Consider the following 72,089-nt stretch of genomic DNA (forward strand, 5'->3'; position numbering starts at 1 on the left):
TATATGTGTATGTGTATATGTATATGTGTATGTGTATATGTATATGTGTATGTGTATATGTATATGTATATGTGTATATGTATATGTGTATATATGTATATATATTAAGCAGCATTAGCCTTCTTGTCCATCTCCCCACTTAAAAAACAACAACAACAAAGAACAGAAAAGGTACTGCTCGCTATCATTTGAATGGATCACTCACCTAGTGTCTGTTGTTAACAATTAATAGGTAATTGAATTTTACTATTTGTACTTGTGTTTAGCTTTGTTCATAAAATTGTACCTAAGAGCTAATGGCGCAGGTGATTGAATTGTTGAGTGATCCCTGGAAACCACCTGTCTCCTGCCTTCAGCCCTCTACCCTGGTCCGGTGTGCTTCTAGAACGAGTGGCTGAGAGACATTTTCCCTGGACAGTAGCTCTGCTCCTTACTTGTCTAGAGTCTTCCTGAAAGTGTTGCCATGGTGTGTGACTTGATAACTGACAGCATTTTCTCACTTAGAACTTCCAGTCAGTGCTGTAGACAAGACCATCCATCCTTTGGCTGCTAACATCCTGGTAAGTGAGATTTTCCTTTGCTTTGCACAGAGCACAATGTTAGTGAGCCAAAGGGAACTGGTCTATGCATACTCACCCTTAATGAAAAGTGAGGACAGGAGTCCCATTTAAAAATGGGAGAGGAGAGAGTCAAAGATCTGAAGGGTGCTGATTTAATATCAGTTTTTGCAAAGACTTGTTTTTTTCCTTTATTATAAAATCCAACTTCCTAATCACTGCTGGTAGCAAATACATACAAGCAACAAAGCACCTAAGTGAGAAGGAGATGTGAAGGACAGAGCCGGGCATTCCTTACAGGATGATACATGGTGTGACATTTAGATTTTGTTTTTAAGTAGATTTACAACGCTCCAAGTAATCTTTTTCCCTTCTCACTTCTACTTTTTTGTTTTTGTTTTTCAAATATCCTTACACATTCTCCTCCAGGCTTGATGTCCCAGGCGTTGAGGTGAGTGCACGAAGACCAGAGATTGGTTGTCAAGTTCCGTGATGGATGAAGTTTAGGAGCAGATGCCAGAGGAGTGACCAGATAATCAGCTTTCAATCCTCTCACCCACCTCCTCTTTCACAGCTCAGTGTCTACAAGGCCCCAAACATTTCTCAAGCCAGGCCTTCCCTCTTATAGGAAGACCTATAGAGGAATACTGGAGTCCAGGCTGCAACCAAGAGTAACTACAAGAGCTTTCTATAAAATGTTACTGGGAAAATGATGAAGCCAGATCATAGGACAGCTTTCAAAACAATAAATGACTTAATAGGTGAATGAGATACCATTTGCAGACAGAAATTTTGAGGAAATAATTCTGCATGAGAAATCACCCAGTGCAGGGGTAGAAGCATGGAAGACAGAAGGCGGTAACAGAAAACAAATGGATATCAATGCTTCTTCCTTGCATGTGATTTCATACCAGAACAAAAGATTTTTTTCCTACGATCTACCAATGTACTTGAACATGGTACACATATCCTGCTCCCTTCTGCCAGTGTACTGGTGAATAAATTCATCGTAACTGACTGTAGGAGCCAGACATCACTGCTGGGATAAGATACTACTAAAAGAAAGGTTAGGAACAACTTGAAGACTAGCTCCCTATTAAAATATTCATATTGTGTCACGGTTATTAGAAACCAATCTCTAAAATGAGTTTTGACGGTGATAAAGAGAGAAGAATTTATTTCTGAGCAAGAATAAATCATTTCCTTTAAATCGCAGCTGCTTCACTTCCTGTCAGCACCCGTAACATGGACGTGACTCAGGCAATTGATCCACAGTCTCAGTTCAGTCAGTGTTTCATTCCCGAATTCATTCTTTCAGATGTCGTATAGATGACTTAGGAAAGCATTCCTGGGCATTTTGGTACCCAGGAAGGAAGATACAACTCCTGTCACTGAGGCAATCTTTGGTTTCCAACAGTGGCCTCCTCTAAAGTTAAAAGAGATGCTCCATTTTTCTGTTCAGACCGCATGCTTCTCTGAACTGTCAGGAGGGCTAATAGAGTAGCAACAATGTTCCCTAGGAAACATAAATAAAGACAAGAAACTGGTATCCAGAATCAATAAAACTTTTTAAAATTTAGGCTTAATATTTTAGAGTATATGAATACTGTATTTACATCATTCCCACCCTCCCTCTCCCTGCTCCAATTCCTATGTATTCCCCTACCCTCTTTCAAATTCGTAACATTAAAAATGATTATGATTATTAGTCTCTCTCTCTCTCTCTCTCTCTCTCTCTCTCTATCTCTATCTCTCTCTTTTTCCCTCTGTGTGTGTGTGTGTGTGTGTAGAGACCGCTGAGTCCATTTAGTGTTGGTTTTAGGCTCGTTGTCCTTTAATCATGGCTAGAAACCGATTATGAGTGAGTACATCCCATGTTCATCTTTTTGGGTCAGGGTTACCTCACTCAGAATAGTGTTTTCTATTTCCATCCATTTGCATGCAAAATTCAAGATGTCGTTGTTTTTTACCGCTGAGTAGTATTCTAACATGTATATATTCCACAGTTTCTTCATCCATTCTTCCACTGAAGGGCATCTAGGTTGTTTCCAGGATCTGGCTATTACAAATCATAATGAGGATATCTACTGCCAACCTGCCTCTTTTCTTAGCTTGTCAATAGCAAGGAGTGATTTTGAGGGCGGGTCCAGAAGAGATACTATTTTTGGTCTTTTGCTAGTAGAGTCTCATTGAGTACTAACTTTAATTATTCAGTTATTCAATTCTATGACCCCATAGAAAAAGGGAATAAGAATGAGCTATGGGTGACCGGAGAATCCCTGGGTAAAGATAGGACTGGCTGGTTAGATGAACACTGGCAGTGACTCAAACCGCTGCAGAAACCAAGCAGTTGTCTATGACGAACAACAGAGGCCAAGAACTAGAGGCCATAGACCATTACCAGAATCTCGGCCCAACATGGAGAAAACATTCTACTGTTTACAAGGGTGTAAAAGCTGTCCTTTGCTTTTATATGTCTTTTCTCCAGTTGTAAATATTGAGGATTTTTATGTGCTGCCAATGGGACACATTTTTGAGGGGGTAGCTCTTTTCTAAAGATTTATTTGTTTTATTTTATGTGCATGGAAATTTTGCACAAGTATTATGTATGTCACATGCATGCCTGTTGCCTGTGAAAATCAGAAGAGTCTATCAGACCTCCTGGCACAGAGTTAACAGAATTACAGGTGATTGTGAGCAGCCATAGGGATCCTAGGAATCGAACTCTCATCCTCTGCAGGAGCAACAAATGCTCATAACCACTGAACCATCTCTCCAGGCCCAGATAGATCTTTTCTGAATAGCATAACTTAAGGTCGTTTTTGCAGAGATGTTAAGATCAGAATGGTATATTTATATGTCATCTCCTTAGGAACAGCATTGAGCTAACAATTGTGCCATGTGCTTAAAATTCTACAAGGACAGAACCCATGTTCTCTATGCTTGTGATGATTTTAAAAAATGAGTATAGGGTGAGAGAGGACTCAGACAGAGACCCAGGATGATGTGCTGCAAGCATTTGTTCACTGAGAAAACAGAAGATCAGGGAAGGAAATCCTGGGAACCAGGGGGTTCTACAGAAGGGACACCATGCACAGAGTGTTAGTTCAATGTTTCACAAGGATTAGATTCGAGTTTAAACACAGAGACAATGAGAAGACTATTTGGCTATGTTAAAGGGCTTTTATTTCCTCTACTTTTATAAAATGCATCAAGTCATTTTATGGCATCAATAGCTCTTGTTTATGTATTTCTGAACAGTGACCTCCTGGGAAAGATAGCATTCATCTGGGTTCAGTAATAAAATACACAATTTGTATCTGAAAACCAAAACTTGATGGCAAGTGGCTTGTATCTTTTTTTTAATCAAACAATTCTGAGGGGAAAAAAGGCATTTTTCATTTTTATAGCTAGGAACAGGGTATCACATAATGAGGATATAGCTTTTCAGTTGTGAAAAATGATGCCAGGAATGACTGGAAGCTATAAATCCCCCCCCACTCACTCACAAAATGTTACAGCTTTTATGTCACGTATATCTATTCTAAAACAGCCTCAAGCTTTAGATGGAAATAAATGTTTGCCTGAGGAGGAAAGGGTTCAGACTGCTCGAGTTAAATGCCAGGTTTTCCTCTCTGCAAGGCCCCATCGTTGGACGTTGTCACGGTAGCACCGTGAAATCGCATTATCAATCCCGCTAAACACTTCCTTTCGCATTCATTATTTGGGCACAGCAGACCCTGAGTGAGATGCAGCATTGACATCATCTGTCAGGATGAAATGGCTTCTAATACTATTGCTTTCTTAAACAAATCCAAATTGGCATGTTGTTCAATAATAAGAATGTATTAACCCAATTATAACAGCAATCATTTGAAACTGTTTCTCGTGTGATAAAATCATTTTAATGGGTAGTTGCATCTATAAATTTACGTGATATAATTGTTATGATTTTTGATGATAAAATAAAATTTGGCTGCATTTGCTTCATTAATCATAAGTGAATGTTTGAGATACTACGGAGAAATGTAATTAAAAGTGCAGAAGGCAATTACTATTTTCAGACTGGCTTCCCAGTAACTCTGACTTGTGCCAAGTTCCCATCAATCACCCACATTCCCATAATGCTCCTCTCTGTGTGACTGAGGTCAGGTCTGACACACCTCTCTCTATTCTCAGGCTCCTTCAGGAGAGAGCTCGCATCAACAGCACTTGCTCATTCACCTCTTCAGCTTGCATTCCCAGCCAGCTTCAGTGAGAGTTGGTGATGCCTCACCTGAAGCAATTATTATTATTATTATTATTATTATTATCATTATTATTATTATTATTACAAATTTTCACCTCCTCCCCTCCTCCCATTTCCCTCCCCCTCCCCCTCCCCCCATTCCCCCTCTCTCTCCCTCTCCAGTCCAGAGAGCAGTCAGGGTTCCCTGCCCTGTGGGAAGTCCAAGATCCTCCCAACTCCATCCAGGTCTAGGAAGGAACTGGAAACAACCTAGATGCCCCTCAATGGAAGAATGGATAAAGAAAGTATGGAATATATATGCATTAGAGTACTACTCAGCAGTAAAAAACAATGACATCTTGAATTTTGCATGCAAATGGATGGAAATAGAGAACACTATCCTGAGTGAGGCAACCCAGACCCAAAAAGATGAATATGGTATGTACTCACTCATTAGTGGACTCTAGCCATAAATAAAGGAAATTGAGCCTATAATTTATGATCCTAGAGAAGCTAAATAGGAAGTTGAACCCAAAGAAAAACATGTAGTTATCCTCCTGGATATTGGAAGTAGACAAGATAGTCAGGCAAAAATTGAGAGCTTGGGGGTGGGGGTGGGGAGGGGGTAAGGGGAGATGGGGAGAGAGAAGTGAGAAGGGGAGGATGGGGAGAGCATGGGGGAATGAGACAGTTGGGATGGAGGAAGAGTGGATATGGGAGCAGGGAAGTTTATATCTTAATTAAGGGAGCCATTTTAGGGTTGGCAAGATACTGAACTCTAGAGGAGTTCCCAGGTGTCCAAGGAGATGTCCCCAGCTTGTTCCTTGAGCAGCTGAGGAGAGGGCGCCTGAACTGACCCTATCCTATAGCCACACTGATGAATATCTTGCATATCACCATAGAACCTTCATATGGCCATGGATGGAAATAGAGACAGAGACCCACATTGGAGCACTGGACTGAGCTCCCAAGGTCCAAATGAGGAGCAGAAGGCGGGAGAACATGAGCAAGGAAGTCAGGACAGCGAGGGGTGCGCCTACCCACTGTGATGGTGGGGCTGATCTAATGGGAACTCACCAAGGCCAGCTGGACTGGGACTGATGGAGCATGTGATCAAACTGTACTCTCTGAGCGTGGCTGACAACAAAACATTTTTTTTAACCATAGAAGCTTTGGTAGATGAATGGATTTCAGATATCTGAAGGTAAATACGTTTAAGGTTAATAAACGTGTGATAGTTTTAAGGTTCCCTAAAGCAACTCAAACAGCCAGCTGCTACCCGTTGTTTCCCCGATCCTCACTTGTTTCAAAGAACACTTAATTTAGAGACATGATCGCTGCTTGTCAAGTAAAATGAATGCGTGGAGATAGAACAAAGTGTTGGCTAGAGTGTGTTGTAGGTGGAAACATAGTCTACCACAGGGGTTCTTACTCCAGCGGGACAGGCATCAGGAAGAGACAGGAAGGGACCCTGGGCGCTGGATTGGCTTTCGACTCCCTTTACTGCCATTTTCCCATCTCCTTGATATGTCAAGTCCTTTATGCTTTCTTACCTTTCCTTGAAATACGATCTAAAATTGCATATCTTCCATTGATTTTAATTCTTATCTTTGAATTTATAAGGTGTTAGAATTATTCTTAAAAAGTCAATCTTCTTTGCAATTAAGTCCTTTTAATTCACTAGTAAATCTTGGTGTAATTCATAAAATATGTAGATGCGAGACAGGCTGGATAGGTGCATCATACTCAACCCAGTTTAGTGTGAAATGTATCCTTACATCCTCTTTGCCGTCGTTTTGGTAGAAGACTGAAAAATCTAATTTCCCCAATTGAGATCTTCCCCACTGTGTCATGCACCAAGAACTCTCTTAAGGTGGCCTCGGGGTCTCTCTTAGGAATACTTTCATGAGGGAAAAAAGAGGCTTACTATAACATTTTCACAGTGTGGGGCTGGGTCTCTAACTTTTAGCTACACCAGTTATTCTCTGTTTCTCTTGGTTGCAGAAACTCACATTTCTTATATTAATAAGCAAAATAAACTATGAATATCCTTGAAATTTCTAAATTATGACAATTAAAACAGCCAGGTTTAAATATAAGTATTGATATATGATAGAAAATATGTTTATCAAAATTTTGATTCATGAAAGTTGGATCAAGAGAAATTAATTATAACGAAAATGACATATACAAAGCACAAGATTTTTAAAATTAAATCAGAAGGGTTTTGTTTGTTTATTTTTTGTTTTGTTTTTCTAGACATGGTTTCTCTGTAGCTTTGGAGCCTGTCTTAGAACTAACTCTTGTAGACCAGGCTGGTCTCGAACTCACAGAGATCTGCCTGCCTCTGCCTCCCAAGTGATGGGATTAAAAGCGTGCACCACAACTAACTGGCTAAATCAGAGTTTTATTGTAGAATTTAACTGTTAGTAATTGAAGTTGACATAGTTTTCAAGAAAAAATTTTGAAGAAAATTGAATTTTCTTAAAATCAAAAGTTGATTGAAAAGTTTGCTCTTTTAAATAAAATAAAAATAAGAAGAATTGAGTTGAATCCATAGAGTCCAATCTGGAAAATGTTCTAGAGCATTTCACCATTATCAGCAAAATTAAAATGAAAATATCCTTATGACATCAGAGTCACAAGTGGACATCAATAGAGTGGGTCACAGCATGCCCTCAATGCCAATGGCCGTGTCAGAGGAACAGCAAGTGGCACTTGGGCTTCAGGAGTTCGGCCCACCAGAATGCAAGGTACTGATGGGTCTCAGGTGGGCAAAGCCCCAAGGGCTTCACCTCCAGAATGTCTCTTGCTACTGCTATGCCTTTACATGTTTGCCAATACCATTCATCCCTGGTATCTGGCATGGTGTGAATGATTGGGGGGAACCCCACTGACTTTAATTCAGTCTTATGGTCTCTTGGAAATACACACTTCTACTGGACATTTTTTCTTGTGGATTATTATTAAGTCAATATCCTCTTAAACTGTACTGCTTAATTGAATTAATGGTTTTATATAATAATAGTGTTAATTTAAATAACAATGGTTTTTAACAATATGGTAAGGGATTATGATACAGGCTAGTTTTGTGAGAAAATTAATGTAAGTAAAGGTAGGATATACTGTTGCCTCCACCTCTGATAAAGCAGGGAATGAAGAGGATGGAAATAGGAACAAGTAAGTGTCACAAAGCCAGGACATTAGTTTCTCTTGAGGAGCCATATAGACTGTGGTTTATTGGTATAGGAAGGAGGTCCTTCTGTATTTGTGTGGCTATTATTGGTTAATAAAGAAAGTGCTTTGGGCCCGGTGATGGGGCAGAACTTAGGTAGGTGGGGAGACAGAACTGAATTCTGGAAGGAAGAAAGCAGAATGAGAGAACCACCATGGAGCTGCCTGGTCAGACATGCTGAATCTTTCCCTGTAAGCCACAACCTCGTGGTGATATACAGATTATTAGAAAATGGGTTAAATCAAGATGTAAGAGTTAACCAATAAGAGGCTAGAGCTAATGGGCCAAGCAGTAATTTAATTTATACAGTTTCTGTGTGATTATTTCGGGGGTTGAGCTAGCCTGGTGGCTGGGACGAAAAGCAGGCCCTCTCTCCTTGTAACAGTTTATAATAATGATTAAGGAAAACAACTGTGTCCCAGGAGTTAGTTCAAGGTTTTTTGTTTCTTTTTTTTTTCATTGGGAAAGGTGTTCACAAGTTTTGGTGTACATCATAGCTAAAACAAAACTTTAAGTAATGACTTCATGTAACTGAAAAACAAAGAATTGGGTGGTTAGTTAGGATAATTGGACAGGACTCTAAAATATGAAAAGTGAAACTAGTAACCTGTTTTTTCTGGCAGTTATAAAAACTACTGCCTATGGATACAGTTATGGCTGAAAGGTTCCTGATCTATGAGACGTCTACAGGGTAAGTGTTTAACTGCATGTGGGTTCTGAACATATTTTTTTTGCCTGTAATAGATAAAATGTTTAACCATGTAATGGAAATGGAAAACATGTTGCTTTTTACTTGTATTCATTACAGTGATTCACTTAAAAAAATAGAATGTAATCATATTGCAATTTTAACATTGCTTGAAAGAATCTCTATAAGCTGTAAGGAAACAAAATAAAGAACTTAGAAGGAAGACATCAGGAAGTAGTGAAGAAGGAAGTCAGGACACAGAAGGGAAACATCTTGGTAGAAAAATAGAACAGAAAAAGGATAGAGTAGAACAAGCGACAGAAAGAATATAAATGAAGAACTAAGCTTTGGCCCTCAGCAACGTCTTCATGTGTTTGTTTGTCTGTCCAGCAGTTCACCTGCTCTGCATCTCCCCCTCAGTTTCTCTGACCTGCTGAAGGCTTGCCGTTCATCAGCACCCTAGGTGAGATCCTGGCATTTTGGAGGTGTGTGTGTATGTCTGTCTGTGTCTGTGTTTCTTGTATTTCTCTTTTTCATCAGCTCCAGAGAATTCAGTTTTACTTTCTCAGACAGAAAAGTCAACTGAATGGATAGTCCACCACTCCATGACTCCCCTTCAGTTCCTGAGCAGTTCCTTATGGCAACAGCACCTCAAACTGTGAAAAGGACCACAGAATCCCACAGGAAATGTTGAAACAGTAAACCAAGTAGAAGAAAGTGTAGGGAAACACCATTATCACCTTGTAAGGAAGATTTCTCAGGACATAATGAAATAATTGTTATAGAGAATAAAAATCTCTTCTTTATTGAAAAAGGTTATTAATAAAAATCCAGCCTCAGATGGAGAGAAAACAATGCTAAAGTATGCTCAGCAAAGATCTATATCCAGGATAAATAAACTTACACCTGAAATTGAAAAGTCTTCCCCAGCAAAAGAAAACAGACAAAATCCTGGAACAGACACTATAAAAATGATAACCATGCAGTCAAAATCAGTACAAACAATCCAAATAAATTTTAAATTAGAAGAGTTAAAATCTAGTATGTTAGCAAAGCACACACCTTTTCCCAGAACTTGGGAGGCAGAAGCAGGCAGATCCCTTGGTGTTCTGTTGCTACATAGTGAGATTTTGTCTGAAAATGATTAAAAATAATAAAATACAGAACATTAAAACCTAACAGCCTGACAAAAAGTAAAAAGTGTGTGTGTGTATGTATGTGTGTGTGTGTGTGAGTGAGAGAGAAAGAGAGAGAGAGAGAGAGAGAGAGAGAGAGGAAACAGAATGATTGGATCTCATGTATTACCATCAGATATGCTTTCACAGCTGCTTTGAAACACATTTTGTTATATCTACAAGAACTACACATGTATACGTATGTTTCAGTAAATATCCTTAAGAAATACAACCAAAACGGGAATGCTTGTGTAACCAAAGATGCATAATACAACTATTCCCAATAGCGTTATTAGCAACTGCCCCCAAAAGATTATAAAAAATAAATGAATACTTAAATTCACACAGTAGAATATTACATAAAAATACAGTAAATAACCTCCAGGTGTATTTAGCAGTGTAGATGAGTTCACAGCTACATCACTGAATAAACAAATCTACAAATGGTTATCCAGTTTGGTTCCATACTTATACATTACAGGAAGTCATAGGTATCCACAAAAGTAGAAATCATCACATTTCCTTAGCTAGGGTGAGGAATGACTCATGACTTTATGGTGCACAAAGAGGAGGATGCTCTAAACTTGAAAGTTGATTACATAAGTGCTTTTCCTTTTCTGAAACTAAATGGAATTCACATGCTTCTCCTGAAAATTGATGTATTTTTCTTTCATGCATTGGTATATTGTAGCAAAAATAACTTACATGCTGCAATTAAGTAAATTTACTGAGATTAATGTGCACTTAATTTCTTTCTGTCAATGCCTATTATAGGGAAAAGTAAGAAGAAAAGTTTCTTACTGCAAAGATGCATTCTATAAGATTTCCTCTTTCCTTCAGAGTTCCTCTTTCCTTCTTGATTGTGTAAGTGCCTGGCATTTACTGTGGGAAATGCACCTTCTCTTTCTGATGTGGGGAAAGCGAACGAGAATCCTCAGTGAATAAAATCTTATGACATCTCAGGAAGTGCTCTAGCACCCTCAGCCCTGGAGAAAGAGTGGCCTGTGATAGGGCCTCTTAATTTTTCTGTCATTGTCATGGAGCGGTTGAGTGCCCAACTCCAGGTATATTGCTCTACTTACTCCAGCTGAAACACGTTGCTTGATTCTATGGCTAGGAACAGTGTAGCAGAAACAAAGATGGACAGCTAGTCTATAGGACACCACTAGGCCATGAGTCTACAATGAAGGAAAACCTAACATCCTTGGCTAGAGGCTTGCTGCACACCAAATGGGGAAAATGTTCTGTACCAATCCATCCCTTGCCACTCTGAGGTGTGTGAAGCAGATGTCCAACATCTGAAAAACAAAGTGTGACCAGTCACTGACAATTAGGGAGCCTATATGGGTCTGACATAAGTCCTCTCCATATATGTTAGGGTTGTGTAGCTTGATCTTCTTTTGGGACTTCTATCAGTGGGACCAGGGGCTGTCTGGGACTTTTTTGATTATTTTTGAGACCCTTTTCCTCCCAGTGGATTGCTTCACCCAGCTTTAAATGAGGGGAGGTGCCTAGTATTACCGCAAGTTGATATGCCGTGTTTGGTTGATTTCTCTGTGAGTCCTGCCCTTTTCTGAAGAGAAACAGAGGAAAAGAATGGGAGAGGGAGGAGGTAGGAGAAACTGCAGTCAAAATGCAATATATGAGAAGAATAAATTGAAAAATTAAAGAAAAAAATCATCTGCCAGCTGAATTAAACACAAGAATGACTGAATCCATGAGTTGCAGTTACCAGTTCATCTCTGATATGCCTTAGGAAATAAAATCCTTTGATTTGCCCAGTGAGGATATAACTGCAGTCCCAAGAATCCCTGGCTACAGTTGCGTGGGAATATCACTCAAAGAAAGAAAGTGAGTCTTTTATAGGGAGTTTTCGTAGGATTCTAATTAGAATCTTAATCATTGGGATACAAATATAGCATTGCTTATCTTTTAATATTATTCATATTTTTCCTAGTAGTATCTATCATCCTGTACCCTGCTTTGTTGTCTTCCTAGTTTACTTGCTAATATCTACTAGGAAGAGAATGGAATCAACTATCCAGATAATGGATACTTGACATTGTTGGCTGAGCTTAATCATTTCGCACAGTATTGATTTTATTGGACCTAATAGCCATATTATCCACTTCAAAATACACAAGCAATTACTGAACAAGGAGGAAATTTAGAACCCCTTCATACTTTCAATTTCTCCTCTTCACCTTCCTCCCCCTCCTCCTCAGCCTCTTCCTCCTCCTCTCTTCCCTTCCTCCTCCTACCAGTATTAGGGATTGAACCCAGGGATATATACATATACTAGGCAAGTGACCTACTGCAGAACTATATCCTAGTACACCTTCGGTATCCTTTTCTTCAATAGCAAATTAAAACAGGCTTGATTTTCATGACTACATTAACTATTCTTTCCAACAACGTGGTTTGGAAAATGAAGAGCCAGTATCAATTATTCTGATGCTCTTCTTGCTCCTGAAATATAGAAATGTTCCTCCTGGGAGCCTCATCAGCATTAGCTCAAAAGCAGCATTTATAAAAGTCTATGATAACATCAGGTATCATTCCATGTTTATGTTTTCTATTAAATTGAAAATTAAATAATGCCTCCATTTTCTCCAGAAAAGAGTGGATATATGCATATCTAGATGATTTTTATGAGGAAATCAATCAGGATCTTGTGAAAGTCAGCATCTTCCAGGTTACAGCTTACACACTTAATTAAAACTCCATTAACTTCACTTCTTAAGCAAAATGATGATCTTGGGATTGGAGGCTTGAGGGCCTTTTTCTAGAGAATTGCAATGTGCTGCTTTCATAGGCTTCCTTCACAGAGTATGTGAATTCTACATATGGGCACAGTGGTGATGCATGTCACCAAGATTGAGAAAGCTAAAGATGTGCCCATGGTTTAGGGACAGGAACCTTTGCTTTGTTTCCTTTTACTTCATTTTTTGCCACTTGCCCATATGTATACATCATTCATATTAGCCCATATGAAAAATAATGAAACCTCCTCAAAATGTGATCCTCTGCTTTTGCTCGCGAGATGATTATTCTCCAGCACTTATGATAAACCACCCTCAAGGGAGGTGAGGCTGTCCAGTGATCGTGCATGAGAACTCCTTTGAACAAAGGCTCCCTCATGACCTGGAATACGCTGTGCAATGTGAGGCTCTGTGCTTTTCCAAGGCTTCAGAATAGTTTCTACTAACACAGTTATTGGCACTGTTGAATGACTGAAACTATTTTTTGCACATTGGAACACACATATTTTACATTCCCTGTTAGATAACAGCAGAGTTACCACCCGATTTTTCAGTGTAAATATTGAAACCCAAGAGTGTGAAGGTTCAAAGTAACACAGACAGGCTAGGTCTTATCTTGAGACTGTGGGTCTGATGTCTGACTCCTTAGCCATGATGTCTCCCAAGAACTACATATGACTTGTAAACAGGGGTAAGCACAACCAATCAAATAATGTGTTTGAGAACTGAAGCTCAAGGTTCTCTCAAAGTCAAGAGGGGAAGTAGAGGCAGAAAGTAGAGCTCGATTGGTTGAGTGCCTTGTATGAATGAATCCTGGGTTTGATCCTCAGCACTAAAGAAAGGGGTATGTGGGTATGTGTGCATGTGTATGTGTATGAATGTTAAAACATTGTTTTCCTCATGAGCTATAGTTGTAGGTGTTAAATGTTTTAATTGTTCAGCATTTTGAGAATTCATGTTCTTTGAAGCCTATTATACTGAAAGACCAGGATAAATCCAGACCCATCCAGCTGAAAGAGAAGAGCCAAAAATCTAGGGTTAGCCAGTTCAGTGACTCTATTTCAGGAACTAGCTGAAGATAAAGTTAGATTGTAATCTTGAGAATAATCTTGAGAAACAAGGAGTTACCTCCTTGTGATTATCACTGGTATGTTTGGAATTTTCCAATGATGCCCTTCCTACCCCCTTTGGATTACTGGGTTGTGGTTTCTTCCTTTAAATACCCCTTCTCCCAGCTACTCGAGGTCAAACTCCCCTGCATGGGTTATGAGTCTCGGCCCCAGTGCACTGGCTCCTGTCCTGTCAATAAACCTCATGTGATTGCAGCAAAGATGGTCTCTTGTGGGTTACTGGGGGAATAGTGTTATCCCAAGACTTGAGTGAGAGTCTCCCTACACTGGGGATCTTTCAACATATGTAAAAACATGTATTTTAGGTGGATAGAGTTTATAGTATATTGTTCATGCTTTGCTGTTCTTTAATTCCTTTTATTGGTTGTCTAAATGAATTACAAGTCAGTAAATCAAGTTAAGAGAAATTAGACAGAATATTTTCATTTAGTAATTATTTTGTATGTGTTCTATATGCTTACAGCAAATTAGGAAACATTGTCTCACTTATGGCTTTGGCATTTTTTGGAGGTGAGATATCTATCCTACTTGAAACCAAAACCATTCAATCACTGATATTGGGGAAGAAATAGACCTGGGTGTGGCAGTGAGCCCTGCAATGAGACTCTTGAGAGTCCCAGGTTCCACTGCTCATCCACCCTGTGGCCTCACTTCCAATCTTCCCTTACCTCAATTTCTACTTCTCTCGTGTGATATAATAATGTCCACAATGAGAGTGACTATCAAAAGATGATATTCTGCACACATTATTTCCCTTGTCATTATATGCCATTGATATGGGCTAGAAGAGTCCTGAGCTATTGTACAAGTGAGGGGCTTAGAGTTTATTTTACACATTAAAGTAGCATGAATAGAGGAGGGATAGACTTGGATGAGGTTCACTGGTCCAATAATAGCTGCAATGAGAATGGAAGCAGCTAGCTCTTGAATTTTTGGAGAAACCAGGTCACCTGGAGCAGAACAGGCAGGGAGACGAGAAAGAGTGCTGAGCAGATCAGAAGCATGGAAAAACGGCCTGCAGGATGATTTTGTGATGAGCTAGCCTGGCCTGGAAGGTGGATACTCACTAAGTGGAAAAAAAGCGAGAGCAGCAAACTGGCTGTAGCTGCAGCATTTGAGCTCTCCTGGAACGCAAGATCTAGTCACAAAGCAAGAGTGGACACCTGGCTGCTGATCATGAACACATCAGCAGTTACTTCAAATAAATGACCTGTTTTAAAATATTAGGTTATCATATTTTTGCTAGAAATTTGTTCAAGACCAGCTTCGACAAAGATACCAGTTACCAGGATAGGGACATGGGGATTATATAACTTAGTAAAGAGAATGAAGGCATGAGTGAAAATAATAAACAGAAAATCCAGGAGAGTACCAGGAGGGAGTTCCAGTAAATACTGAAATCACCTGCTTTTAATTTTCTATACACTTTTAAACCCCAAAACAACAGGGGGAAGAAGACAAAAGACTGCTTTAACATGATACAAAGGAAAACTAGAACAGTTAATTGCTTCAATAGTTTGAGAAATCAAGTCATTAGCATTCTGTTGTTTAGGCAGGGAACCCACCCTAGACCAAGTATCCTGAAGGCAGCCACTCCCTAGGTCAGACCTCCTAACTCAAAAGAAGGAGTAGAAGTATGCTAGAATTCTCTGAACTTTGGTCAGGGTGGAGTGGATTTACCTGTGTGGGCCTTCTTAATGTCAAAACCACCAAGTAACCACACCCTAAGTCAGGGTGTGTAGCCACACTTGTTGTCAATAACAAACTAAAACTCTCTGACCTTCAGAGAGGGTGGAAATAGGCTCACATGTTTGTACCTCCATAGAACTTTTCTTAGACAATCATATGAATGAGCAAAAAAAAAATTAATTCCAAGGGTGCCATCTGGATGCTGTGTGCTTTGTTTGCTTGGTTCATACTATAATGGAAAAATTAAAAATGCTGCAGGATTCCTGGTAGCAGTAGGCAGCAGAAATGCTGTAGGTCCCCAAGCGGTGAGAGCGGGCCATGTGGCAGCAGGCAGCAGGCCCTGAGAGCAGCCAGTCCCAGGCAGACATGGCTGCCGAGCGGTGGCTGGTTCCAGGCAGGGAGACACATGGCGGCTGGCAAGAGACAGAGACATGGAGAGGCACACCATGCAGAGAGGTTGGATATTTATTTAGTGGGTTATGGAAGGGATGGGGAGAAGGGAGAAGATAAAAGAGGGGAGAGAGGGGGAGGGGAGAAGTAGGGAGAGACAGAAGCTGCCTCTTTTAAGATGGAGTAGGAAAAGAGGAGGGACTCAGGTTGGAAGCTGAAGATCAGTTTGCCTCTGCTAATGGGGGAGGGAGTAGGTGTGGCTTGTCTCTTAAAGGGACAGAGCAGACCATTACAGTTACTGCTTAGGTTTAATTCATATGAGGGCATGTATGAAGCTATGTGAAATCTGAGTGTGTATGTGGAAGAACAGAGAGGCATTCTGGTTTTCATTTAGGTCTGGGAATTATTTGGCATCAGTGTATAGAGGGAACATTTATTTCTAACCACGTCTTAGAAGTAGATATTTGAAATTGCTGAAATAGTAGTACCATTTCCTCCACTAGTTAATTCTGAAAAAACACTACAAAGAGGGACTCTGTATTTATTTTATTTTATTTTATTATTTTACTTTGTTTATTTTAAACTTTTTTGAAACAAAGTCTTCTGTACATTCCAGGCGGGCACAAATATGCTATAATGTGTAGGATGACTTTAGCTACAATCTTCATGTCTTTACTTCTAAAATCCTGGGACTACAGGCAGGCTATAATTCCTAGTTTACAGAGTGCTGAGGATGGATCCCAGGGTGCTATGCATGCTAAGTGAGCATTCCACCAATTGATCTGCATCCCCAGGCCAGACACTGCATTTTAATTCCTTCTTTGTCTCTCAGGACAAATTGCTCCTTTTAAAGTCATTAACTCAAAATGGTAATATTTCTCTAAGTTTTGGATTAAAATAGGAAATCATGCTTTGATATAATTTGGGAAAAAGTTGCTAGATTCTGATATTGTGAATATAGTTACATTCTGAGATATAGGCTATATAAAATGATAATGTAATATATACAGAGATTTGAAGAGAAGAGAATACTAAAGCATAAGAAGGGAATAAATAGAAGCCCCATCCATATGATTGCTGCAAATGAAAGAACCTGAATATGAATCAATGATAAGATAATATCGGGGGATGATCAAGGTAATGAGAAGAGCTGCTCAGAAACAGGTTTGCATCACACCGGAGAAGTTTAAGTCTGATGCCCTGGTCCTGCATTTCTTATCAGGCATTTATACTTTGTATTTTCAACCACAGGGACATATTGGAGGTCTTCACATCCAATATTGTAATATTAATATTCAGTTACTGAAATATCAAGTTAGAAATACTATCCCGGCCCCTGGCCTGGGAGGTGCCTTGGTCCGGACTCCACCTCCGGGAAAGCCTGCCAAACGCTGACCCCTTCCCAGGGAGAATCAGGACCACTCATACAGGCTATTTAGGTTCCTTCAGGAAAAAAAGAACACATGGTCTTCGAGTTTTGTGTGTGTTCTCCCTCTCTGTCCCCCCTCCCATGATCCCAGCCACCCAAGAACACTGCATTCATTAAATGTGGGCATCTTTGATTTGGTATAATTTGGTCTAATTGGAGTTATTTTGCATCGGCGGAGAGGCTCTTTTTAAGAGTTTTCCTAACAATTGTATTTTTATATACTACTTTTCTGATTCTTTTTATTTTAGCCAAAAGAAAGGAACAAGTTTATTGATATATGGCCCCATTAAATACAAATCTCACAGCACAATGCTACATGTTCTATTAGCATTCCGGTTGGTTCCTGAAACCAATCCATTCATAGACTTTCATTCCCACCATTCCACATGTGGCATAAAAGCCGTGATTTTCATTTTAAATGAGACAAGGAACTAGAAAAATGACAGCATTTAAAAACAAGGAGTTGGTGACCATTAATTTCTGTTTCAAATTCACTAGGCAAAATTTCATTATCTGCTTCTGTGTTTTAGGACCAATTCAAGGTGAGTCATTAAGTTTGGGGAACTGCACTAATATTTTAAAATAGAGCTAACTTGTTTAACTGTCAGGGTAGGGTCCTGTAGTTAGACAATCCTCACTCTGACTCCAAAAGCAGAAACTAGGATGCCCTTGTCAACAAGTCTTAACTTCTGGAGGAAGGTAGGCACTTGGATGAGCAAGGATTCTGAATGCCTCATTTCTCAATTGAGCAACTCCAGCTTTCCTGGGGACTTCACCTTGAGCTTGGTATGCACTAGTGCCATTCTGGACAGCACTTGTGTTCTGATTCTGACAAATCCCTCCCCACAGGTGGGTGAAATAACTTAATTATCTAATCACATTCTGAGTAGACAAGTGCATCTGATCTCACCTGGGGAAAGGAAAGTGACACTGATAAAGGCCCCTTTGTCCCTCCTTTTTCTAAATAATTTCCTCATGTGCAGAGAGCTCAACCAAGGCAGAGTAGCCTTTTACATCAGCTTTCATCCAGGATAAAAGCTCACACCGCCTCTATGGTCAAATTTGTCCCCAAGTTGAAGGAAATGAAGTATATAGGTTCAGGAATAGCAAATTTTGGATATATGTATATTGTATATGTATAGTGTATGTGTATATTTTGGACATATGTATGTATGTATATATAGTATATGTGTGGATATATGTATAGTGACTTTATATGACACATTTTAAGAGAATAATTTAGAAAGAGAATATTTTTTGCTGATGTTTATAACCCTAATCAGGAGCATCCAAAACTGCTGATAAGGACTTTGCCTTTTGTGACTTAGAGGTGTCAGTTGCTAATTGGATTAGCTAGCCAGCCTTATCAGTTTACTATTCAGAAATATCTTGTGATGACACAGTGCCATATAATGAAGTGTGAATGTAGAACCAACTGAGGTCAGTTAGAAACACATCCGGAGAGACTGAATAATGCCAATAATCACATTTTTAAAAGAAAATATAAGGAATTAAGCTGGACATGCTGATTTTTATTTTTAAACTTACATATAAACAAATACATAAGTAATACAATGTATTTAGTGAGTTGTTCTCATTAAAAATAGTATTAATGAAACAAAAACACTGACAAAAGTTCATACATATTATTTTGCAATGACTCAGTGAACAACAATAATATTAATCCATAATACTGATATTGTCATAGATTTGAAACAGGTAAAGAGTATCTCAAGGCAGGGCAGTGGTGGTTCACGCCTTTAGTCCCACCACTAGAGAGGCAGGCAGATCTCTGTGAGTTCAACTAGCCTGGTCTATAGAATGAGTTCCAGGACAGCCAGGGCTATCTCTCCCCATCTTACCCTTCATCTACTCCTCAGAGGAGGGAAGGTCTCTCTTGGGGAGTAAACAAAGTCTGATATACTAAGTTGAGACAAGTCAAGCTCCTTCCCCCTGTATCAAGTCTGAGCAAGGTATCCCACCATAGGGAATGGGCTGTAGCACAGACACTGAGAACAATTAATGAATTGAACCTCATGAAACTGAGAAGCAGTAAGGCTTCTGTAAGGCAAAGAACACTGTCAATAAGACAAAGCAGCAGCCTGAAGAATGGGAAAAGATCTTCACCAACCCCACATCTGTCAGAGAGGACTGATCACCAAAAATATATAAAGAACACAAGAAACTAAGCATCAGAATGCCAAACAATTCAATTAAAAAATAGGATACAGATCTAAACAGAGAATTCTCAACAGATGAATCTCAAATGGCCAAAAGACATGTAAGAAATTGCTCAGCATCCTTAATCATCAGAAAAATGCAAATAAAAATGACTCTGAGAAACCATCTTATACCTGTCAGGATGACTAAGATCAAAAACACAGATGAGAGCTTATACTGGAGAGGATACAGAGTAAGTGGAACACTTCTCCACTGCTGGTGGGAATGTAAACTTCTACAGCCACTTTGGAAATCAGAATAGTAGTTTCTCAGAAAACTGGGAATCAATATACCTCAAGACCCAGCAATACTACTGCTGGGTATATACCCAAAGGATGCACAATCATATCCCCCAAAAACATTTGTTCAACTATGTTCATAGCAGCGTTATTTGTAATAGAACCTAGAAACAACCTAGAAACCCCTCAACCAAAGAATGGATAAGAAAAATGTGGTACCCTTACACAATGGAGTATTTTTCAGCAGTAAAAAACCATGACATCTTGAAATTTGCATGCAAATGAATGGAACTAGAAAAAACAATCCTGAGTGAGGTAACCCAGACTCCAAAAGACAAACTCCAAAAGTACTCACTCATAAAGTAGATACTAGAAGTAAAGCATAGGATAAACAGGTTATAATCCACAGCCCCAGAGAAGCTTAGTAAAAAGGAGGATCCTAAGAGAGACACACATGGAGGGCCCCAGGAAAGGGAAATAGTTAAGATCTCCTGGGCACTTAGGTGTTTTTTTTTTTTTTTTTGTTTTTTTTTTTTGTTTGTTTGTTTTGTTTTTTTTTTTTGTTTTTGCATGAGCACATCAATCCTTAGAGGGTAATCTATCAAGATGAACAGTGTCGATTTTTCTGCTGTCTCTGAGCTTGTGAAAGTTTTTTTCTGCTACATCTTTGTAATTTCTCACCAGTCTCAGCACTAAGAACTCATTTGAACAAGACATTTATGCAAAACAATCATGCCAATAACTGGAAGAATTTAAAAGTTCTTAACTGTAACTGCTTGCCAACTTATCAAGAACAGAGTAAAACACCTCTACACATGAAGAGAAACACCTTGTTATATCACGTCCTTGACTGATGGACAAACTCCCAAATTTTAGCCAATCATTCCTCCATAAAAATCTGTACAAGCTGTGATCACCCTGGACACCTCTGGCCAGCACATGTTCCCTTCAGCTCTAACTGGTGCCTTGATTTGAGATCTCAATATAAGAGCTTTGCATGCCTTATTCATAAGTGGCTTGGTCTCATTTCTTTTTTTTTTCAGATCATAGTCATTTATTATCAGATTCATGTGTTTTTTTTCCCATCCCAATTCCTTTAATTAAAAAAAAAAAACCCTGCATTATTCAATCAGCTCTTTTCTCAATTCTACTGTTCCTGTGACACAAGATCCCATTTTTGTGGCAATTTGCCATCCATGTCTTGAGACATGTTCTCTTTTCATATTTACTCAGAACTTGGCCTTATTAACATATTTGACCAGTAGGCTGGAAGAGGCATAAGACAGATCTGCCAAGTCTTTTTCAATAGGTTTACCACTTTCTATTCTTGGACCTCTGGTGACCAACTGAATGAAGATGGTCTGTTGGGGTTGAAACACTGCACACGTGCAAGCTAACATGTCTGAGTCATAGTAATATGACCCTAATCTGGTGGGTTAGCCTGCACAGTGCTAACAAATGATGTTTGCATAAAATCTGGTATGCCCAGTCTATAGCAAAACTACCCAAATCTTACATCATCTATGAAAATGTGAGAAAAACAGCTGAATTACATTTTGAATTGCTTTATTATTTGTAAAAGAAAAAAAGGAAACTCACTGATAAATCTTGATATAGTAGTGATTCCAAAATATTTTTAACTTATAGATGGTATTGAAATGTTTAAGTACTAGAGTAAACATGAGGGTACTTAGAAACACTCTACTGTTCACTTCCTACATTGAGAAGAGGGGTATCCAGTGACTTAAAAATGACTTGTTTGAAGCTAATTAATATCAGGCTTGCTAGAGCCTGCATTTCCCTGGCTTGTTCCAGGTCATTTTGCTTCTATACTGCTAGTAGTATTGTGTTTCCAGTTGTTTATGAAAAATGTCTTCAGCCCTATTGTCTACAGGTGAAGAATTTGTTTTTAATGTCAAAAATGTCTGTGTTACATACATTGACCTATGTCTATGTCTTCTTGACATGAGTTCCTATTTCAGATTGTCAAGAGTGCTTTGCGCATTCCTGTGCCATATTCAGGAATGCATCCCTAGTTCTGAGCTTATTAGATTTCTAATCCTTAACTAAACAGCCACCGACAGCATGCTCGCTTCTTCATTTCTTCAATCATCAAACATTTAATGTTTACTTACTATAATGTAGCCTATTAGAATTCTTGGCCAATGAGGCAAAATAGTCACAGTTTTCATAGTCCCTTTGTTTTAAAACCAAGCCAGTCCTGGAATAACCATTTCCACAAGAAGTCACTTAATTATAATTGAGAACAGTATGAATTAAGAAAAGCATTTCATAAGACTGTAGAAACTGTCAGGGAGCTAGCTCCTCACAAATGTTTCTCTTTCCTGAATCCCAATCTGGTAGAAACAAACTTCTAAGAAAAAAGGGAAGAAAAAGAAGAAATGTAATGGAAATCTCCCTTTATAATATACCCACTCTTCTAAAATACTTAACATGCCCCTCAGAAAGGGCCACCTTTGATCTTATCTCTGTGTGTTTCATACCACACCCCACTTCTAGAACTCTGGAAGTGATACATTTTAGCTATATGGTTACCTTTCCTCTGTCATGATACATTTCAGAGTCACCCAAAAGTAACTTAATTGCAAAAACTGAAGGTGATATATTTATTATAGTGACATACTATTTTTGAGTTAACTAAATTAAAAGGAAAATTATTTTTATCAGACAGAAAGGAGTTCCATGTCTTATATTTATAATATAATTGACAAATAAAAATAAAGTCTATAGCCCGTTCTAAATGCATACAAGCAATATACAGAGAGATGTGATGAAACAGGAATCACTCCACAGCTGATTAGCATCCTCACTTCACACAGCATTCTGCATGACGAGAACAGGGAAGATGGACTCTTAGCATATTTTAAGTATGGAGCACATCACTAACTGCAGTCATCAGGCTGCACAGAGGCTGCAGAACTTGCTCTTCCTTGCAGAACTTCACCTTTGTCCTCTCTGTTAGCACTGCTCCATTCTGTTAATGCTGATACAAACAACTATCCTACTCTCTGTTTCTACAAATCTATTTTACTCCCCATGTAAGTAAGGCCATGTGGCTTAGTTTGTTTAACACCATGATACCAGGTTCACATATGAATAGAATTCCATTGCAATCTATGGTATACACACACACACACACACACACACACAAACACAAACACACATATATGTATATATATATATAGTATATTAAAATTTTATGTATCAGTCATTAACAGCTTCACTAGCAATACAACTATTTCTTTGAAATATCAAATTCATTTTCTTCCAAATGCACCAAGACTGCCATAGTTGTTCCTATGGTGGCTTCATCTTTCATTCTTTGAGGATCCAACATTCTCTTTTGTTGGGATGGCTAAACTGATACATATGCCAGACAACACTGCACAAGGGTTTTCTTTTCTCTCCATTCTTGACAGCATTTCCTATGGCCTGTCATTTTGATGGTAGCCATTCTGACAGTAGTATGTAGGCAGAGTGGAGTGATTTGTGTTTTTTCTGGTAATTAGAGACTTCAAATACCTTTAAATTAATCTCTTAATCTTCTTTTGAGAAATATCCTCAGGTCTTCTATTTTTAAATTTGTCACTTTTTGTTATTATTAAGCTATTATGAGTTTCTTATATATTTTAATATTAATTCCTTATCAGCTGTGTGGTTAGCATTTTTGTTGTGGTACAAAATATCACATCTAGAGACTTACACATGTTAGGCAAATATTTCACTATTGAACTATATCTTACCTAGATTTTGTGGGTGGGGTATAGAGTCTTGCTAAGAAGCCATGGGTGCCTCTAAGCTTGTCATCTTCATGCTGCAAGCTGTAAAGTACTGGAAAAACAAGTGTGTGTCAGCTGTAAATATTTTCTCCTATTACATGGGTTTTTTCAGTATTTTAAATATTTCTTCTGCAGTGTTTGTTTAAAGCAATCCTGTTCATCTGGAGACCTATATTTGCTTTTGTGGTTGGTGTCCCAGGGTTTGCATCAAACAAAACAAAACTAAAAGCAAAGAAAACTTGTAAGAAACAAAGTCAAGAGGTGTTTCCCTCTGTTCTAAGAAAGATCATTCCCAAATGAAGTTTCTTTTTTTTTTTCTCATGGTTTATTTTTTTTATATTTAAAAATTTCCATCTCCTTCCCTCCTCCTCCTCCCCCCCTCCTCCCCCTTCCCTCCCCTCCTTCTCCCCCTTCCCTCCCCTCCCCTCCACCCATACCTCCCCTCCCTACCTCTCAAGGCCAAGGAGCCATCAGGGTTCCCCACTCTATGCTAAGACCCAGGTCCTCCCAACTCCCCCCAGGTCCAGGAAGGTGATCCATCAAGCTGAGAAGGCTCCCACAGAGCCCGTCCATGCAGAAGAATCAGAGTCCAGAGCCATTGTCCTTTGCTTCTCAGTCAGCCCCCGCTGTTGGCCACACTCAGAGAGATGGGTTTGGTCGCATGATCCATCAGTCCCATTCCAACTGGAGTTGGTGATCTCCCATTAGTTCTGTCCCACCGTCTCCATGAGTGAACGCACCCCTCTCGTTCCTGACTTTCTCCCTCATGTTCTCGCTCCTTCTGCTCCTCATCAGGACCTTGGGAGCTCAGTCCAGTGCTCCAATGTGGGGCTCAGTCACCTTCCCCATCTGTCGCCAGATTGAGGTTCCCTCACGGTCCTGACTTTCTTTCTCATGTTCTCTCTCCTTCTGCTCCTCATCAGGACCTTGGGAGCTCAGTCCGGTGCTCCAATGTGGGGCTCTGTCATTTTCTTCATCTATCGTCAGGTGGAGGTTCTATGGTGATATGCAAGAAATTCATCAGTATGGCTATAGGAACTGGCCTTTTCAGGCTCCCTCTCCTCAGCTGCCCAAGGAACTAACTGGGGGCGTCTCCCTGGAAACCTGGGAACCCCTCTAGGGTCAAGTCTCTTGACAACCCTCAGGTAGCTCCTTAAATTAAGATATATGCTTCCCTGCTCCCATATCCACCCTTCCTATATCCCAAGCACCCCATTCCTCCGAGCTCCCCCGTTCTCCCCTTCACACTTTTCTCTCCCCATCGTCCCTTGGCCCAGTCTTGCCCAACCCTCAAGTTCCCAATTTTGCCTGGCGATCGTGTCTACTTCCAATATCCAGGAGGATTACTATATCTTTTTTTTTGGGAGTTCACCTTCTTATTATCTTCTCAAGGATCCCAAATTTATAGGCTCGATGTTCTTTAATTATGGCTAGAAACCGATTATGAGTGAGTACATCCCATGTTCATCTTTTTGGGTCTGGGTTACCTCACTCAGAATAGTGTTTTCTATTTCCATCCATTTGCCTGCAAAATTCAAGATGTCTTTGTTTTTTACCGCTGAGTAGTATTCTAGCATGTATATATTCCACAGTTTCTTCATCCATTCTTCCACTGAAGGGCATCTAGGTTGTTTCCAGGATCTGGCTATTACAAATAATGCTGCTATGAACATAGATGAGCATATGCTTTTGTTGTATGATTGGGCATCTCTTGGGTAGATTCCCTTAAAATGCTTTGAAGGGAAGAAGCCATTATAAGGTTTGGGTTTGCAAAGGATGGTCTCCAGTGCCTTCTTCAGAGGTTAACCATAACTGTTGGACATTCAGATTCTGCCCCATAAAAGGTACAAATACACCTGGACAGTACATGACAGGAGAAGAGGGGTAAACACCTCCTACAAGGTTAACTTCTATAGATGAAATCTTTGCAACATAGTTACTTAAACAAGACCTGCACAATGATAACACCAGTTGATAACAACATGGATGGAAGGAATATCACAAAATTTTTTCCTGAATGAAGATCTACAGGAAATTAGTGGCTACTGAGAGAGGGAGAATCAGTCTTCTCCAATGATGAGACCCCTAATAGTTTATCCAATCCCAAGGGGTTCATCCTGATTATAAATACATATAAACAACACTAAATGGGCTCTGCAGTTGTATATATGTAACACATAACAAGGAAGAATAAGTCATTAACTGGAAAAGTAGTGGGGAAGGTCTCACATAAACAGTTTTGTAAAAGCAGATTTCCTATCATTTTCTTTGAATGGAATGGTGTTTCTTGGTGAAAGCAATTTTAATTAAATAGCACATCTTTGTCCATAGATAAGAAATAATGTAATTTGACCCTAGCCTCTGACTAGAATACAGTTTAAAGTAAAAATAAAACTGAAGATACAACCAATGTGATGGCTCAGCAGGTAAAGCTGCTACCACTAAACCAGTAGACCTGAGGTTGATTTCTGAAATCCACTTGGTAGAAGGAGGAAAGAGACTATTACAAATTGTCCACTTAATCCACATGTGTGCTGTGGCATGTACACACACACACACACACACACACACACACATATACATATATATATATATATATATATATATATATATATATATATATATATATAGCTGCTGTATAGAATTTACTTAAACCTGTTTATCTCTCTCCTGCAAAAACTGTCTCCTTGTTTCCCTAAGATACCTGTTGCTCTCATGAAATCCATTAGTCTTCCTAAAACAGAAAAGTTAATGTTATTATCTAGTTATCTATAAGTTGTAGTGCTTCATATTTTATTCTTCCTCACATTTGCATTTTAACTCAATCCAGATGCAGACATGGGGAAGATCATTTCAGTGCAGATAGTTTTCTTCTCTGTACCTTGCTGTGTAAACAGGAGGCTGACTTAGTGATGCTCATGAGGATCCTGAACTTTGTATAGAACATAAGTACCTTTACCAACTCAGATCATCTTAAGGGAAATTCCAATCCCATCATATACGTGGGAAAGACACCAAATTACCACAATTTAGAGATGAAATAAGGCAAGTGGTCTATCTTTCTTAAGAGCTAAGATCTTAAACAGTGTTAGAATGAAATATTCTGTGAACCAAATAAGGTAGAGGTAGAAGAGTCATGTGTTATTGAAAATAAGCCCATAGTGAATATTTTAGTATGAAGGAAGCTTTATGTTAAAATAAAAGCTCCCTTCTACCTCCACTCTTTAAATACCATTAAAAGACTTTGCCCAATTTAAGCATTAATACATTATAGTATCATTTTTTTGATAAAAGGGCTGAGAAAGAAATCAGAGAAACATCACCTTTTATAATAGCCACAAATAACATAAAATATCCGGGGTAATGCTAGCCAAAGAAGTGAAAGACCTGTCTGACAAGAACTTTAAGTCTTTAAATAAAGAAACTGAAGAAGATATCAGAAAATGGAAAGAGCTCCCATGTTCTTGGATAGGTAGAATCAACATAATAAAAATGGCAATCCTACCAAAAGTAATCTATAGATTCAATGCAATTCTTACCAAAATCTCAAAATAATTCTTTACAGACCCCATAAAAACAATACCCAACTTCATATGAAAAACAAAAGGCCCAGGAGAGCCAAAATAATTTTGTATAGCACAGGAACTTATGGAGTCATAACCATCTATCCTTGACTTCAAGTTCTACTATAGAGCTATAGTAATGAAAACAGCTTCATACTGGCATAAAAATAGACAGGTGGACAAATAAAATCAATTGAAAAACCCTGATATTAATTCACACATCTATGAACACCTGAGTTTCAACAAAGAAGCTAAAATTATACAATGGAAAAAATGAAACCATCTTCAACAAATAGTGCTGGCATAACTGGATGTCAACATGTAAAAGAATGAAAATAGATCCATGTCTATCCCCATGCACAAAACTCAAATCCAAATGGATTAAAGACCTCAATATAAATCAGACCACACTAAACCTGAAGGAAGAGAATATGGAAAGTAGCCTTCAATGCATGGGCACAAAAGACCACTTCCTAAATATAACCCCAGTAGCACAGACACTGAGCAACAATTAATAAATGAGACATCCTGAAACTGAGACAGTTCTATAAGGCAAGGACACAGTCAATAAGACAAAATAGCATCCTAAAGAGTGTAAAAAGATCTTCACTAACCCCACATTCAACAGAGGGCTGATCTCCAAAATATATGAATAACTCAATAAACTAGATATCAGAATACTAAAAAATTTATTTAAAAATGAGATATAGATATAAACAGAGAATTCTCAACAGAAGGATCTCAAATGGACTCAAAAGACTGGGCCAAGGGAAGATGGGGAGAGAAAAATGTGAAGGGGAGAATGGGGGGAGCTCGGAGGAATGGGGTGCTTGGGATATAGGAAGGGTGGATATGGGAGCAGGGAAGCATATATCTTAATTTAAGGAGCTACCTGAGGGTTAAAAATAATAATAATAAAAAAAGACACTTAAGGAATGGTTCAGCATCCTTAGCCATCAGGAAAATGCAAATCAAAATGACTCTGAGATACCATCTTACACCTGTCAAAATGGCTAAGAACTAAAACACTGATGATAGTTTCTGCAGGAGTGGATGTAGAACAAGGGGAACACTATTCCAATGCTGGTGTGAATGAAAAGTTGTACATCACTTTGGAAAACAGTATGGTGGTTTCTCAGAAAATTAGAAATTAATCTACATCAAAACCTAATAATACCACTCTTGGACTTTTACCCTAAGGATGCACACTCATACCACAAGGATATTTGCCTATCTGTGTTCTTAGCAGCTTTATTTTTAATATCCAGAACCAGGAAACAACCTATATACCCCTCAATCAAGGAATGGATAAAGGAAATATGGTACATTTACACAATGGAGTATTACTCAATTGTAAAAAACAATGATGTCTTGAAATTTACATGCAAATGGATGGAACTACAGAAAAACATCCTGAGTAATATATCCCAGATCCAAAAAGACAAATACAGTATGTACTTACTCATAAGTGAATATTCGATTTAAAGCAAAGAAAAACCTGTCCACGACCCTAGAGAAGCTAGGTAACAAGGAGAATCCTAAGAGAGACATAGATAGATCTACATGGGAAGGAGATTAGACAAGATTTCCTGAGAAAATTGTGAGTGGGTGGGGAGGAGAAGGGAGGACAGGACGAAGGAGAAAAGTGGAGGGAGGAGGTGAACATGAGGGAATGGGATGGTCAAGATCGGGGAAGGACAGAGAGGGAAAGCAAGGAAAGAGATATTGTGGGACTAGCAAGAAAGCTGGCACCTGGGAATTTCCCAGGAATCCACAAGATAACCTCAGCTAAGACCCTAAGCAATAGAGGAGAAGGGCCCAAACTGGCCTTCTCCTGTAATTAGATTGATGACTACCTTAATTGTCATCATAGAACCTTCATATAAAACGATTTTTTTCATCAGCAACTGATGAAAGGAAGCAGATGCAGAGATCTACACAAAGCCATGGGTCCAAGCTTCCAGAGACCAGTCAAAGAGATAAAGGAACAATAATATGAGCAAAGGGGGTCAAGACCCACAGCAGTTGACCTGAGCTAGTGAGAGCTCACTGATTCTGGATTGATAGTGGGGGAACCTGCATAGGACCAAACTAGACTCTCTGACAGTCGTGGGTGACAGTCGTACTGCATGGAAAGTCTTTGTGGCCACTGCAGTAAGACCAGGATTTATCCCTAGTTCTTGAAGTAGCTTTTTGCAGCCCATTCTTTTTGGAGGGATACTTTGCTCAGCCTAAATATAGAGGGGGAGGGCCTTGATATTTCCTCAAAATGATATGTCAGGCTTTGTTGACTCCCTATGGGAAACCTTATCCTCTCTGAGGAGTGGCTGGTGGGTGGAGGTAGGAGGGACGATAAGGGGAGCAGAAGGAGGGAAGGAAATGGGAACTGATCTAGGAATGTAAAGTGAGAAAGAAATCGTCTTATAAAAATAAATAAATAAAATTTTAAAAATAAATTAATTATAGTATTATTTTTGGTTAGATTTAATTTTATGCTTTTAAAGATTATTTGTTGATTTCTGATAATGAGGAATAGCTACAAAAGTCACCTTCTGCCTTTTTCATCTCTCTGTAAGGTAATGTTTAATATTCAGAGTGCTTAGTATGATGGGGTTTTTCGTGGACAATGCTAGAACATTGGCCACACTTCTTTCCATGATGCATAAACACTGGTAACATGTCTCAAATGATAAACTCTCAACATGTTATAAACCTCAAATAACTATCAATGGATGAACCCATTAATCAATACGCTAAACACATAACAGGAAAATAAAGATTGTGCTGGTGAATAGTACTGTTGAATGTAGCAGAACTTTACATTTGTGGTTTTACTTTTTTTAAAAATTAAAGTATGGAATTTAAATGATAATTGATATGGGATTTCCTTCTGTAGGCTGTGATTAACATTAATGAATAAAGAAACTGCTTTGGACCTATAGCAGGGCAGAACTTAGGTAGGCAGGGAAAACTAAATTGAATGCTGGGAGGAAGAAGGCAGAGACAGAGACAAGTCATGTAGCCGCCAGAGACCAGATGCTGGAAGTTTACCCTGTAAGCCACAGCCACATGGTAATACACAGATTAATAGAAACTGGTTAAATTAATATGTAAGAGTTAGCCAATAAGAGCTAATGGGCCAAGCAGTGATATGATTAATACAGTTTCTGTGTGATTATTTCAGGGCTAATTAGCCAGGAACCAACAAGCAGCCTTCTTACTACAGATAGTAAACTTCAGACATAGAGAGCATTCATGTTTGTATTGCAACATATACACCCAGCCCAAACTGTCATTTGGGGAAAATTTCAGAAGCATACCTACAAATCTACTCTTGTGTTCACATTAAGAAATGGTAAATCTCACTGATCAGTTGTACTGAACATCATTTTGTCCTTGTAGGTACAACTGTAACATGCATGTCAACTAATCACCTTTTCTCTCAAAATAGAATATACTATTTTTAGCTATATCAAAGTTGTTTCCAATAATGTCAACATCAAAAATAGATTTTGTTTTTGTTTTTTAATGACTAAATTAGGCAGGATACATGCAGTTGTAGAATTAAAACAATACTTTCTTATCATTTTAAATTGTGGGGTTTTTTTTAGCATGTGTATGTGTTTTCACACACTAGTATATGTGATTGTAGAGGGAAGAGGCCTCTGATTCCCTTGGAGGTGGAGTTAGAGCACTTGTAAGCCTCTGGAAATGGGTCTTAGAAACTGGACTCAAGTCAATCGCAAGAGCAGAGTGGAGATGTAACTGTTGGGCCAGGTCTCTCTAGTTGTGGAATTTTAACAAAATCCCTGTCAGCCATTTCTTCATTTTACAGGTAATCAAGATGAAGTTGTTATGAAGGGCATTTCGTGAACCTCATCTCCCAAGGTTTAACAGTTGAAAGGTGGTATGTGAAAAAATATATTTTAGAAAACTGAATGTACACAGAAAATGTTAGCATTATTTGTGTTACCCATTTACTCAATAGATATTCATTGTGGTCCTTGTCAGGGGTGCAACCATGAAGAGCATTAACCTGGGTTACTGGCTGCTTTGATCCTAAAATTTGTTCTGTCCTGAGAACCAGCAGCCCCTTAGGAGAGATTTTTAAATGCCTAAATCTTTTCATTAACAGATGGACTTCCTCTAAAATGTGGACTTCCAAGACCAAAGATTCCAAGGCCAAGTGGCTTCTGTGGAACATCTGATTTTCCAGGCAGACTGTGGATCAAGCATCCTTGCATTTGGATGGATGGTTTCCCAGGGGCCTTGAACAGATTGGGCCCAGCACTGGCACAGAGAAAGGCTGGAGAATAATCTCCTGGAAGCCTCAATTAGTGTTTGGTGTATGAACATTAAACAATGCTCAATGTGGAAACAATACATCACCCGGCAGGTCCTAGAAAATAAGCAGAAGGCTGGCCACAGGCCAGGGCCCAGGGCCAAGTCCCTTGTCAAGGACAGCTCTACTTGGAGAAATGACAATGGACTTGAGGACAGCAGGTACAACCTTACCTTTTGTAGGGCCCGGGTCTGCCCTTGTTCCTGGGGCTCACCTTGAGGACAGTTTTTGGTCAGATGACTAAGCATCCTGTTTGTTTCTGTGCTCCCTCTGTCCCGCCTGGTGATTTGTTGTAGGGCATTGTTGACTCTATTGTTGGTATGGTAATTTTCCACCTGCCTAGGTGGGAGTCCTTGTGCAGCAGTTAGATATGGTAATTTTCCACCTGCCTGGGTGGAATTCCTTGGGCAGGAGTGGGGTATTTAAGATTTTTTTCCAAGGCTAAACAAACGGCATTAGGCTGATCTCCTTTCGAATGACCCAGGTCTTTTTGTGTGTTCTTTTAATCTCCTGGCCCTTGTCCTACTCGCGTAAGGTACAGTGGCACGCGAACTGTACAGAGGGGGTAACACAGAATCGGGTGTTACAACCTTTAATATAAATTACACTTTGAAAATGATAAGAGTACCAAAAGGTGGCTTTGCTTGCTTGTCTAATAGTTATTTTACTTCTTCGGTACAACTTTCTGGATAGACAAAAATAAACGAATTTTATAAAAAACAGCAATAAACATCTTTGAGGGGGCAACCAAAGAAAGGCAAGGCCAGTGGCCTTTATTGTTTTGTGAGTCACTTAGACTCCCCTCACCAATGAACCTCTCAAAGGGAGACTTTTTTCATGTCTGACACTGAAGTTTTTGTTAAATGGTCTTAGTTCTTTGGGGGAGCATTGTCACCTCAAGTGATACAACCTCACTGAACATATGCATGTATATATGCTTCTTTATTATCTATTTATTTTCAAATGAACACAAGGTATGTTTGCCCATGGCTTTTTCAAACATCTTTAGTGTTGTTTTTCTCTATCCCTTTCTTCTTCTCGGTATTGCTCTCTCCCTCTCCCCTTCCCAGCTAAAGCCCCACCTTAATCTCTCACATGTCCCCTTTCACAGTCCCTTTGTCCTGTTACCTCCTTACCTACATAGCTCCTCCCCTCCCGTTGCCCTTTTTACTTTCCTGGTGTCTGTGGTTATGCCAGCTTATAAGCTCATAACTAAATATTCAGAACCAGAGTCCACAGAATGGCTGAAGAAACTGAGATTCCTATTTTGGCACATTGAGATACAAATAATACATGCAATTTGGTATGTGGTGAGGCTGGATAGGGACATGAGTTGTATCTCTATGCCGGTTCATGACAGAAGACAAAGTTGAGGAGCCAAGTGATTTGACTTATATGAACATTTTGAACCCAATTTGGCTTATGTTTAAAATCTTGAAGTCTTAGTTTCCTCATTAGTTATCTTTTAGTTGAAAGGAATTTGAAAATTACTATAGCACAGGGGTGTTATTAATGAGGACAAAGAACAATGCGTTAGATTTAGAAGACAGATATTTGCGTCCTGTCTCTTAGTACTTTAGATAAGTTATATAACTCATTCAGGTTTCATTTCTTTAGCTTTAAAATGATGAAATTAAAATCAATACCCTCATTGGTCTCTTTCTTGTCTAATGACCAAAAAGAAAATCTTCCCTCTGTTTTAACGTTAGTTATTCCTATTCACTGAAAAGAGAGTGGCTTGCAGTAATTTAGCTGTAAATTAATTAAACACACAAAACTTTGTAATCGCTTTATCTGGAAAGCATTAAAGACTTAAATAGAAAAGCACAAGACATTTTAACTTCAGTTGGTGAAGACCCAAAGAACCAGACTCAATTCTTCACTATCTACGCAATTTTCTCAGAAAATAAACACATTTTTCTCATTTTGAATTGTAATGACCAGTTAATTTAGGCAGCATAGAGCTAGACACATGGATAAATCATAGCAAATAAAAGAAAAACAAATTGACTGAAATAATTTTATGATGGGCAAACAAAAACCTTCATTTTCATAACTAAGCAAAGTCATTATGGGTAGACCTGATATTTCAATAGAACAGTTTATGCTGACTGAGTTCATATTTTTTTCTGTGTTCGTGACATCTCTGTAATCTGTATGCAAATGTATGACTAGCCAACAAACTCTTGGAGGGTAGTTGAGAATGAACTGGCCAGTGGGCTGCAGTTTACACACCAAACAAGAACATCACTAATCTTAATGTCCTACATTTGTGCATAGAATCATAAATTTACAGGATTAGGAATCTCAGAACTCAAGTTCCTTTTGCACCTAGGATAAATCTCCAACAACCTCTTCTTTGTCTGAGACAGTGACCACATCTCATGTACAGTCTAAACGATGCCTGTGAAATTCTTTGCTTTGCTTTTTTTTTTTTTTTTTTTTTTTTTGGTTTTTCAAGACAGGGTTTCCCTGTAGTTTCTAGAGCCTGTCCTGGAACTAGCTCTTGTAGACCAGGCTGGCCTCGAACTCAGAGATCCACCTGCCTCTGCCTCCCGAGTGCTGGGATTAAAGGCGTGCGCCACCACCGCCCGGGTACCTGTGAAATTCTTAATGAAAGTGCGTTTGTTGGAATTTAAAACCGTAAACTGCTTGGCCAGTCTTTCATGCCGATCATTTCCTTGAAAGAAACAATTAGACAACTGCAGTGTTAATGCCTCTGACTTTACTAAAATATGTTATGCTTTCTTTTGAACTTTCTATGCATTTTTAAGTTCTTTAATTCTCTGTTCCTAACTTGCAATCAGAATCTTCCATTTATGCATAAGCTCGTTTCATCACTTTACTCTTTAAACGTGGTAACCAGAATGACCCACAATTAATAGGATATGATCTGATAATTTTAGACCTTGGTAGAAGTTACTGATTTCAAATTTTGCTTCCATGGAGCTTGAAGAATTAGAAAGTCATGTTTTCCCATAAGATTGCCAAGTCAGACACTACTACATATGTACTTTTGTAGTTTGCTGATTTTTTTCTGATCTAAAGTCAATAAGTTTAGTATATGGCATTCTTCAACCTGATTTGCTGCTTGACTGTGCTCTGTTCATTTGATCCTTATAGTCACAAATATGCAAATCTGTTCTGCTTATCATGTGTGTTAATGAGAACAGTAATAGTCAACACAGTATGTATGCAAACAATATTTCACTTTTGGGGTGCTTATCTAATTCCTTTATGACATACGGTGTCTCTAACTAACAGAAAAACCTGAAGACTTGAAGCTAACTTTATTTAGAATTATAGGTCCCCCACCCTGACAAGTGCATGCAATTCATATCTCGAAGGGAAGGGAAGTACTGATATCTATCACTTATAAAATGATGAAGCTCCCACTTCCCTCATGTCACATTGACTTTTTTTTTTTTTTGTTGATTTTTGGCTCAGATTCCAACCACTGGCACCAATTTGAATATGTATGATGGCTCTCACTGTGTTAGCAAGCCACACTGAAAACCACAGTAGAATACCTCTGTCCCTTTCAGACAGCTGTCAGTTTTGCATGATTGTATTATGAAGATAAGACCAGGAAGCATACTCCACAGCCAATGAGAAGCATACATGCTTTACTCTTTCTCACATCTACTCCATGCTCAAATTAGTATCTGTTACCTTTGGGACTGAGTAAAAGTAACGCCCTGTGTTTCCTTTTATGTCTTGTTAAAGCCCCTGGTCTCCCTATCCCTTTCTCTCTTCCTCATCTTATAGCTGCCACCTCCCTCTGCCTTTTCTGACATTTTCTTCTATCTCTGTCTTTATCTCTTCTACACATATTCGATGCAAATTCTTTAGCTTGAATCTGTCTTTTCTTATATCTTTTTATGTATGTGTTTACCTTAGAAGAAAAGATCTTCAACTCTGTACTATTTTCTTCTGGTCATGGTCCTGCTGTGGGTCTATTCTGTCTTGATCTAGCTAAATTGACCATCCTGTACCTGAATGTGTGCAATGTGGTGCCTCAGATACAAACACATCCCACAATTCTAATCACAGGGACTGTCTTCCACTTCTGTTTTTTTCTTTGGAATCTTATCCAGTTAGCTTTGTTTAAAGCTTTCTTTTCCTTCATAAAGCCCTTGCTCCACCTCACACCTTCTCTAGTGATATATGGAGATAGTCACTGTTTAATTATTATTGGTATTAACCCTCTTTTTTCTAACATGCCCAGCCTTGTTATTAACATAATCTTTGTAATAACATAATTACCAATAGCTTGTTAGAAATCTTAGCATCAAGGAGCTCAATTAGAGCTATTAAGTTTGCATTGGTAATGACATGATAAATGAGTAAAAATCACAAATACCAAGCCATTATTATCACATCTTCTTCAATGTCAAATAATGCCTTCATTAAGCCAATCCTGCCAAGCCCCTCATTGATTAGCATCACCTCCAAAGATGGTAATTCATAGAATTGATCAGCCATTAACTTAACATTTTTAAATGCCAATTCATAAAACTGTGCATTGCAAGGGGAGTCCGGAAACTGCCTTTCAGATAATGTTTTAAGATCATGTCAATTCTTAGATCACAATTGCTTGTCCCAAAAAGCTTCAGATGGTCTATTTTCTTCAGTCAAAGAAAAAGTGATTCACATTTAAAATTTATTTTTATCACATCAGATTCCTTCTTTATGTTAATTCTTACCTCAACTCTAAATGATCTTTATTTTATGGATAGGGACACCAAATCACTAAAAATATCAGTGATGTAAGGAAGCTAAGAAACACTGCAGAGAAGGTTCAGTCCATAAAGTGGAAGCACATGTGTTGGCTGGTCTTTTTCTTTCATTCTTTTCTTTTTGTCAATTTGGTATAAGCATAGATTATCTGGGAAGAAACAACCTCAATAGAGAAAATACCTCCATCAGATTGACCTGATGCATGTCTGTGGAGGCAGTCTTGATTAATGACTTTGCAATATGAGCTTGGGTTTATAACTTCCTGAGTTTGCAACACTGCACACGTTATTTCAATCCCCACCTACAGCTTTTCCCTTTTCTAAAGTGGGCATAGATATAGCGCCAGTCTCTCAGGTCTATCTCCCAAATTCAGTGGAACTATTAATTGGTGTAATGAACTTTTCCCAGGTAAAATTCAACAAATGTCTGTTCATACCACATAGAGCACCAATGACACATCAGGTTAAAATTACTAACAAAGCATGAATGAGGTGTTACTTACAAAAACATGGGTGATTCAAAGCAGTTGCCTTTCCAAGAAGTCCACTTCAGCATAGGTGATTCCTTCCCCATAGCTCAATAAATGGAGTTTTCACTTCAGATAACTTTTCACACTCTATATACCTATGTATCTCCCAGGACCACAAGATAATGTGAAGTTTGGGCAGAACTGTATACACGTTTGAGGGAGGCACAAACAGAGTGGACCTCCTCACTCCAGTTTTTTTTTTTTTTTTTGGTACATTGAATAATTATTCTAATTATTATGAATAATTGTCATTGTAGATAAAACTTTTCAGAGAAATCATGGAGGAAGTTTTATAGTGGTTTAGGAAAATACTAGTAGTTTGGATTCTTTCTTCCCAAGAGAAGGTCAGGTGGTCTGTGGTGCAAGCCTGCCCCTGACTGTCCTGAAGATAAGTGAGTGGGGATCCACTTTTCCGACTGTGAGCAAACCCTGTTCTTTGATTACTCCTGGTTTCTCTTACCACATAGTGTGATTCATTCACTTAAAGTCACTGCAATAGTTGCTGTCCTAACAAATGCTTTCCTGAGAGTCAGATTGATGCCCCCATTGTTTCCGGCTCATCGTAGGCCTGTCGGCAGTAATAGACTCAGCCCAAACAAGCATATTTTTCACTCACAGCCTGCTTTTTTATGAGCCCCACTGACAGCTCCTTAATAAATAATACATTTCTAAATGTTGTTAGGCTTTTCTCCTTATTAATAATTCCAGTAGCTTTCCCAAAGCTTAAGGGTTTTGTTTGGTCACTGGCTAGGTTTTTATTCTTGCCTAGTATTCCCATTTTATATTTTTAGACAAATATCTGAACTGGGAGTTGTTACAACTATGATCTGTTCCTGGTAGGTGTTCCAAAACTATGAGTTAGTTCTCAGCATATATTGAGATATCTAGCAAGAAATTTCTGGTAGCAGTGTTTTGCTTTGTTTTGTTGTTTTGTCCTCCCTTCAGGATCTTTTTGTCATGGGAACAAAAGAAAATGCTTGGCTCCAAAGAGATTTTAGGGATGGTTCTAGAAGGATACTTGATATGATGTTTGTAAAATGTATTCAAATTCTGACTAAACATAGGAAGGGTACTTTTGATATTTGCCATAAACATATATTTACCAATCTATAATAATAAGAACTTGTAAATTATCAATGCTGAAAGATATATTTATCATGAAAACACTTTTGACTCAATAATCCAGGAAATCACACAAAAATGTGAGAGAATTCACATAAAAAATGAGCATACTCCTAGAGGACAGTATAAATCCCATCTTTAGCAATAGTCAGGAGATCTGGTTCTCTTTAATTTTGAAGTACTACAAGCAGCAAAAAAACTAAGTTGGTCCTCAAAGATTTTGGGTATACAAGTATAAAATTTCTTTTATATTTTCTGAGAGCTGATGAAACAAAGAGATTACCTGATCCTTCAGCCCTGCTTTTTTAGTTCTGAGTCCTGAAAAAAAATGCCCAGAGCCCCAGAAAAGCAAGAAAATGGATGAGTTTCATGGCCCATTAGTTCCCTTTTCAAAGGTTACCTGAACTGCTTTAAGGGATTTGGGGGCTCAGATTCCTCTAACTTCTCCATAGCTGGCAAAAGAGTTGATGTAGAAAGAACAGCAGTTAGAGTGCCTCAGAGAAGGTCCATCGGGGGCCACAATAAAACCTAACAGATGGCAAAGACCCAGAGCACAGCCATTTGGCGATGCACCAAGTTCAAACTGGTTTGAAATAGGACACAAAGATGAGACAAATAGTTCCCTGACAAGCCTCCTCCTGTATAACTTGTTTCTCTCCCACTCTGGATCCTCTCCTTCACCACTCCTTTCCTCCATATTATCCCCCACAATTCTACTATTGCCCTTCTTTTTAAATTTATAGAAGTTCCTCCTGGATCAAATCAATGCCATCAGCAGGTCCATATTAGGACAATGGCTAGGTTCCCTACCAAGTCCCCTAATCTGTGGTTTCATCTTACTCATTATAGCCTTTTGCCTAATTAAAAGTGTCCAGAGGTTTCCCCAAGAGCACATGATGGCAAATGATGTGGGAGTCCCCTCTGTGTGCTGTGATTGCCATTAATGAATAAAGAAATTGCAGTGGTCTGTTGATAGGTCAGAACTTAGGTTGGCAGGGAAAACTAAATGGAATGCTGGGAAGAATAAGGCAGAGTCATAAAAATGCCATGGAGCTGCCAGAGTCAGATAATGCCAAATCTTTGACTGTAAGCCACTGCCATGTGGTGATATACAGATTAATAGAAATGGGTTAAATTAATATAAGAGTTAGCCAATAAGAAGCTAGAGCTAATGGGCCAAGCAGGGATTTAATTAATACAGTTTAGGTGTGATTATTTCAGTTCTGGGCAGCTGGAATGAACAAGTGCTCCTAGACACAAATTAGCACCCACGTGGCCAACTAAATCCATGTAAAACCTGAGAGAGCTTGAAAAGGAATTCTAGACAAAAAAAAAATACAGAGTTTTACAGTTTTTTGCATATATGTTCCACACTTTTTTATCCATTCTTCCTTTGAGGGGCATCTAGGTTGTTTCCAGGTTCTGGGTATTAAAAATAATGCTGCTATGAACATAGTTAAACAAATGCTTTTGTAGTATAATTGGGCATCTCTTGGGTATATTCCCAAGAGTGGTATTGCTGGATCCTAGGGTAGGTTGACTCCCAGTTTCCTGAGAAACCGCCACACTGGTTTCCAAAGTGGCTCTGCCATGCTAGACTGGGCATAGCTAGCAGGCAGCACCGTATATGCCATAGTAATGGCACAGTTTGTTTTAGACTGGGCAGGCAAGCAAGAAGTACCATATATATCATAATAATGGCACAGCTTAAGTTTTAAGAAGCACTTAGCATTTTAAAAAGCACTCCTGGACATTAGATAATTACAGATATGCAATAAAGACAAATCCAGATACAAAGACCTATAAATGGGACACAGTGTTGGATAAATGTATGTAAGCTTGGGAGAGAGAAGAAAAATAATATAGACAGTTATGAAAACAAGTAAATGGTTTAAAAAAGGTAAAGTCTTTAAAGAGACAGAGTACAGAAAGAAAAATAAGCCACATAAAGATGGAAAATTCACAGAGTGTCTGGATTATGTATATTATTGTGTTATCTTTGAATTTTTTGACTGCAGAGAAAACATTTGATTCTGGGGACTGCTAAGCTAAGCCAACATACATATTTCAAAGGTATCATGAATTCAAAATTTGGGTATAAGGATATGTTGCTTTGGAAAAGAGGTTTTTTTGTTTTCGTAGAAGATGAGAACCTGTGGATTGCTTCCAGACCAATATGGTTTGATGGAACAAAACCCCTTGAAAGGTTTCTGTGAACTTCCCCACAAAGAAAATACTTTGCCCAACTGCTGACTGAGATAAACTTAGCACACAGGATACACCATGAAAGACCTTATTAACAGTGCCCCCAAACAGCAAGAAATAGTATGGAAAGAACTATGTCAATATTCCCAAATACTGTTTATAACTGTTTGTTTACATTTAAAGGGGAATATGCTATAGAGATAAATAATTTGCATTAGTATGGATCTTGGTTTATTGATAAAAATTTAAGGTCAATTTTGTTATATGTATATTTCTGCTCTTGATTAAGGTATTGTGATTGTGCAGTTCATTTAAAAATGTAATGTATAATTAAGAAATATAGCTTAATAGATAGTCATCTATAATAGGCAAGATTATAGTCGTCTTAGTTAGGTTTTCTAGATATATAGAGATATATATCAATTTGATAGGTATTCTTCAAATCTTTCAGAGACCTTCAGAATATGGCATTTAAAATGTTTTAATAACTTAGAACTCTTCATGACAATGAGACACATCTGCTCTTGGCAGCACCAATTACTTTGAGAAGAAGATTGGCATTGAATAGGCTCCTTAGCCATTTGAGCAAGAAACTGCTCTTGCATGCCTAACTGGACATGAAGGATCCACAGAGAAATGACTGCTGAACTTGCCAAAAGGTGAGATGATCCTTCAGAGATCCTGCTTTATGAAAGATTCTGTGAGACATTCTGCAGGATATGTAAGAAAATGACTGAACTGTCTTTGAAATTTCCTGCTTCATGGAAAACTCTGCTGGATACTATGGGCATCCGACTCAGAGAGGAGAGGCATGGCAACTGCCTGAGACATCTGCCTGACTCTGCTTTCTTTCTCCCACAATTCTGTTCTGTCTACTCTGCCTACCTAATTTTCTGTCCTATTAAAGGGCCAAAGCAGTTTCTTTATTAGCCAATGAAAGTAACACTTAGGTTGTTTCCAGGTTCTGGCTATTAAAAATAATGCTGCTATGAACATACTCCATCAGGGTACCCTTTCCCACTCTAGAGAATCCCTAAGACCTATGCATCATGACATGGAGTCTCCACTTGAGCAAAGATTGCTGCCCTCTAATTGTTATGATTAAAGGACAATTCTTCTGTTAATAATATTTTTAAAAGAGCAGATTTATCTATACCAACCTTTCCTGTTGAGAATATTCATTCTTTCTCATCCTCTCTCATCCTTTCTGCATCCTTGCTGAGCTGAAAACACACACCAAGGCATGTGTGTACTCTTCAGTAAGAATCTCCTCCTGTTTCCTGCAAGAATATTGTGAATTTTTGTAGCAAGAGAAGGCCTTTGCTTAGTTATTCAACATTTAATATGTCATTTCTCCAAGGAAAGGATACTAAAATGTATTCCAATTTATTTATTTGTATCTATTTATATACTACACCCTATCTGGGGTGTAGTATATCTCTTTGTATGTTTGTCCGTAATTTTATTTTCTGATAGAAACTTTCACAAACCAGTAAATAGGTTTTGGTGTCTATCATATCTTTGCTGGCAACCAGATTATATCACACAGCTTTAGGGCTAATCAACTATGATTATCGTTAAAGAGAAGGGGCTCAGATGTCACCCATAAGAAACTTATTGTAGCATCTCATTCTAGAAGAATGAAATGCATCTTTAGGCATTGGCTATGATAGAACAAATAAGTTGTATCAAGAGGACTTTTGGACTACATTCTTAGTTTATCAAAGAGAGGGAGAGTGGTAAAAAGAAAAAAGCTTATTCTTACGGGGATTCTGGGAAGATATTTTGGCACGTAATCCCAGGAATGCTGTGGAGTCATGCAGATATTCTGGAATGCTCAGGGTTAGAGACATGATTTAGGGGTTGATTATTACTTGTATAGGTTTGGGGGTTAGGGGGGAAATTATGTAGGCCCAGAGAACGCTAAAAAAACACAAGGAAAATTGAATGAGATAATAGTAGATTAGTGTGAACTTACTCACACTAATAATAGTTATAATAGTGAGCAATAGAGTGAATACTTGTGAGCTATTATTTATGGACAATTTACTTTGGCATAGATTTATATTGATATCCTAGCATTATCCTAATGCTACAAGGGGAGGGAAAAGCAAGGTTACATGCATGTCTTGTAGGCACAGCATCAATGAAGCAAAACTTCAAACCTGAGTGACATACTGAAAACCCAAATGCTGTAATTCTCTTACTTGGTTCATACTCTTCTCAGGAAAGACCTAAAAGCACCAACTTAGGAACCTTGGTAGCAATCAGAACCATACAATGACTTAAGATGCGCAGCAATGATTCTGTAGAGAGTGATGATCTAAGGGACTCTGGAGCTGATGTAAGCATGCACATCAAACCTTGGCTTACCATTGATTTATAATTAACATGGCAGACAACCTGCCCTTTCACTAAGAATTCAAAAACGAACACTCTAAATTTTACCCAGGACCTGGATCTCAGTTTAGAAGTGGTAATCATTTGAATTTTAGAGTATAGCAGTTTTAAACTGGATGTGTGCCTGTGTGCCAACCCATAGCATTCCAATCCTCTGTCTTTGCCTTTGGTGAGCTCCTCCCCCAGTGACTGTTGTCATTGTTGAACATTATTCGCTTTGCAGTGCCCCAAACCAGATGGAGTTCATTTTTGTTTTCCATCCCACAGAGGCTGCTGTTGCATTTTAAATTGTTTTTCCACTTTCAATGTAAACCACTCATTTGTGACTCTAATGAGAAAGCTAGCTTTTGAACAAATGGACCACAATTGAGATTTTCTTGTGTTTTCATGCCCACACTTGTGACTCATTGCTCACAATTCTTTCTCTATTCTAGACTAAGGCAGGTTTTTCTGTTTCCCTTTGATGACCACAGCAGTCTCTCAGTCTGAGAACTATCTCTAGGAATATTCTCTAAGAATAATCTCTACTTCGTCACTAAGTGCTTTCTAAAGCACTAATTAGTTCATATTATTTTTGCTAAGAATCATTAAATAGACATTTCCTTAATAATTTATAATTTAACAAAACTTGTAAAGTTATCCTCAATGTGCTCTCTCTCAGTACCATCTCTATAGACTTGTTTTTCTTTTTTTTTTTTTATTAAAAATTTCCATCTCCTCCCTTCCTCCCACTTCCCTCCCCTCCCCTCCACTGGCAACCTGGCATTTCATGTAGGTTTCTTAAATACTTCAGTTTTTATTTTAAAAATTTCTGTGTTCTTCTGTTAGTGATATCCTCAGAATGAAACAAAAAAATATGAAATGAACACAGATCTCACAACAAAATCCAAAGCAGAAGTCAAAAGAAACAAGCAAAGGGGCAGTAAAACACACACATGCACATACACCCCCACACACGCACTCATCCTCCCCCATGCATACACATACACATATACAAAAAAAAACCAAACAAAGAAAAACGAGATTTTTTTTAAAAGGCTACAAGAATACCATTAACTTCATTTAATGTTAGCCTGCTACTATTTCTAGGTATGGGGCCTCCCTAGAGTATTGTGACTATATCCAATGAGACTTCTTCGGAGAAAACTGAGTTTTCCTTTGTCAACAGGTAGTGGCTGGTGACCACTTCCTTTTCTTTCTTTTCTTTTCTTTTCTTTTCATTCTTTTTTCTTTTTTTTTTTTTTTGGAGGTGGGGGGTTCGAGACAGGGTTTCTCTGTGTAGCTTTGGAACCTGTCCTGGAACTAGCTCTCATAGACCAGGCTGGCCTCAAACTCAGAGATCTGCCTGCCTCTGCCTCCCAAGAGCTGGGATTAAAGGTCTTTTCTAAATCTAATGTGAGATTATTATATGATTTTTGTCTTTCAGTCTGTTTAAGATGTATATTACATTTCTTGACTACATATGTTGAACCATCTCTGCATCTTTAGTTGAAGCCAACTTGATCATGTTCGATAACTTTTTGATGTGTTCTTGGATTCAGTTTACAAGTATTTTATTGCAAAGCTTTGCATCTATGCTCATAAAAATATTGGTCTATAATATGACTGTTTTTTGCTTTGGTTTTTTTTTCTTTAATGTAAAGTGTATTTATTTTTAAAAAAATACAAAATAAACTACAAGTCTGTCTTTGTTTATGGCCTTTCCTTGTTTTATTTTACTGAGGTGGGGTGTCCTTCTCCACCTCCTCACAGTTCTTGCCAGACCAGGGGACCTAAGGAAGGCAGAGCCCTCCCACAGCAAGTCTCCCAGGGCAGACAGTTTATAGTCACTTGAGCCTGGCCTGAAGTTGCTGGAGGGCCTTGTGAGGATGGGGGGGGGGCAGAGAGGGTAAGGGAGTAGGGCTGCATCTCTATCACCGTGTGTGGGACCTTTAAGGAGCAGTCTGGCCACCCCTAGGTCTTTTTCAGTCCTAGAAGTTGAGGCGTACTTGAGGCTTGGTCACGTTGGATATGGAGGAAAAACTTCACGGGTCTGAAGGTATCAGGGGCTCATGTTTTGTTTATCCCACCATTTCTCTTCCCACAATAAATATAAAACATTAATTTCTCTCTGATTTTGCCAAAATGGTAGCTTCGGTTTCTGTTACATAGGCATTAATTACATAGAGACAGAGACACCTCTCCCTTTACTGAGAGAAGGGTGCATTGGGTATAAAGTAAACAAGCAACACAAGATGGCGAAAACTCTCCAGGGGTAGGTAGAACCTGCTACACTTAGGAACTTGTCACACTGAAATGGCCTGCACCACAGAGGCACATCCATCCTGTTCCTGTAAAAGCTGAGGCCTCAGCTCCTCCTCTGCTTCATGCCCTGGCATTAACTGGTTAACTGACAACAGCTAGTACAAGTCTGATGGCCGGCACTGAATGCAGCTGAAGGGAAAGCAGCAAAACTGCATCATCACTAATTCCGCTCATCTGCCAGGAGCTCTTGGGAGCACCCACAGGCCTCCCAAGGTGGAGATGGGCACATTTAATAGGAAAGCACAATTCTGGTTGACTTGACAACACTCCCTTAGGAATGTGTTTCATGAGACTAAAACAAAACATCTACCTTCCTTGTTCTACCAGGGTTCAAAACCTGAGTCACTTAGGAAGACACAGGGTATAAAAACACTACCCAGTAGGGGTTTTTGTCTGTTCTGTTATTTTTGCCTTCATGAAACGTCAGCCACTGGGTACCTGCTGTTGGCTTTCTCACTGGAGACAATGTCATGACCAGACAAGGCCTTGGTTACCTGACCTACACCTTCTTTAGTGTTGGCAGGGCTGGCTAGGAGGCCATAGAACCTGTTATGTCTTAAGGACTTAAAGGAAGTGGTTAGGATGGTTAAGTGGTCCTAGGTGGAAGGTCACAGTGGGTTGTGGGTCTTACCAAGAAAACAGTGGTTATCACTGGAGCCAAAGGGTGACCCTTTCCAAACGGGTTGATTAAAGCTGGGGCCGGGGTGTCTTGGTTCTACCTGGGAAGGGTGCACTTGGGTGATGAAACTTCTTTGTAGCTGTTCTATGACATTGTTCAAGATCTCCAAGAAAAACTGCAACAGGCCTTCAAGATGAGGCTTGCTCTGGTTTCTGGCAGTATCACAACGAATTCTGAAGTAGTTTGGGACACCAGGCCGACTGACTTGCTCCAAAGAAGGCAGTGACCACAGCTCAAGGATACATTAACTCTCATTAATGTTTAGAGCAGTGGTCCTCGACCTTCCTATGCTGCGACCGGGTTTTGATCCTACCGCATGTACTGGCTTTTGGGGAGCCTAGTCTGTTTAGAGGCGCACCTTCCTGGTCCTAGATGGGGTGGGCTGGACCCTGGACTTCCCGCAGGGCAGGGAACTCTGACTGCTCCTTGGACTAGAAAAGGAGAGGGAGGGGAGTGGAGAGAGGGAGAGAGAAATGGGAGGTGGGGAGGAGGCGGAAAAGAATTTAAAAAAAGAAAGAAAACAAAATAAGACTGTGAGAAAAGAAGGAGTGATGGGTACATCAGTCATTCATAGGAAAGGGTTGGATTCTCATGGTAGATGAAGAGCAAAATTTGAGAGGGTATGTTTTTATTTTTGTGCTAGATGTCAAGTGTCTCTGAGTTCCTACACCAAAGACAGTATGTGTGGTTTCATGATACTTCCCATCCCTCCATTGATCTTGAGAGATACACTAGAAAATCTGTTCCTTTAAACCCAGAAACCACAGGTTGGGCAACAGACTGATTCATGTCACATCAAAATACTCAAGACTCCATTAGACTCACAGAAAACTACCTTGTGGGCAGAAGTTAGAAAACCGTTAAAGACCAGACAGACATTCCAACCATCTCATCTCCTCTCATTCACTATTCGCACGCCCCTGAACAACCTTGTCAAAATAACACATCACATGTTAGAGGATTCTAAAGGGCAAGGCATTTGCCTTCAATATACCAGCATTCTGCCTAGACACAACTGCTGTTCTTAGTCTGTGTTCTAGTCTGCTTAGTTAATTAGAAGGACTTTAATCTCTCTTTGCTGTGGCAATCATTTCAGCACTGAGAGAGTTCATTATCATCTTTCCCCTGAATTTTCTCTCTTAAATAGTGTAGATAAATAATAGAATTAAGTCCCAAAGTTCTGTCTACTGCACCGTTAATGGTATACTTTGTTAATACTATTGTTGAGGTAGCATGGCAAAGCAGTGTATAGCATTTAATAAATGCCAACTATTTTCTCGCTATTTAAAGACAGTGCCATAGTCTTAAGTCTTCTTGTGTCTGGAATAAATGTTCTTACCAGTCTCACCAAAGGATTGCCTGGATTTGAGTTTCCTCCAATTAGCTGTTGGAGTTGGTGTTGGTAGGCAGTAGAGAGCCACGCCCTTCTGAGAACCACACTTATTGATCTTCTTTGTGTGGCCTTTATGTGAGCCAGTTTTCAGTTTGTGCCCTTTGTTGATTTGTCTTTTATCTAAAGCCAAACACTTAACTTACCTTCCAGACTCTTTATTTTGTTTGAGCTTATCCATTATTTTAAACTGTTATATACAGATTCTAATTTTTTACAAGTTTCTTTTGTAAATAAAAATGTGAATACCAGGCAAACATGCTGATTATTTAATGCATGCTGTGCCAAATACACAAAACCTCAACGAAAGGACTTGGTTGATTTTTTTGGCATATCTTTGTTCTTTTTTTTCCATTCAAATATTCACACTTCCTTCCCTCCTCCCAATCCCCTCCCACTCCTCCACACCCCTTCCTCCCTCTTCCTTCCTGCTTGAGAGAGGGCAGGGAATCCTGCCCTGTGGGAAATCCAAGGCCCTCCTTCTGACATCCAGGCCTAGGGAGCTGTGCATCCATATAGACTATGGTCCCAAAAAGCCAGAAAATCCTGTAAAAACAAGTCCCAGTGCCTTTATCAATGGCTTCTCAGTCAGCCCCCATTGTCAGCCACAATCAGAGTCTGGTTTGATCACATGCTCATTTAGACCAGTCCAGCTGGATTTGGTGAGCTCCCATTAGAATAGGCACACTGCCTCAGTTGGTGGACCAACCCCTCGCGGTCCAGAGTTCCTTGCTTGTCTTCTCCCTCCTTCTGCCTTTCAACTGGACCTTGGGAGCTCAGTCCATTGCTCTGATGAGGGTCTCTGTCTCTATCTCCATCTGTAGCTGGGCGAAGATTCTATGGTGATATTCAAGATCATCAGTGTGATAGTGGGGCAAGGCCAGTTCAGGCACCCTCTCCTCTGCTGTCCAAGGACCTAACTGAGGAGATACTGTGGGCACCTGGGATCCCCTCTAGAGCCAAGTCTCTTGCCAACCCTAAAATGGATCCCTTAATGTAAGTATCTTCTTCTCTGCTCCTATATCTGCCCTTCCTCCATCTCCACTCTCCCACTCCCCCAAGCTCTTGCCAGTCCTTCCCTTCTCCCTTTCCTCTCCCCCTGTCCTCTTCCCCCAACCTCATTCCCACCTCTGCCCCCACCCCCATGCTCACAACTTTTGCCCAGCAATCTTGTTTGCTTCCAGTTTCTAGGAGGATCTATATATGTTTTTCTTTGGGTTCACCTTGTTATTTGGCTTCTCTGGGCTTGTAAACTATAGGCTTAATGTCCCCAGGAATTCTCACGTGTCAAGGTACCACTGAGTCACACCATTGACCATTCTCCTTGACTGTGCTGTATTATTACTGTGGTAACATTATGATACCTTTATGCAGAGATAAAACATTTTACTTCATTAATGGTATTGCAGATACTATTTCTCCAATAAGAAGTATAATAAGAAGACTTGAATCTTAGCATTGATCAATCTGCAGTGTGCTCTAAGAAAGAAGCAGGAATCCATAGGGAGGGAGTGTCCTAAATGGGACCACTCTGCACCTTAGAATCTGCAATGTCACGTTTGTGGGTGAGGCTAGGTTATGCAGCACTGCAAATTAAGAACTCTGGCTTTAGTTAACAAATTGTTGAAAGAATTTTAATTTAGTTTTTACTACCGGCTTTATCTTACCCTCTCTAAGCAAATATATGTCTATTGGCACTTGAATCTCCAGGTTTTCAATTCAGCACTTAAATTGATTTGGGATTTTTTTTTTTTTTAAAGCATCACTCAGAACAAAGGAAGAGATCAATTTCCACCAGTCAGAGAGTTAAGGTTTTAAGGTTTCACCTTCTGGCTGGATTCTTCCTGCACATCATTTCTTAAAGGATAATTGGAGAATCATGGACTAAGGTGGTTAAAGACTTATTCAGTGACATGCACAACCAGAAACACTTATTGCCTGACTCTTCAGCAAAGCACTTGTTAAGACTTTAGACCCAGTTCAACATTTTCAAGAAATTCAGAAAAGATGAGATTAGGAGAGAATGCAAGTATAGGCAAAGCTTTTTACTTTGTGGCTGATATTCTCTATGGTTTAAAAGATCCCTCCTTACTTTCCATTTAGTTTCTTCCCTGCTATGAATAGACAACATTAACTAAAGAGAGAGATGAATCTCCAATGAAGGAAGTTCTATTTGCAGCATACACAAAAGTACTGAATCACAATCTAGAACACATATTCACAGGCAAGAGCAGTCTCTGCTGTGTATGAAGAATAAGGGAGAGGCTTTGGCTTATTAATATGGAAAAATTTATGAAATATTTGGGGAAGAAAGCTTATTGGCATTTACAGATCTTGGAGCATGCAAGGTGGCTGGCAAGAGGGAGCAGAGAATGCAAGCTAGTTATGAAGTCATTCTTGATAGCTGCACAAACACTCAGTGGGAAAGAAAATCTTACAAACCAGATAGGTTACATTGCTGGAATGGTGTGACAGGGCAATTCCTTGTATAGTTTCCCATGATCTAAGAACTTTCTACTTATATTTTCTTGGCTTTATTGTAATGACTATGCATGAATATTTTTATGAGTTGTTTTAATTTCTTTTGAGTATTATATACAGTGCTCATTTCTGTACACTTACAGCTATTTTTATGCAAATGAGATTTATATTATCTTATTTTAGCAAGACATCAATTGATTTAAAATATATGGTTAAAATTTTAATATAACTAATTAATCTTACCAAATACTTTTAAATGCTTAATATGTCTCTAGTCCTAGAACACATGCAATAGAGTACATGTAAATTATATGATATAATATTCTTATATACTCAAGCTAACATAGTTTGTAGTAGGTATTGGGCAGTATCTCTTGGCTCAGCAACAAATGTGTCATCCCAGTTTGATAGGCACAATAATTCCTGCATATATATGGCCTGCACCAGTCCAAGACAGTTGGGGTCCCCACACTGATAGGATGATGAACATAATTTCCCACTTCTAGCCAAGAAGTTATCGCTAACTGACAACCACTCACAAAGGAAATATTAGTTTTCTTCAAGAGTCTCATTGGAGATTCAAAACACACTTAAAAGCAGGCCTCATGCCCAGCAATGATGGCCAACTCCAAATGAAATCAATAGTCCTTTGGTGAATTTTTGTCTGGGTGTTATTTTTTTAACCTTACTGGCCTTTTGCATATCATCCCATCCAATTTTCTGTGTTTATGAATTTGTGTGTGTCTATCCACAGGTGTATATTTTCCTCACACTTTTTCTTTTTCTCTGCTTGTTTCTTTGTTTTGCTCTATTCTGGTTTGTTTGTTTATTTGCCTGTTTGTTTTCTAAAGAGAGAAAGAAAAAAAGAAAGAGTAGAGTTAGATGGGGGAGGGAAAGAATCTTGGGGACTAGGAAGGCAAACCATAATCAGAATACATTGTATAAAAAATCTGTTTTCAGTTAAAATAAATAAATGCATAAAAAGGCATAATGCAACACACACACACACACACACACACACACACAATTAGGACCTTGCCTTTGCAGATCAGAAGTAAATTCTGGAGGTTTAGGAGAGATGTTTCAATCAGTAGAGTCGTTGCCACATACACAGGAAGACCTGCATGAGTACCCTAAGAACCTGTGTAAGGAAATGAACATGGAACTCTGTCTTTGTCACTGTTCTAGTGCTGTGGAGAGGCACCATGAACAAAGCAACCCATATGAAGGAAAGCGTTTAACTGGGGGCTTGCTTACACTTTCAGAGGCTTAGTCCATTGTCTTCATGGCAAGGAACATGGTAGCTAGAGAAGTAGCTGAGATCTACCTCTTGATCCATAGGCAGAGAGAGACACTGGGCCTAGCTTGATCTTTTGAAACTCAAAGCCCACCCACAGTGATAAACCTCTTCCAAAAAGGTCACAAATCCCAATCCTCTCAAAAAGTTCCACTCCCTGATGAACAAGCATTCAAACGTATTACCCTATGGGGAGCCTTCTTAACCAAACCACCACCACTATAGATAGATGATAGATAGATAGATAGATAGATAGATAGATAGATAGATAGATAGATAGATAGATAGATGGTGGGAGATGGTGGTTGTTTGATTAAATGCATGATCTACCACACACAAAAAATATATATTTTATATGATATTTATGTATGTATGTATACATATTCTCTTGAGTATGTGGTTTAGGTTTTCCTTTTAAAAATTAACAATCATCACAGAAAAGTTGTCAAAGAACCTAAAAGCCAGAAACAGTCAATGCTAGCCATGGAGAAGTATTTTCAGGGTATGACAAGGCTGTTGGATATATGAGCTCACAGCAGCAGTGACGTCATACACAAGACCCACAGAAACTCAAGTCAGACAAAAATCTCAACATGGATCAGAGAGGAATGCATGAAGTCCAACCCCTACCTGAGGAGTTGTTGGAACCTGAGGGTCGATGAATGAAAGGGAGGCTGTTTTCTTTAAGGTTATTTTCTCTGACCTGAGAAACTACTTATGCTTTAGTATATTTTTTTAAAGGAGTACAGGAAATTAGGAACAAAAAGCTATGAGATCATAGATGAGGGATAAGAAGAGGAAAATGGAGCGGTAGCTTTGACCAAAATATATTGCATGCATAAATTAAATCCAAAACAAAACAAAGTTCAACTTCATATGGAAAAACAAAAAACCCAGGAGAGCAAAAATGATTATATACAATATAGGAACTTCTTGGAGGCATCATCATCCCTGACATGAAGCTCTCTTATAAAGCTAAAGTAATAAAAACTGCTTGGTACTGACATAAAAATAGATAGGTGCACCTAATAATGCAATTTTCAAAAGGGTTACAGGTCTAAACAGAGAATTCTCAACAGAAGAATTTTAAATGGCTAAAAGAGACTTGAAATATTCAATATCCCTAGCCATCAGGAAAATGCAAATCAAAATGACTCTGAGATACCATCTTACACCAGTCAGAATGGTTAAGATTAAAAACACCAATGATAGCTTATGTTGGAGAGGATGTGGAGTAAGGGGAACTTTCCTCCATTGCTAGTGGGAATGCAAAATTGCACAACCACTCTGGAAATCAATATGGTGGTATCTCAGCAAATTGGGAATAAAACTAACTCAGGACCCAGCAATATCACTCTTGGGCATATATCCAAAGGATGCTCAACCATACTACAAGGACATTTGTTCAACTATGTGAAGAGCAGCATTATTTGTAATAACCAGAACCTGAAAGCAACCTAGATGCCCCTCAACTGAAGAATGGATAAAGAAAATGTGGTATATTTTCCATAATGGAGTACTACTCAGTGTTAAAAAAAAAAAAGACATCTTGAAATTTGCAAGCAAATAGATGGAACTAGAAAAATCCATCCTGAGTGAGGTAATCCAGACCCAGAAAGACAAACATGGTATGTACTCATTCATAAGTGGATACAAGCTGTAAAGCAAATGATAACAAGCCTATAGTCCAAAACCCCAGAGAAGTAACAAGGTGAACCCTATGGGAAACATTTATAGATCCCCCTGGAAAGGGGAAATAGACAAAATCTCCTGACAAAATTGGGACCTTGGGGATGGGAAGAGAAGGGAGGATGGAAGGGAAGGGGAGAGGGGAAGGAGGAAGAGAACTTGAGGGAACTGGATAGTCAAGATGGAGGAAGGACAGATATAGGGAGCAAGCAAAGATATATTTTGATAAAGGGAGCCATTATGGTGCTAACAAGAAACCTGACACTAGAGAAATTTCCAGAAATCCACAAGGATGACCCCAGCTAAGACCCTAAGCAATAGTGGAGAGGGTGCCCAAACTAGCTTTGCCCTCTGGTCAGATTGAAGACTATCTTAAATGTCACCATAGAACCTTCATCCAACAACTGATGGAGATAGAGCCAGAGACCCACAGGAGACCACTGGGCTGAGCTCCCAAAATCCAGTTGAAGAGTGGGGGAGGGAGAATGAGAATATGAGCAAAGAGGTCAAGACCATGATGTGTACACCCACTGAAACAGTTTACCTGAGCTAATGGAAGTTCACCAACTCTAGGCAGACAGGGAAGGAACCAGCATAGGGCCAAGACAGACCTTCTGAATGTTGGTGACAGTTGTGTGGGCAAGAGTTTTATGGCTGGGACAGACTGCAGGGTCACTGTCAGTGGCACCAGGATTTGTCCCTGCTGATTATACTGGCTTTTTGGGACCCATTCTTTCTAGATAGATAACTTGCTCAGCCTGGATATAGTGGAGAGGGCCTTGGTCCTTCCTCAGAGAAATGGGCCTTGCCTTCCCTGTGGAGTGGATTGGGAGTATGGTGGTGGGGGGAGGTGGAGGAAATGGGAAATGGGAGGAAGGGAGGGAGTGGGAACTTGGATTGGTATGTAAAATTTAAAAGATAGTTTATTTTATTTTATTAAAAATAAAATTAGAAAAAGTGAAAAAAATATTAGAAGACACCTGACTTAGACTTTTTGCTTCTTTAGACTTGCATTGTAACACACACACACACACACACACACACACACATGATCATTGAAAAACTGTTGTAGATTTTACCATACATTTGTGAAAATATGTAGCAAGAATAAGAGATTATGTCATCATTAGCTAGGTGGTGGTGGCACATGTCTGTAATTCCTACAATTGGGAGACAGAGGCAGGCAGATCTCTGTGTGTTCAAGACCAACCTAGTCTACAAGAGCTAGTTCCAGGATAGGCACCAAAGCTAGAGAGAGAGTGTGTGTCAGGGACCAAAGGCCCCAACATAGAAACTATCTGTCCCTCACTGGACAGGTGCAGAGGTGTGAGAAATAACCAGACACAGTTTCCACCATCATCACGGAAGGGCATCTCAGCCTTCTCTCCATCCTGAAGATCTACTCTTGTTTACTATACAAAACACCTTCCCCCCCTCCAGGTAACCCAAGGTGGATACCTCATTAATATTCTCTTTCTGGGGGACAAGGGGCTAGGGAAACACCTGCAACTTAGTCATCAGCTTCTGCAAACTCCTCTCCCCAGATGATCTACATTTTTAACACAGGAGAAAGGAGCAGCACATCCTAGCTATTGTTAGAGCAGTGACAGCCTGTCTGCAGGGCTACGTGACCACCTCAGGTGGGGTCTACAGCTTCAGAGCCTGGCTGCCACACCATATAGAAATATGGGCCTACACACACACACACAGAGAGAGAGAGAGAGAGAGAGAGAGAGAGAGAAGCTTGGCTACTATTAGGAAAAAAAGTTTCCTCTGACAAGGGGAAATATTACGCAGAGAGAAAACAATTGACAGAGGGACATTGTAGTGGGTTCTTTTTCACTCATTTGGCTCTTTTGCTCTTTGGGCGGCTTACCTACCACCCAGCTCCCAAATAAATCACATGTGGAGTCTTATTCTTACTTATGAACACCCAGCTTTAGCTTGGTTTGTTTCTTACCAGCTTTTCTTAACTTAAATTATCCCATCTACCTTTTACTTCTGGGCTTTTACCTTTCTCTATTTCTGTATATCTTTTCTTCCCTTATTCCATGTCTGGCTGTGTATTAAGGTGAGTGGCCCTTGGATTCCTCCTCTCTTCCTTTTCTCATTCTTTGATCTTCTCTTCCTAGATTTCTCTTCTATTTATTCTCTTTGTCTGCCAGCCACGCCTCTCCTTTCTCCTGCCTTGCTGTTGGCCAGTCATCTCTTTATTAGACCAATCAGGTGTTTTAGACATGCAAAGTAGCACAGCTTCACAGAGTTAAACAAATGCAACATAAAAGAATGTAGCACAGATTTGTATCATTAAACAAGTGTTCCACAGCATAAACAAATATAACACATCTTAAACTAATAGTTGACAAGAGGACATTGAAATAGTATGAAAGAAAAAGCAGCAGATGTCTCTGGTTTGGGAGGTTCCTAAAAAGGCTCAAAATTACTTAGTGTTTAAGAAAATGTGAAGTTGAATATAGATGTAGCAATTATTAAGCTTGTAGAGTAGCTTAGCAACTGCCTGTATCATGTTCCCAATGACCAAATTGGACCAGGTATGTCTCAATGATGTTAGCTCTGGGCAACATGGGTAAGATGCCTCTGATAATATCACCCTGAATACTAAGACTGAAGAGGAGCTAAAACTCCTTTTGAACTGTATTCTCAACCCCAGAGATCAGATTAGCCATTTCTGGCCTAAATCTGCATTTTCAATGCCTTTCCTTGTCAGACACTGATACTATTCTTCAAAGGAGAGAAAGAGGAAAAATATTAAAAATATGAGAGAAATTTTGAAAGGCCAGCTAATTAAACAAATGAAAGCAAATTGGAAAGTATGTATCCACAACAACATTAAAATATGTGTGAAGTAGACTAAGCAGGAGAAGGAGACCCACATGTGTGCCCTGGGCATCAAGGACAAAACACTAAGGAGAGCTGGTCCTACCCTCTCTGGCTACAGCACTCAAGAGTGCTGATCCTACCCCCTCTCTGGCTGCAGCAGCACTCAGGAGTGCAGGCCCTGCCTGCTCCTCACCTGGGCAGCACAATAGAGCTGACCCTGTTGGTGGTGACTCCGGTGAGTGGGCCCTGAGAGCACAAGACTGGGACAGCTGGCTCCAGCCCCCTCATCTGCCATGTGGTGGTGAGGGCAAGGGAAAGATACTTTTCCTACATTGCAACTTGCTATTGGCAGCAGGCTAGAGAGATGATTCTCCCCCTTACCAACTTGCAGCATTCAGGAAAGCAGGCCCTACTCCTTGCCTGGGCAGCACAAGGTCAGAGGAGGCAGGTGAACAGGCCCTGAGAACACGATTGTGAAAGATCTGTTTCTGTCCCTCATCTGCCATAAAGTGGCATGGGCTAGGAAAAGATGCCGCCTCACCCACCCCACTGCCTGTGGGAGAGCTGGCCATGTGGTCATGAGAGTGGGGGAGTTGTCCCTGCTTCTTACCAGTGACAGCACTTGGGAGAGTAGCCCCTGCACTTCGCTTGGGCAAAACTGTAGAGCTGGCCTTGGTGGTATAGGTGTGTGTGAGTTGGCCCCAGGGTATAAGAATAGGAGAATAGGCCTGCTCCTTGTTCCTTGCTGCTTAGGGTGTACTAGCCAGGGCAATGCTGGAGATTCCACCCTGGTTGTGAGGATGAGGAGGGACAGTCAGGATGATCAGCCCTGCAACCACCCAAGTCTAGAACAAAGGATGTGAGTTGACTCATCCCAACCTATACCCCATCTGTGATATGCTGAATCATGTGAAAGGGTCATCCCTGCAGACCCAATGCTCCAGGATCACCACAAAACAGGGTAACAACCAGATATCCAGGAGGAGTCCTAGTGAGGGCCCAGTATCTACAGTATAGCAGAAACCAGAGGCCTCAAACCAGACAAGTAACTCCGCAATGAACACTTGCAAGGAAAGACATGGATTAAAGGGTTACTGTGTGACTCATTGTGTCACACTACAGCTTCTATGACCAGATTTTTCTTTTCCTTTTTTCCCTTTTCTCTTAAATTTTATTTTATTTAGACAAGGGGGATAGATTGTGAGGGCAGACGGTGGATACAAAGAGATGGGGTGGGGAAATGAATGGGATCAAGATGCATGATGTGAAAGACATCACAGAATAAATAAAAAGTTTTTTAAGAAGTGAGTGAAATAAAATAGGTGGGTAAGCTTACATAGCAAAACGTTAAAAATATACTTGTTTGGTATCTACATTTAGGGGTGTGTGTGTGTGTGTGTGTGTGTGTGTGTGTATGCATATATATGTGTTTGTAAGCAAGATGTAGCTTGGGTGACATTCTTCAGGAATACCCCTCAATTCATTTTGAGATAAGATCTTTTCATTCTGAGAGTTACCAGTCAAGTTAAGCTGGCTGGCATATGAACCACCTGAATCCATCTATCCCTGCCTTGTCAGTGTTAGGGTTGTAAGCATATACCTTCATGCCTGGCATTTTAGAGAAATTCTGGAGAAATAACTTTGTATTTTGTGGTCCCTGACTTTGCTAGCTGAGCCATCTCTCCAGCCTCTCATTTTGGTTTCAAATCTTTGAGCCTACTAAATGCTTTTATTTAACAGTCCATATTAAATATCAAAAGGATATAGTATATGAACTGAGGGGAAACAGACTATGCAAGAATTGAGGATACACAGACTGTGATCTCAGTTGTCCATCAACTAAGCCCACAGTCAAAACATCACAGAAGCTCTGAGGTCAAAATAGAGCAAGCCAGCAGTATAAAATAAAAGGAAAGTAGAATTAAAATGGTGTAAGGATAAATCAATGGTCAAGTTAGCCAAAATAAAAATCTTATTAAATTTCTCGTGTTTTATAGGCTTGGTCTGAAAGTCAACAAGAAGGTCTTTAAAGTGGATGGAAAAAAAACCCATTCCTTCCAATGAAAACGCCTGGAATTAATGATGTTTTCTCATTTGTCAAAACGTGGTTCCTTTCCCAACACAATGCCTCTCTCTCCGCTGGCGTTACACCATTATGTCTCACAGACGCCTCAGGAAGATCTGTTCTTAAATCATCAAGTCTGGCAGAGTTCCTGTAAGCAAATAATATGCGAACCTTGAATGGTTCCCTCACTTACAGTTTTGCATAATTATGTAAAATTATGAGTAAATTGCATGTTACAAATGTTCACCTAAGAACAGTTTTCACAGACGTACTAAACAGAATGAACAGTGGAAAAATACCTGCTTAGAATAAAAGTGAAGATTGGCTTTTAGTCATATAGTTATGACAGAGTGAAATTGAGTAGAAATATGAGTTGCAATGCTCAGTGTATGGTGGTTTTCTTTTTTAAAGAAAAAGTACATTTTGTTGCAGCAATTTCTCCTGATTCTAAGAGAATTGGTTCTTTAAACCAAGTTTATTCTTATAGTCTCCATGCTCATTTATTTTTTGCTAAGTTGGCATTGATTTAGATTGCTGTTCAGGCACAATTTATGCTACAAATATAGCTGTTTTTTTTTTTCCTTCTGGAAAAGTTCTTACTGCCCAGCACCAAAGACACTGCTAGCTCACTCACAATATAGCATCGCCTATTTATCATCTACCTCTTAGTTAAATTATTCATTTGAAGCCATTGTTTCTAAATCTTTATTCCACTTGGTGGAACTCAAAGGCATATATGGATTTGGATATTTATATTTTGCTATTTATTTTCAGCACAAATTATTCTTTTGCCTGTTTCCTAGATGGGCAAAGGACCTTACAGTGACCCCCACATGGTTGTTCCTTCTATTGTTACTTATATTAACCTTATTTGAAAACACCCCACAGACACACTCAGATGGGCTTTACACTTCTAGATTTTCTAGTCCAGGGATGTTGATGAGATAAAACATCAGAGCATCCAACCCAGAATTGAAACAGTCTGGTTCTGTCTATCACATAGAATGTGAGGCCTAGGGCAAACATCTATATTGCAGTCCCCACCGCCATCATAAAACCACAGGTCACACATCTGAAAGCATGGTTTAGAGATCCAATTAATTAATTAAAATAATATTCCGAGCCATTTAAATATCCACATAGCAAGACAATTCTACCCTATTCCTTAAAATTGCACTTATATTTAAACAAGGGACTTTAAAAAATGCAGAACTAGGAAAGCACTACATTTTATTATTACGTATGAGACAGATTTGGGGCTAGCATATAAATCATGATAACCCCAGAGTCTCTCAAGAAACTGAGGAGAGTGGATGCATATATTTTTTAATCGTTTTAGACAGATGTCTACACAGCTGCATGTGGGTGATTTGTCTCTGCCCAGCCACATGGCCCAGGACATCTGTCTGTGCTGCTTCCCAGCCCTGAGAAAACTAACAAGGTCGTCAAATCTGCATCTTAGCTGGAGTTACTAATCTCCTTTTGCCCTTCTGATTGTTGCATTACAGGTATGTGTTTTATAAAATGCCTTATTATTTTTAGAGTGGAATCCCAGAACTTACCACAGAGGAAGCATCTTATGCTTGGAGTAAGGACAGCATTCATTTGTTGGTTAATTTTAAGTACTGGCAACTTCCGGGGGGGGGGGGGGGGATGGAATTTGACTGTGAAACCAATAATTGGCGCTCCTCTTAGGAAGAACTTCCTTGAAAACTGGGGGCATTACCTAAATGCAGAGGCCAGGATGTTGCTAAGTTCTGTTGTGCCTATCTCTACCATGACACCCCAATTCTAAGACTTAGAAAATAACAAATGTTTATTTTCCACATTCTTCTCACCTGTAAAATTTATCTTCCCTTGCCCTTGTAACTTTCCTGTGGGTTTTTGTCTCTCAGGCTTCTCACTCAAATCCATTCATCCTTTCCAACAAGTCAATGTCACCGTGTGTGTATTTGGCCACTGTATTCACCGTCTCCTCTGCTTTTGCATTGTCTGGGGTTTATAGTTTCCATGGCTTCTCTTTTTCTTTGTAATAAAATCTGAGATAATGCCCATTCATCTCTCTGTCTGACATGTCACAGTACCAGTGAGTTGCGAAGTCTTCATACTTGCTGAATTATTCTATGCTACAGAGTGATTTACATAAGAATCCATCAAAATCATTAAGGAGGAATTCTGTGTACGCATCTTGAAAAAAAAATCTATAATTAAATGACCACAATATTCTTTGGTGAATAAGAACACCAAATACTACTAGATGTAAAATAGCTCCATTGTATTTTTAAATCTGGCAGCTGAGTGGAACCCAACTCCATTAATACAAGGAATAAAAGTACAAAGCGAGATATGAAATATCAGTGTGCTGGCAGGCTGGAGGTTATGGGAGAGAGTCAGTAGGTGCCTTTGGACTAGGGATCAATGTCTAAGGTATCTAGTAGTCTCTAAATTCTGAGTAGTGTTCCTTATCTCATTCCCAAGCCATGAGAAAAATTTCTGTCAGATTTTCAGCCTAGAGTTAGCTTCTCTGAAGGTGGAATGAAAGAAGGAACTTACAATGAAGGGGAGGGGGAGGCGGCAAGCAGAAATGTAGAGCCCAAGCCACTGGAGAGCAAGGGGTGTGTGCAGAGGTTGCAAAAAGAGATAACTCCCATGAATACCTCGTGCATGCTCTTCGGCTTCTGTGAGTTTCTATGACCTTTCCTCATGCTGATTTAGCGGCCTTGTTTTCTTGGTGTTCTCCATCTCCTCTGGCTAGTATACTCTTGCTAATTCTTCTTATGTGGGGTTCCCTGATTCCTGATGAAAGGGATTGATGGAGACATTCCCTTTAGACCTGAGTGTTCCAGTTTTCCCAGGTCTCTCATTATCTGCATAACATCTGGCTGTGAGTATCTGTATTTGATCCCACTTGGCTGAGCAAGGCACTGATATGAGTATATGAGTATAGCAGAATATCACTGGGAGTAATTTTATTGCTACATATATTTTTTAAGAATAGTAGTATTCGGTTTTATCCTAGGTCCTTGGGGTAGCTAGTCTCAGGTTCTTGGTCACCCAAGCAGTGTTGGGTATATGAGTTCCATCTTGTAGAATGGGCTGCAAGCCAAATCAGATATTGGTTGTTTACTCCCATAACCTTTAACTCACCACTGCCCTAGCATATCGGGCATGCAAGACTTCAGCAGAAGTCAAAATTTTGTGGAATTTTTGTGTTTGTGTTTCTCTTTGGGTAGCTTAGAGAGTACCTTCACAAAAAGATGCTAGCACTTAGAGATTTAGGTTCTATGTAGGCACCAGTTTGACTTCTACATATTCAAAGAATTGTTTAGGTATTGTCTTCATCGGTGGGACCTTGCCATCAGTTTGTGGACAGCAACATATACTCTAGGAAACAGGCTAGATTGTTTAGGGATTCCCATGGGACCCTTTTAACCAACAACTCAATTATATGTAACCCATTCCTAATGCTGAAAGCTCCATTGGGTGACGAGTGATGACCAGTTGAGACTACTTTCCCCATTATTTGGCAACTTTATTTAGGTTCCCTTCATTTATGTTTATATTTTAGGAAGTTTCTACTGTAATAATTTTTAACACTACCCTCAAATGCCTCTTAATTTTAGTTGTCTCTCCCCATATTCCCTCTGTCAACCCTTCTCCTCTCATCTTGATCCTTCCATTCTATCTAACCATAATTCTACTCCCCTTTCATATCTGTCCCCCAAGTCCTGGACTCTACACTTAACCTATGCAGTGCTAATGACTGTAGCATGGTTCTCATTGCCTATATAGCATATATTCAAATATACATGAATAGATAGCATAGCTGTGTCTGGGGTACCTCACTTGGGATAATGTTTTCTACTTCTAACCACTTCTTGTGAATTTCATGAATTTGTTTTTGTTAATGACTGAGTGATACTTCATTACGTAAATATACCACATTTTCTTTATTCATTCCTCTGTTGAAGAGCATTTGGAATTTTTTCCAATTTCTAGTTACTATGAGTACAATAACAACAAATATGGTTGAGTAAATGTTTCTGTGTGGATAAAGAATTCTCTGAGTATATTCCTAAGAAAACTATAGCTAGATCTTGAAGTAGATCCATTTTCTTCTTCCTGAGGAACCACCACACTGACTTCCATCATGGCTGTACAAGTTTGCATTCCACCAGCAACCTTCCACATCCTTGCTCGCATGAGGTGCCACTTGTTTTATTTATCTTAGTTATTCTGACAAGTGTAACATGAAATCTCAAATAGATTTGAATTTCATTTTCCTGATAACTAAGGTTGTTGAACATTTAAGTGTTTCTCTACCATTAGAGTTTTCTTATTTAAGAATTCTGTTTAGATATATACCCTATGTTTAATTGGGTTGGTTGTTTTCTTAATATCTTGATTTATTTGAGCTCTTCAAATAATTTGAATATTAACCTTCTACTGAATGTGTAGTTGGTAAAAAGTCTTTTCTCATTTTTTTTAGACTTCTGCTTGGTTCAAATGATGGTGTTATTTGCCATGGATAAGCTTCTTATTTTCATGAAGTCCCATTTATTGATTGTTGATCTTAGTGCCTGTGTTAAAAGACCTTTCCTCAGAAAATCTTTTCCTGTCCACGAGTTCAAGGCTATTCACCACTTTCTCTTCTATGAGGTTCAGTGTGTTCTATTTTATGTTGAGGCCTGTGATCCATTTGGAGTTGAGTTTTGTTCAAGATGATAAGAATGGATCTATCTGCATTCTTCTACATGTTTTATCAGCACAATTTGTTGAAGATGCTGTCTTTTCCCTCCTACTGTGTATTTATGGCTTCTTTCTAAAAACTCAAGTGGTCATAGATATATGGATTATATTTGCATCTTCAATTTGATTTCATTGGTAAATGTATCTATTTTGTGAGAATATGATGCTATTTTTATTACTATTGCTTTCTAGTACAACTTGAAATTGGGAATGTTGAGACCTCCTGTAGTTATTTTATTATTTAAGACTCTTTTTGATCATCTCAACTTTTTTATCTTTGCTTATAAAGCTGAAAATATTCCTTTTGAGATCTATGAAGAATTTTGCTGGAATTTTGATGAAGATTACATTGAATTTGAAGATTGATTTTGGTAGGCTGGCCATCAATATGCAACAGGAATAATAAACTCAAAGACAGATATTGAGGTTCAACCTGAAGATCAGAACAGTAAAGCAGCCTGGCACTGGCTCTTACCTCTACCTCAGACTGACAACTGACTATCCTTCCTCCAGGAATCATCAGATTGAGAGTGTGTGTGATATTTGTCTCCTGCAATCTTATATTTCTCTCTAGTGCTGGTATTAAAAGCCTGCACCACCACTGTCAGGCCTCTATGGCTAACTAGTGAAGCAGCTGGGATAAAATGTGTGTGCAACCACTGCCTGGTCTGTATGACTAACTAGTGTGGCTGCTTTGCACTGATATTCAGGCAAGCTTTATGTATTAAAGCACAAATAATATACCACTATAATGGGGTTTGGTAAAAATGCCCCCAAAGGGAGTGGCACTATTAAGAGGTGGGACTTTGTTGGAGTAGTTGTGGCCTCGTTGGGGAAAATATGTCACTGTGGTGGTAAACTTGAAGTTCCCTATGGTCAACCTATGCACAGTGTGGCACACAGTTGCTTCTGATGTCTATGGATCAAAATGTAGAACTCTCAGATCCTTATCCAGTACCATGTCTACCTACGTGCCACTATAAAGATAATAGACTAAATCTCTGAAACTGTAAGCCAGGCCTAATTAAGTGTGTTTTTCCCCTAAGGGGTGCTGTGATCATGTTGTCTCTTCACAGCAAAAAGAAACCCTAAGACAGTCATTGTAAATATTGATACAATGGTATGGGAGATCTTGCTATCTTTTAATATTTTTTCTTCAATGTCTTAAAGTTTTATCATACAAGTCTTTCACCTGCTTTCTTGGGGATACCCCCAAATCATTTATATTATTTAAGGCTATTGTAAAAGGTGTTGTTTCCCTGATTTTTTTCTTTCTTAGTTCATTTGTTGTTTGTACATACTAGGGCTACAGATATTTGTGAGTAAATTTGGTATTCAGCAATTTTGCTGAGAGTGTTCAGCAGCTGTATGAGTTTCCTAGTGGAAGTTTTAGGGGCACTTATGTGTACTATCATATCATCTTCCAATAAAGATACTTTAACTTTTTTCTTTCCTATTTGTATTTACTTGTTCTCCTTCAGATGTCTTATTATACTGGCTAAGATTTCAAGTACTACACTGAATAGATACAGAAACCTTGTCTTGTTCCTGTTTTGGTGAAATTGTTCTACCATTGAGTTGTTCTCCATTTAAGCTGATGTTGATTATGAGTTTACATTAAATTGCCTTTATTGCGTTGAGATATAGCCCTTGTATTCCTAATATCTCCAGGACATTTATCATGTAGAGGTATTGGATTTCATCAAAGGCCTTTTCGCATATGATGAGATGATCATGCTCTTTTGGTCTTTCAGTTTGTTCACATGGTGGATTGCATTTATTCACATATGTAAATTAATCCATTCCTGCATCATTTTTATTCTGTTTTCAAATATTTTATTAAGAACTTTCCATATATGTTTATAAGGTAAATTGCTCTGTAAATTTTTTTCTGGTTTGTGTATCAAGGTAACTGTGGCCTTGTAATAGGGATTAGGCAATGTTATTTTAGTTTTTTGTGGAATAATTTGAGGATATTGACATTAACTTTTCTTTGAACATCTAGTATAATTTGGAGCTAAATTAATCTGTTCCTGGATTTTTTTTTGGTTGTTTGCTTGTTTTTGTTGGTTTGTTGCTATTGTTTTGTTTGTTTTGGTTGGGAGACTTTTAAATACTGCTTCTATTTTACCATAGATTATAGGTCTTTGTACATTGCTCCTCCAATCTTTCTTTAATTTTGGTAAGTGGTATATACCCAGAAAATTATCCATTCCTTTCAGATTTCCAGTTTGGTAGACTACAGGTTTCTATCCTATTTCCTTATGATTCTCTGTATTTCCTTGTTGTCTGTTGTTACAGGCCCCTTTTCATTTCTAACTTTAATAATTTGGGTATTCTCTTTTTGCATTTCACTTAATTTGGATAAAGTTTTGTTAATCTTGGTAATTTTCTTAAAGAACCAACGTCTAGTTTCATTGATTTGATTCTTTGTATTATGTTTTTGTTTGTTTATTGATTTCAACACAGAATTGGATTATTTTTATTGTATATCTTCATTTTGGGGGTATATCTTCTTTTTTTCTAGAGCTTTCAGGTGTTCTATTAAATTATTAATTTAACATCTCTCCAATATGTTATGTAGACATTCAGTGCTATGAACTTGCCTTCTACAATAGACTTCATTATGTTCCATAAATTTGGGTATTGTATGTATTCATTTTCATTGAATGTTAGAGTCTTTTAATTCTTTCCTTACTTCTGTCTAGATCTATTTTTTATTTGGTAGAGAATTGTTCAGTTTCCATGAGTTTGTAAACTTTCTGTCGTTTCTATTGTTGTTGAAATCTTGCTTTAATTTGTGGTCAGATAAGATACAGGGTGTTACTTTAATTTTCTTGTATCTGTTGAGAATGTTTTTGTTTCTGAATATGTGATCTACTATGGAGAAAGTTTTTTGAAGCAATGAAAAGTTATATTCTTTTGTGTTTGGGAGATGTGTTTTGTAAATATCTTGTTAGGACCTTCATTTAAAACAACATTTAGCTTCAGCATTTCTCTGTTTAGTTTTTGTCTAAAATATCCAGTGTTACTGGATATTTTGTTGTTGCTGTTGTAGTGGTGGTGGTGATGGTGTGTGTGTGTGTGTGTGTGTGTGTGTGTGTGTGTTTATTCTTTTGATTTGCTGGTATGGGTTATTATTTGTTTATTTTGTTTTCTTGGGTATGGTTAACCTCTTTATGTTGGAATTTTCCATCTAGCACATTCATTTTGTCTAAGTGACGTGCTTGTTGGCAAAAGTGATGTGTTAAAGTCTCCAAAGATCAATGTGTGAGAGTCAATATGTAATTTAAGCTTCAGTAGTGTTTCTTTTATAAACTTGGGTTCCCTTGTGTTTAGGTAATAAATGTTCAGAATTGCAATGTTTTTTTGGTGAATTTCTCCTTTTATGGGTATGTAGTATCCTTCCCTAGCTCTGTTTATTAGTTTTTATTTGATATCTGTATTTTTGGATATTAAAACAGTTGTGCTGACTTGCTTCTTAGGTCCATTTGCTTGGAATATTGTTTCCATCCTTATATCCTGAGGTGATGTCTATCCTTGACCTTAAGATGTGTTCTTGGATATATCAGAATGACGGATGGTTGTCTTGCATCAATTCTGCTAACCTATATCTTTTTATTGAGGAATTAAGACCAGTGATGTTGAGATACAGCACTGAGCAGTGTTACTGGATATTTTGTTGTGCTGTTGTGGTGGTGGTGGTGATGGTGTATGTGTGTGTGTGTTTATTTTTTGATTTGCTGGTATGGGGTTATTATTTATTTATTTTGTTTTCTTGGGTATGGTTAACCTCTTTATGTTGGAATTTTCCATCTAGCACATTCATTTGGATGGATACTGTATTTTAATAATATAATCTAAGGCATTTGTATTTTCTCTGTGTAATGGGAAAATCTCTGAGAACAGACCTCCTCTTGGCTCTCACCATGCCAATGGTGATATGTGTGACCTTTCATGGTTTATTGTGGGCATCTCTCACAGGCACTGGCTGGGTATGTTGGCCTGATACTCTCCCCCCAAAGTGCTCAGAAGCATAGAACAAATAAGGAACAAAGAGAGAGGTTCTTGGCTCAGTACAACAGTTAGGGGAAGGTGAGCAGTTAGATATGATTTTTTCCAAACCATTTAAATGAAATGACATTTTAAAAACTGTATGTTGGGTTTTTTGTTCTGTTTTAATCATTATGGTATTCAGAAACATTCATGAGCACTTGAGAAAGGCAAAGCTTTTAAAATTTTAAAACCCATTTTCAGTGACACACTTCCTCTAAGGTCACACCTCCTAATCATTCTAATTCTTTCTAGTAGTATCACTCACTGGTGACTACACATTCAAATATATGAGCCTATAGGGAGCCATTTTTAAGCAAACCACCACATTCCACTCCCTGGCCCCCATAGGCTTGTAGGCATAAAATAATGAGAAAATGCATTTAGTCCAACTTCAAAAGTTCTCATAGTCTACTACAGTCTCATTGCTGTCTAAAAGTCCAAAGTTCAAAGTCCCTGAGAATCACAGAACTCTCTTAATTATAACCCTCTGTAAAATCAAAAAGTAGATCACATCCTTCCACCACACAATGGCATGGTATATACATTACCATTCCAAAAAAAAAAAGGAATAGTGAGGAAATAATGTACCAAAGCAAGATGGAAAACAAGCTGGACAGACTCCAAATTCTGCATCTCCATGTCTAATGTCAAAGTGCCCTACAGTTCTCCAAGTCCTTTCAGCTTTGTTGACTTAAACATACTTCTCTCCCTTGTTCTGTTTCCATGCCTGTCCTGCAGCATCCTCAGCAGGTGTTCTGTGACTCTGGCATCTCCAACATCGGAGGTTTCCAATATTATCCAGGTTTCACCTTCTTAGCTTCATGCAATGACCTCTTTTTCTAGGTCTTTGTAAAGGGACACCCCTGACAAATGTCTGGTCTCAGTTAGGGTTATTGTTGTTGTGATGAGATCCATGACCAAATACAAGATAGGGAGGAAAGTGTTGATTTCATTCAATGTCATAGGTCATCATCGAAGGAAACTGAGACAGGAACTCAAACAGAGCAAAAATCTGGAGGCAGGAGCTAATGCAGAAGTCATTAAGGAGTGCAGCTTAATGGCTTATTCCTTTTTATTATAGAACTGAATATGAGTAATAACCACAGGACAGTGTTAATATCAGGCTGTCTTGAAATCTCCTCTAATAGTATCATTAATCCAAAACACTTCAATTTTATCTCAGGCATAATTTTAGGGCAGGGCAAAAAAGCCATATTCTTAGTTAGTCAAAATGTTGTAAGAGTAATATCTAGACCTGTTACTAACATTCTTCCCCTCTGAAACTTCTTGAGCTGAGCACCCATAGTTCAAATCACCTTCAGCATGGTCTTTTGTTCTCATTAGAATGGCACAATAGGCTCTGCTTAAAGGATCCAGTGACTTTTGTAATTCAAAGTCCTAAAGTCTGTATTTCTCTACAAGTGGCATGGTTAGGCTACTCACAGCAATGCTGTGCTCCTGGAAACAACTAAAGAGTTATTGTTGCTGCAAAGAGACACCATGACCTTTCTCGAGTGCTCACAAGTAACAATAGTATCAAGCATGCATTTTCACAGAGTCACAAAAACTGGTGGATCTGATAAGGAGAACTTTATCTACCGTAGTGATTAAAAAGAGCATGCAGTTTTTAAATGTCACTTTACTTGAATGATATTGAATAAGTTATATCTTTCATATCTTTTGTAACTGTTCATATAAAAGAAAGCATCTAACTGAGAATTTGCTTACAGTTTCAGTGGTTAGTATGAGGAGCTACTGAGTACCAGCCTCAGCATTCCCTCAGGGTTCAGAACAGGACTTCTACAACAATCAAAAACTGGTTTCAGAATGGGATCTGAGGAGTAGGATGAAATAAATCAACTCATTTATGATGTGGGAAGTCCTTCTCTATATGTGTTGCTTTTATTGGTTAATAAATAAAGAAGCTGGCTTGACCTGTGAAAAGGCAGAGTAGAGCTAGGTGGGGAAAACTAAACTGAATGCTGGGAGAAAGAGGGCAGAGTTGCAAGATGCCATGTAGCCCCCAAGGCCATACACTTCGAGGTAAAATATAAAATAACAGAAATGGGTTAATCAAAGATATAAGAGATAGCCAATAAAAAGCTAGAAGTAATAGGCCAAGCAGTGAATTAATTAATACAATTTTTGTGTGATTATTTTAAGTCAAGGTGATCAGGAAATGGACAAGCAGCCTCAGTCAATAAATTGGTACCCAACAGGGGGCCAAACTGCCAATATAGGTGGAACTGTTTTTGAAATTTACTGCTTCATGCAAATGACACTATGGGTCTGCAGGCTGAAGATGGGTGTCCACAATGTCACAAAAGAACTTTGGGTGATTGTGCAGGCAGTAAGATGTCCCTTTCAATTCTAGAGTTTTGGAAGTTGCTTACAATGCACTTCCTGTTTACTTAGGTAATATTACATTCTTCTGGAGTCTTTGATGGAGTTGAAGAATAGATAGTTAAAGTAATCATTTTACTTAATTATAATAAAACATAAAGTAGATATAAATATTGTAACTATAATTCTTGCTTGATACCTGTTCTGTTATATGTAATTTTACTATGTTAAAGTTAAAACCTTTCTTTTTATTTAAACAGAAAAGGGGAGGTGATGTGGGCAGTTAGGAAATGAATGAGCAGCCTTGGACAACACACTTATGTTACCACTACATGTTCTTTCTTCCTGGCACAAAGAAGCATATAGATATAAGGGGTGATCTCCACAAAGATTTAAGTTTATATAGGCATATAGACAAGTTAGCAATCCTATAGGCAGTAACAATAGTATCAAGCATGCATTTTCACAGAGTCACAAAAACTGGTGGATCTGATAAGGAGGTACTTTATGTCTCAGAGGGGCTGTGAAGTTCCCCTGTGTCTGGGAACACAGCATAGCTATATTAACCTGTGGACTTGATTAGTATTAACATTTAGCTGGTTGAGTTAAAAGGAATATCTTCAGGGAACCTTGCTTTTCATTCTATCTGGGTGCCCACATGAGAATTTTTCTCTCTGAAGCTAGTTTTAGCAACTCAGGCCGTTTTCCTAAAAGACAGTTAATTTCCTGGACAATGATCCTATGTTAGTTGAAACTAAGATGAAAAATAAATACAGAATATTAGTAACAATTAAGTTAGAGCAAAGGGTCAGGAGATTACACCTTCCTGAGTCTGCTGTTAGAGCAGACATATTGCTTCCAGGTAAATCAATCATCCAATATGAAGCTCCTTTTTTATCAGTGACTATTGTCAATAAAGAAGTTTTGTTGGGGACTATTTTTGTGGATTTTGGCTATGAGAACAAAGGCTTGACTGAGTGAATCCTTTTCACACAAGACTTCATGGTGTGGGGGGAGGTATTCAGTTTCCCTACAGGAAAAGTCAGGTTTATACACTGCTGGGATACAATAGAAGGGAGAAATGCCATGATTTCACAATATTTCTACAGAATTGACAGTGACTTATCCAAAAGACAGGTGTGCTCGTAACTCTGCCAAAACAGGTTAGTCCAAGTAGATATGTATGTGTACACTTCCTGTGGTTTAGTCCAATATATCTGTCAGCTGTACATTTAGTGTATAATTCTTGTGAGCTCACCACAGGTCAGTCCATTATCATCATGCTGGGAATATGGCAGCTTACAAACATACATACATACAAACAGACATGGTGCTTGAGAAGTAGCTGTGCATTCTAAGTCCTGATCCACAGGCTACAGAAATAGACTCAGTCTGGCATGGGCTTTTGAAACTTCAAAGCCCATCCCTTGTGACACATTTCTTTCAATAAGGCCTCCTAATCTTTCATCCCTCCTAATCTTTCTCGTTCTCTCATATACTGTCACTCCCTTGTAACTAAGAATTTAAATATATGGGTTTACAGTGACCATTCTTATTTAAGCCACCACATAGAGGAAATATGCCTTGAGTTTTTTTGGGCAAGTAGATTAGAAAATGGGATATAGAGAGTCACAGAAGGTTGTTGCTTAGGATTCTGGAATAAGTTACAGTATTTAGAAGTTTGATCACTAACCTGATACCCACAACTTCAACCTTCACTGTGACTGGTGACTTCTCTAATACTGTTTGAGAATATGAGGCTCTTGTCCAATTTTAGAGGACTGCAGATATAAGTATGGACGTGAGAGACAAAGGCAGGGATTCTGACACAAATTCAGATGAAAAAAAAACATAACATAGTTTGTCTTATGATGACTCACAGATTTAGTTCCAAAGTACTCTCACATTTTGGACATGCCAACCACTGTTCTTGTCTCTGCTTTGAAGAAGGATGTAAAGAAAGCCATTCATGTAGGCCTTCTCCATCCCTCCAGTTCTTAATTTTTCAGAAAGCCTCAAGCCATTCTTCTTCATTTTGGTTGTGATTCTTTCCACTGTGTGATATTATTGCCAGCATCTCTGAGAGTCATAACTCTGAGGACTAATCTTTATGGGTTATTAGAAATATTTTCCTCCTCATGGGTGGTATCAGTGACAACTCACTCTCTCCTGCCAACAGGTGGATATGAACAGTGCTTGATGGCCTCACCTTTTTCTGTGTCCCAGTGTTCACTCATATACCCACATGCATTTCTTCTCTTTGATAGAGAAAGACAAGTTTGAAGGTTTGGTATTATTCAGCTTAGAAGTTAAAACTTTGGATATTGTCCTTCCAGGGAGAAAACAAGATTGAATAGGAACAAGTGATAATAAAAGCTTTTGAATGACAATGAAATAAAAATTGTGAGTGTGAATTACTATAATTTACTCTATATTCAAGGATATCACAATAAAAAATTAAACAAAAAACAATTTCTGGTCATTTCTTTGAAAGAGAGATTGAAACTTAGCACACAGTTATCTGCTCAGCTCAGGTAAACCAGTCATCCAGTGCTTCAAAGGGACCACCGAGTGTGAAGGTCTCAGTAAGCGGCAACTGCAGTTCACTGGAATTTGTAGAAAATTCTTCCTCTGTCTAAGGCTATATTTTCTCAAAGTGAAAACAACTACTCAAATTAAATTTCAAAACAGTCACTCAAGGGTTTTGCCTCATGAATTAAAACAGCAACTCCTGATGGATATAATTTGAATCCCTGCTGTCCTTTGTGTGTTATACGGAAACATCTTTAGAAAAGCTATGGATGTGTGTTGAGGAAAATTTTATTCTCACAGTGACAATTCATCATATCATGATTACAGTGCTGGGATTCCTGGCAAACAATAGCTAGTTAAACATAAGGAACAAATGGTGCATGATGCATGCTAATTCTCTAGAAGTCTGAAGTATTTGAAAATATGGCCTCATGTGACCTACATCATATTGAACATCTACTGGGATGGTGAACTCCTCTTAGCTTTATTTCTGATATGCAGAAATGAAAAACATAAATCCATCTTTCAAAATCCACAGAGCAGCCATGTGAGTCATGAGTCAAAGGATGCCTCTGTTGCCAAGGCTTGCTTTCTTGCTTGGTGTATTCAGTAAAAACCTTGGCAGTTTATTAAATTGTATGTCCATTTTTACAGAAGAATTGATGTGTTTCTATTTAGACACACGCCTGCTTTCATATAGTAAGAATAGGTATTTTCTGTTTTTAAATATGACCTGTAGGGAATGAGCACAACAATTTATTTTGGTCAGGTCCATTTACCTGTCATTCTTTCTCCCAGAATTGAATGATGTTAAGGCATCAAACACATTTCAAGTTGTAGCCGTGGACCCTGATGTCATTTTCAGTGCTTAGTCTAGGCTCTTTGTGAACTTCAATTTGAAGAAGTTTACTTCAAAATTGAGGCACTGCCCCAAATGTTTGGTTGCTTGGCATCTTTATGCCAACTACTGGTTAAGAGTGATTTTTAAATTAAGTTTAAGTTGGCTTTTAAGGAGTGAAAACCTCTTCAGGGCCATGTTTCATTGATTCCTTTGTAGTCTTCAGTTAGATATCAGAGTAGTCCTGCCAATGCTCTGGACAGTTAATTGAGAAGAAGGGAAAAGGTTCACTCTATGACTCCCTAGATATAGTTGGTACAGAATGGAGATCATTTTAAAGGGTTGACAGAAATCTTCATTTCAAGGTTTAAACGACATCATG

This window comes from Arvicola amphibius, chromosome 5 (genome assembly GCF_903992535.2).
Source record: "Arvicola amphibius chromosome 5, mArvAmp1.2, whole genome shotgun sequence".
Lineage (NCBI taxonomy): Eukaryota > Metazoa > Chordata > Mammalia > Rodentia > Cricetidae > Arvicola > Arvicola amphibius.